Source organism: Amborella trichopoda, chromosome 9, assembly GCF_054954075.1.
Source record: "Amborella trichopoda isolate Santa Cruz 75 chromosome 9, AtrichopodaSantaCruz75HAP2 v2.0, whole genome shotgun sequence".
Classification (NCBI taxonomy): domain Eukaryota; kingdom Viridiplantae; phylum Streptophyta; class Magnoliopsida; order Amborellales; family Amborellaceae; genus Amborella; species Amborella trichopoda.
In genome coordinates, this window is record NC_142344.1 from 4,401,946 (window position 1) to 4,465,189 (window position 63,244).

Here is a 63,244-nt window from a genome sequence, read left to right on the forward strand (position 1 = left end):
GTTTTTGAGTTCTCCGCGGTCTAGCTATGAAGACAAACACAGGCTAGGGTTCCTTAGTAGAAAACCTAATCGGCCCCTTAGGGGGCACCAAATTAAATGAAATTTTAACAACAGGTTCTGAGACATTGCTCTATCAACTTACCAAATTTAAACTCAATTTGAAATCATTAAAATGGCTTTGAGTAGGCAATGGTCTGCGATTTTGAAGAATGCAGACTATTGTGAACTCATTTGGATCCTTTGTTAGGCATTAATTAGAGTCAATATCATACATTAGACTCAAGAATCATTCCTCTATTGATTTTAGGGGCTTTGTACCTTAAAATCAACATAATAAGTCATAGATATCCCTAGACCTCGGTGTCATCACAAAGAGCCGTGCAGTGACCTTGAATTAATTTTTCTGTTTGAATTCTATCTGATTACAACGGATACTAGACTCACCCAAATACGATCCCATTTTTTGAATAATAAGATCAAAGTGTTAGGAACTCAAAATCTTATGTTTTTTACTTTATGAAAAAAATTATCCACCTGACAATTGTAAAGTGGATCACAAAGTTTTAGATAGAAAAAAATCCCCCCAAGTAGCTTCTTTAGACGAGGGACTAAGTGCATAGCATGCTCACATGGGAGTACATCATAAAAGAGGTTTACATTTTAGAAAGATCCATGTTTCATGTCCATATCATATATGCTTGGTTAAGCATTAAGGTTTATATGATAGAAGTGAAAGTCAATTATAATTCCCCATTTAGGTCTTAGTAAATTATACCATGCGGTTCTAGAGTTATCATACTTTTGCAGGTTTTAATATAAATTTCTTTATGAGGATAACTATTTTGATAAGCTCTTTCCTAGAGTTTTTGCAAATATTGCTTCACTAAATTTTGGACACATCTCATGTTTGAAGCTCGTAGTTTATTGGAAAAAGTTTTTATAAGGTGTCCACCTTATACTTTAGAAGTAAGAAGTAAGATGCACCTAAAAAACCATTGAAAAAGGTTGTTTTGTCTATTGAAAATTCTTCAATTGATCATCTTGGCCTCGATATATATATATATATATATATATATAGATATGAAAGAAAAAATGAATTTCAAGTCTTAAAAATAGTTTATCTTGGAACACATCATCTAGACCGTTCATTTTCAATATTCCAACTCATAGATCTGCTGGATTTGCACCATTTTTGGAGGTTTCAATTTAATTAAATAGGTGAAAAATAGACTTTTAGGCCGTGATAAGAGTTTTGGCACCGAAAGTACATCTTTTAATGAGATTTTAAGCTGCATCTTGGTGTGATTGTTTAAGTTTGACACCTTGTACAAACCTCACCCTATTTACCTAAAATCAATCTTTAGTAAAACTTGGTGCTACATGCAAAGAACGTGATAAGACCTACTTCTGGTATCATATCCTTTTAATGGTGAAATTAGGAAACATAGGAAATTAGATACGGACGCTTTTTCTCCCCCTATATTGCGGTACGAATACAATTTTTTTTCGAAAATCGAGAACTTGATAGACGTTTTATTTTTTTTTGGTTTTTTGTTTTGTTTGTTTGTTTTTTTTTTTTCCTTGCCTACATGTCTGGCAATTACAACAAAACCTGAGAGGAGGGAATAAAGCAAGTTCACTAAAGGCAATGCTTTGCCCCAATTTCTTAGGTTATACTACATTTTCATTTCTATTTTTCTAAAAGATTAAATGCTCCCACAATACCATATTATTCATTTATTTATTGGGGGAGGATCCTCTCAAGAAGTACTTATTAGACCAACAATTTTTGTTGGGATATAACCTATCAACCTATTGAGCAACTATAAAAATAAAAAAAGAAAAATAAAAGGAAAAAAAAGGAAAAAAAAGTAAAAAAAAAAGAGAAGAAAATATATTTTTTCTAGAAGTGTTGCGTTTAGATCGCCTAATTTATTTTTTTATGGAAAGTCAGATTTTACTTTTTAGGTGCTTAAATATTCCTTTTTAAGCCAAAAGATTATATGGTCCAAGGGAGCATATTGTACATTCATTCCCTTTGGTAAAAACCATGTATAGAATTATTTCTCGGACCCAAAAACGTACGTACATGACCTACCAACCTAGTGATCAACTTCCAAAAAAGAAAAAGAAAAATAAAAAAGAATTATATGTGCCTGAAATATTGGGTCTTAAAAATGAATATAGACCACCAATTTTTTATATTTTTAATCTTCTAATTCTACATTTTTATTTTATTTTTTTGATCTATTTAAGATTTCTATTTTACTATTCTAGCATGCTGATTGTGGTGTTTCTACTGCAAGACTGTTTAACTTCCTAACCTCTAGAAATACATGACCTATTATAAGTACTTATTATTATTTAAAGGGAAAAGGTTTATATAAGGTTGCAACCTGAAAATGTGGAATCACATATGCGCCTCAAAAATCTATAGGAAATGTTGTTTTAATGTTGAAAAAGCTCTCTAATCAATCATCTCGACATCGAGATCTATGAATATGGAAAAAAAAATTTTGAATATCGGAAATAGTGCATCTCGCAGCACATTATCTAGACCGTCTATTTTCAAGATTTTCATATATTTATAGATCTACTTGATTTTAACCATTTTTGAAATTTAAAATTTTCTAATTAGGTATGAAAATAGATTTTAAGATAATACTAAGAATGTTTTACAACAAAATTACATGTTATGATAAAATTTAAAATGCGCCGTAATTGGATTGTTAAAGGTTGCAACCTTATAGAAACCACAATTATTCATTGGATTGTTTAAGGTTGCGCCTTACTTGGAATTTAAGGTGCGCCTCAATTTTATTTTATTTATTATTAATTGTTATTTGTTCTTGGATTTATTTTGTCAAGACATAATTTTATTCATTGAAATGGCGTTAAGTATAATAGAATATTTTCTATTATGAAATATTTACTAGATAAAAATATCTAATTATATTTAATTATATTTTATCTCATTCTTTTTTTTGTAATTTTAGAATTAGAGTATAAAACTGTATTAGAAAAATAAAATAAAAAGTTAGAAATAGAACATAAAACATATGAATCCCTAGGTTGATCACTTGGTTGGTAGGTCATCTTGAGGTTTTGCGTCCGAAAAATACTTCTAGATAGGGTTTTTTTACCAAAGGGAGTGCACGTACAATATTACAATATGCTCCTTTGGACCGTATAATCCTTTGCCTGTAAGGAATACTTGCGGCTCCGAAAAGTGACATCTGACTTTCCACAAAAACTGGGCGGTCTAAACGCAATGCTTTCAGGCAAATATAGGCCTCCTTTTTTTTTTTTTTTTAATAGGTTGGTTTGTAGATTATATCCCAAAAAACATTTCTTTTGGGTCGTAAAATTCCTTTTTTCTTCCGGAGAGGTTCTTCCCCAAGGCATAAATGTAAAAATATGGTGCTGCCAAACTTTGTGTATACAATTGGAGAAAGGAAAAAGTTTATATAGAGCCGAGGCTCTAAACAATCAAATTAGAACCCACCTCGAAAATTAATTAGAAGAGGTTGTTTTGATACTCAAATATCTCAAATTGATCATCTCGACATCAAAGAAATATATACTGTACCATTTACCATTTTTAACTACAATGTTAATGGGCGATATTACCTAAGATGCATGTAGCAAATGAAATAATTGAATCTTCAATTCTCTTGTATCCAATTTTTTTTGTTTTTAGGATATTAAAGCAATGAAAAAATAATCTCAAAATTTCCAATCCAAGTTGAATGTGTAAAATATCTTGAATAGGAAAGCTTCTCAAAGTCGACTCCTTATCGATGCGATCGCTTTTTTTCAACTGCTTATCCATGCAATTAGCCTGGATTGGACGCCCAACCTAGCCCTGGGAAACCTGGGCCTGGGCCATAAGAGTTGGCCTGAGGCTGGGCCTAGGCTATTAGCCATGATTGCCCTAGCCTGTTGTTGTTGTTGTTGTTTTATATATATATATATATATATATATATATATATATTATTTTTATATCATTATCATCATCATAGCATTTTTCCAATTAATTAGGTTTGGCTACATGAATTTTGGTACATTATTGTACTTTATCAAGGGCCATACTATCAGTGAGGTCATATATTTTATCATTACTTCCAACTATGTCCTTTTATGTCTAACCCTTGCATTTTTTGAGCCTTCCACTTGAATTAACTCATACCTCATAACAAATGTTGTACTGGGTCTGTGCTAAACATGACTACGTAAATCAACGATCTCTCATCTTATCACTTATTGGTGTTACACCTAAAATTTTCAGTTTTTTATATATTTGATTAAATTCAATTAGGACAACCGGTGGGGCTCGACCATAATAGGGCCAAGCCACCGAGTCTGGGTCTTTGGCCAAGCTTGGGCCAAGGCCCCTTCAACCTAGTCGGGGCCAAGATTGGCCTGGCCCACCCTCTTCCCTTGCCAGCTCTAAATGATCTCAAAGGAGCTGTGTAGTGTTTGAGAAATTAGTGAGTCCTTTCCCACTTGGCAAGTTGGCATATAAGAATTTATTAAACTTTGGAGGTATTTGTTTTCTCTGCATACCAATGTCTACTATCTATCTGTGCCTAATTTGCAATCTTATTTTCGTGAAAGATTATTAGTTATGCCTTCAAACTATTTTGAGTCTTTCTCAAACTCCTTGAAAAGGAATTCAGTTTTCTATATTTGGATTTGAATGTAATCCAACTTATGATTATGAATTTATCAATTTTAATTTTTAATGTACTGAATTTGCAACCTTTAGTTGCCTAAGGTTAACTCCTTATACAAACTGCACCCTTATTTAATAGCACAAAACTTCTAGTATGAAGCAACTCGACATCGAGATATATAGATGATTTTTTTTTTTTAAAAAGGGCTTGGAGTCTTGAAAATAGTGTATTTTACAACACATTATCTAGACCATCTATTTTCAAGATTTTCATATGTTTTTATAAAGTTGCAACTTTAAAATGTAGAATTACAAATGCGCCTAAAAAATCTATCGCAAAAGGTTGTTTTAATATTGAAAAGCCCTCCAATTGATCATCTCGACATTGAGATATATGAATATAAAAAAAATATATATTTTGAGATCCATAAGTAGTCCATCTTACAATACATTATCTAGACCATCCATTTTCAAGATTTTCATATATTTATAGATCTACTTGATTTTAACCATTTTTTGAGTTTATAATTTTATAATTAGATATGAAAATAGATTTTCAGATAATCCTAAACACTAAAATTACATGTTATGATAAAATTTGGAGGTACATCTTAATTGGATTGAACGCTCAATAAAATTAAGCTCAATCTCTGCTAAAATAGAGCATGACGATCAAGGTACGTGGGGAATACGCTAGGCATGGAAATTTAAGATAAAACCTACTAAAAATGATCAAAAGGAGTAAATTACCTTGCTGTCGGGGAGAAGTTATATCAAGAATATAAGGCTTTGATGGAGTAGAAACCTCAAGGTATGAGTGACTAGCATTGGATGTGTGTTCATATATACGTTCTCTTATTATTTTCATATATAGAACTCCTAACCCATCTTCAAGTTCCGAACAACTAATTTCCTTGTCTTCTTCCTCAAAACTTGTGAAAATATGGTTAATACAATTTTTTGTATGTGTTCTTTATAGGACAAGGTCACATTAACTGTCGTCTGTCGTATTTTAATTTGAGTAGTTGTAAGTGTGTCCTTAACTAGACTCAAAGTTCAAAGAAAATTTTCCAAACTTTGTGACACATCCAAACATCCAATCTGATATCTAATTGCTAGAAATAATTGTGACCTGGTTGTAATAATCGTAAATGGTTTCATCGTATATAGAATCGTATTCATTTATTGAAAAGATCAAATTGTTATATCGCGTGTCATACGGTGACTTGTGGAGTACACATCATTTAATTTTTAAACTTTAAATTTTGCTCTTTTTTTTTTTTTGTTACCACACTCATTTTGCTTTTTTTTTAGATGGATCAGTACAAAATGTACTTCCAATAATTTAATAACTGATTTTTCATATCCTAAATTCATGAAAAACTCGATTAGATTCGTGCATCCGGGGATGCAAACTCTTCGATAATAGAGTAATCATCCTTCACGAGTTTATCTCCCAATGCAAGCTGTGTGTACTCTTGATCGCGGTTATTCATGCTTCTCAAAGTCAAGTAAATAGATTATCTTTTCTGAATTTTCAAGTCAATGGTTCATGGAAGAAGCATAAATTACGGTGGACCAGCACGTGAGACTATATATCAAAATAGCTGCCTGGTTTGACAAATTGCACATTCCTTACCCACTTGCCATATAATTTTGCAAGTTTGGAGTAAGTTTTAGTCTTCTCCATATTACAACGAATTGTCTACTAGATCACTTATCTTTGTACATAGAGGTCATATTCTCATTCATTAGATATTAAATTGGATGGCTTGGGATGAGTCACAAAGTCCGAGATTTTGTTTTTTGAAATTTTTTGTCTATTCAATGACACTCTTACAACCACCCATTTGAAATTTAAAAGACAAGAATGATTGTGACCTCTATGTACAAGAACTAAATAGTTTTCTCATAGACAATCCCATATTATAAACATGATTCTCGTATCTCTCAACTAAAATTATCAAACCTTTGCCTCTTTAACTAAAATTATCAAACCTTTGCCTCTTTGTTGATGTTTCATGAAACTCTCCCTTGGTGTTATGCCATTCTCATGAGTGCGTATATAATGCTTCCGCTAGAGCATATATTGCATAACTACTCCCTTGATAAGACGACCAATTTGGGAGGATCTTTTTTATTTTTTTCAATCTCAAATTTTTTGGTACAACCTAAGAATCACTAGATGGTTATTTTTAGAAAAAAATAAAAAATAAAAAGGAAATTGATGTTTGAGTTTTCTAACCCTTACATCTCACCAGCCACAAAGTTGGACGGTCTTCCTTCTAACTTGAGACATTATTGTATTCAAGTACATGGAATGCAATTAGGATTGTTTCTTCTTCTTTAATTGGAGGTAGTTTATGGGGGACAATGTTTGATTCTAAATAAAATGCGCGCATGATGAGGATTTTGTCAAGTTGCAATGAAAGTCTTAATATGTCTCTCCTATCATTAGCCACAAGTTGTAGGCAGCATGTGTCTGCATCTTGAATGTAGCTTTTCATCCTTTGTTTTCTTGGCCATTCCCATTCATCCCTCCATGAACAACTGTAGAGCATTGAAAGAGCTTTACGTAATTAATCAAACTTAAGGAAATGCTTAATAAACCAATGGAGATGTTGCATTGTTAGAAGTTATTAAATATTTGCATATTTTCTCTGTTTAAATAATTTCAACACCATCATAAAAAGTAATTAGAAGATATGGCTAAAGTCTCTTTCCCTCCCATTCCACTTTCTCTCATGTCAATAATTTTTTATTCACTAATTCTTAAGTAAATGGTTTTAGTGTCAATGCAAATTATAGAGATGAAGTCGAAAGATTTTGTGTTCCAATGGAAGCATACCGTTAATTTACTCCCTAGGGGAAATTTTGATCAAGGAATATTTTTAGGACCACAGATTTTAAGGATATAATCTATTCTGTTTGTTTACTAACCTCAATTAAAATTACTTATGGGTAAAAGGATGGGGTCATGGTGGTAGTACCCCTACAGTACTTTCAAAAAGCTAACTTTATCTACTTTAAAAAACTGGTAGGGGTTTGTTTTCCCCATTATGTTTCCCCCAAAAAAAAAAAAAGTAAAACTGCTTCCCAATTGTCCTCTAAACACGATCATTCAAAATTGGACGATGAGATCTAATTTTCAGAGAGCTCAACATCTTTTTACTTTCTTTTGAAATAGTAATCTAGTGATTCTTATATGGTTTCTAGAATTTAAGGAGAAACCAAAAAAAAAATTGCTCTTAAGCAAGTCCTCCTCCTGGGAAGGTAAATAATTCTTATATAATTTCTAAAATTTTTTAGGAGGAAAAAGGAAACACTTATTCCTCCTGGGACGGTAAATATACAGTATGCTCTCCGAGGGAGCACAGTTTATCAAATCACTGAACTGGTTTTTCTTTCCTAGAGCTAAGTTTATGTCTCCGAAAGTCCCAAGAATGAGCTGGTCCTCATTTTTTATTAAAATTTGGGACGAATGCATGCCTAAGATGGAAGAAGAGTCAGCTTATTTCCCGTCTTTATCAAACACTTCTGAGCTTCGGTGAACCAGAAAATTTTGGGTAGAGCCGGCACAGGTCTTGGTTTCAGAAGATGAAATGCCTCATGAAAACTCGCTTTCCTTACGGCTCAGGTGGGTTCCCTTGACCAAGCCACTGCCTATGAGTTGCCAGCTTTCACCAAAATAAAATCTTGACTTCAAAAACATTTAAAATTATATATATCACCCTAAGTCATCCCTTACAAAGACCAAGACCATCCTAGCAAATATGCAATAATAATAGCAAGGTCATTTCCATAGTAGACAGTATATAAACACACCTTGGGGTGGTTCTCTTCATCCCTCCCTCTCCTCTCTCTCATCATCACTGCTCTCTCTCTCTCTCTTTCTCATTCATTCATGGCTTCCAAGGCCCAAGGAAACCATGGAGGAGCTATGCTCCCATTCTTGTGTGCGTTGCTGGTGTTGGCTTGTATGGTACACAGTGCTGATGCGATGATTTCCGGGGGATGCATTCCTCGGCCTCGTTGCCAAGTAAATCCAACAAACACATGCGTGAGACAATGTCGACTTCAGCCTGCCGGGCCGGATCGGGTAGCCTGCATCATGGACTGCAGGTCGAATTCATGTGGGTGCGGCGTTCCTCCTTAAAGCACCGTTTGAGAATGAGGAGAGCCCAATGCTTAAATAAGGCCGAGGCCATCTAGCATTATGTACTTCTTCTTTGGCACACGTAGTGTCTGATGTTGTTCTCTGTAGATGTAGGCTTAGCTAGTCTTCTTCCCCTTAATGTAGCCTATAAGCCATCCACATGTAATTTTCTATGTTTTTCGTTTATATTAATTTTCTATGTTTTTTGTTTATATTTTCATTTTGAATGGAAAATGATAATAATCTCCTTGTACTAAAAGTAAATCATCTTATTGAAGAGATTTATCAAACTTTTAGCATTTAAAATTCAGAAACGTGATTTGTGGCCTTTCGTCATGCTAAATAGGAGAGTCCTAATTTCTAAATGTTTTTAAGCTCAATCACTTCCACTTAATCTCCTATGTCGATTTATCAAATTTTGGGTGTCTATCTTTGAAATAGATATGGAGAAAATTTTTGTTAGCTGCCAACCTAACATATTCGTCCTCCTTTCTCCGGGCTTGGGGTTAGCATGATTGGTTTGGGACTTGCGGCCAAATAGTTGGGATAAAGCTCACATAATGATAATACTGATAGACGTGTCTATCCTCTCACATTAACCCAAATATTTGACATAATGACCATGGACCAAATATAAACCAAATACAACCTATATTTCTCACACAATGAAAGTTACTTACACTCAAAATGACTTTCACATGACCTCACTTGGCGCTAAAATAACTCGTACTCATAACAATACTATGCCAATTGAGAAATTCTCAAACACAATGCCACTTAATAAAATACTATATATTTTCTCATGAATTAATGCAAACACTTGGATTACAAACTCAATAAAACTTTGTCCCCAAGTTACATAAATATAACAAAATATGTGCACATTGATCTAAAATCATGGGACGCCAATTATAGAGCTCAATTACCCAGTTTACCACCAAGGGCTTATATATATCCCTTGTACATGCCTACTACCGATAATGCAAGATCTTAGTATCAAGTTTAATAAAGAAAATAGGAAGAAAACATCATTGAGCATCAATCCACGTAATAATCAAGATGGTCAAAATATGAAGGGCTAAAATGAATTCAAGAGTAGGAGCAAGTATGCGGCACACCTAGGCTAAAGGGAGATATATGCAACATCATATTTCAGCATGGTCATTACAGAATTTTGGCACATTGAGGGCTTCGAAATTTGAGGTTTCTAATGTGATAAGAAACTCTTTAGCTTTGTTGTTACTCTAATGAAAAATCTCAAAAAATACATCATGGAAATTGCTCAACAAATTTAGCTCAATCTATGCCAAAATGGAGCATAACCATCAAGGCATGTGGGGAATAAGTTTAGCATAGAAAATTAAGATAAAACCAACTAGAAAATGATCAGAAGGAATAAATTACCTTGCTGTCGGGGAGAAGTTATATCAAGAATATAAAGATTTGATGGAGTAGAAACCTCAAGGTATGACCAACATTGGATGTGTGTTTATACGTTCTCTTTTTCTTTCTTTTTTTCATATTTAGAACAAACCCATCTTAAAGTTCCAAACAGCTAATTTCCTTGTCTTCTTCCTCAAAACTTGTAAAAATACGCTTAATACTATTTACATATTTATTTTTTGTATAAAAATATTTAGAATGAGCATTTACTTTTAGTATAAGGAAGTCACAATTATTCTTATCAATCAGATTTTAATTTGGATTGTTGTAAGTGTGTTATTGATCAATCTCAAAGTTCAAAGAAAATTTCTCAAACTTTATGACATACTCAAGCCACCCAATTTGATATCTAATTATTAGAAATGATTGTGACCTCTTTGTAATAATTGTAAATAGTCTTAATGAATACAATCTTATTCAGTTATTGACAAAATCTGATTTATTGTTATGACGCGGTGACTTGTGGAGTATACACAACATTTAATTTTCAATTTTAAAATTTTACTTTTTTTTTTTTGTTTGTTACCACTCATTTTGCTTTTTTTTTAGATGGATCTGTACAAAAATGTACTTCTAATCATTTAATAACTGATGTTTCATAAAGTAATCATCCTTCACGATATTTTAAGTCCAATATCTACACTTTATCTCCCAATGCAAGCTCTGTGTACTTTAGATTCATGCTTCTCACAGTCAAGTAAATTGATTATCTTTTCTTTATTTTCAAGTCAATGGTTTGACACTATATATCAAAATAGCTGCCTGGCTTGACAAATTGCACATTCCTTACCCACTTGCCATATAATTTTGCAAGATTTTATAGTCAATAGTCTGCTCAATATTATAAGGGAATGTCTACAAAGAGATCATTTATCTTTGGGAAATGTTTCTATACTTCCCCAGAAGTTCTATACTTCCTTTTCTATTTCAATTTAGATCAAATATACCATTGGTAGTTTGATCTAGATTCGACAGCTCAAAGTATTTTATTTTATTTTTTATTCTACAAATTAAATGAATATGAAATTTAGTATGTTCCATCATCTCAATAGGGCGTGCCTAAAAAAATATAAATAATATTTTCAATAAGATAAAATGACCAAAATACCCTTAAAACTTTATGGGGTGTTTTCGATCACTTTATTTTCTCAGAAATATTGTTTTTCATTTTTCTTTACAAATGCATATTTAAGAGAAGAGTGGACACGCAAAATATGGCATCAAAATGTTTTGTAGAAAAAATATTAAAAATAAAATAATGTGGAGGCGTGATATTGTTATTGGATCTATCTAAGCCATTCATTCAGATCTGATGGCTAGATAAGGGGATGTATATAAGTACATCAGGAGAAGTATAGAAAGCATGCCCTTTATCTTTTGTAATCATTCCCACTTATTAGATTTCAAATTGGATGGCTTGGGGTGACCGAAGAAGGCCAATGTTTTTTTTGTAGGATTTTATGTCCAATAATGACACTCTTATAACTACCGATTTTGAAATTTAAAGCACAAGAATGATTGTGACCACCATAGACATAAGATAAATAAATGGTCTCTTTGTAGACAATCCCATATTATAAACATGACTCTAGCGTCTCTCAACTAAAACTTTCAAACATTTCTCTCTTTGTTGATGTTTCATGAAACTCTCCCTTGGTTTTATGTTATTCTCATGAGTGCATGTACCATGCTTCAGCTGGAGCATATAATGCATACTCCTGCCTTGATCAAAAGACCTACTTGGGACGATCTTTTTTATTTTTATTTTTATTTTGTTTTAATCTCAATTTTTTTGGTATACTATATGAATCATTGGATGGTTATTTTTAGGGAAAAAAAAAAACAAAAAAAAAAAAAAATTTGAAATTTGAGTTTTTTAACCCTTAGATCGCATCCTCCTAAAACTTGGACAGTCTTCCTTCAATCTTGAGACATTATTGTATTTCAAGTGGATGGAGTGCAAACTACATTGTCAAATAAGAGAGTAGATGGAGTGCAATTAGGATTTTTTCTTCTTTTTTAAATGATGTAGTTTATGGGGACTATGTTTGACACTAAATACTAGATGGGGATTTGTCAAGTTGCAATGATAGTCTTACCATGTCTTGTCTCTTATCATTAGCCACAAATTGTAGCCAGCATGTGACTGCATCTTTAATGTAGCTTTCATCCTTTTTTTCTTATTGACCAAGTTGCGTTCCCATTTCCACTGTTCCCTCCCTAAACAACTGTAGAAAATTGGAATCCTTAAGAATGAGTTAGTTTTCATTTTTTATTAAAATTTGGGACGCGAATGCATGCATTAGTTGCATCCCGAGGTGAAAGAGGAGTCACCCTATTTCCCCATATTTATCAAACACTTCTAAGCTTCAACTTTGGCCAAAATAACACCTTAAACTATAAAAACATTTAAAAGTTTAGAGTGATTTATGTACGGACGTTAAATTTTTTTTTTTTGAAATACGAAATGCTCAATTTATAGATGGATATTACAAAACAAGGTCGGTCAACCCAGTTATATTTATTTTTTACAAAATTGGCCATTGTCCGAGGATTCCATTCTCAGAACGAATCTATTTTATTTTATTTTTAAATTTTTTTTGTAGGTATGGATACTAAAATTAAAAGTAAAACTAAAAAATAAAAATAAAATCCGGTCCAAGGATTTTCGGACTGAGGGCATTTCCTTTTTAATTTCTGCCTATAAACCAAGCATTTCTTATTTTAGAAAAAATACCAAGACCATCCTAGCATAGACATAGTAATTAATCACATCTTGGGGATGTTATCTTTATCGTTCTCTCTCACCATTACTGCTCTCTCTCTCTCATGGCTTCCAGGGCCCAAGGAAACCATGGAGAGTGCAGGTTGGATTCATGTGGCTGCGGCGTGCCTCCTTAAAGTACTTTGATAACGAGGAGAGCCCAACTCAGTAAATAAGGCCGAGGCCATCTAGCGTTATCTACTTCTTCTGGCACGCTTAGTATCTGATGTTGTTCTCTGTAGTCGTAGGCTTTGGCCCCCTTAATGTACTAAATAAGGCCTACAAGCCTTCCACATATAATCTTGCATCCTTTGGGTTTCTATTTTCATTTTGTGCTGGCAAAATGGGGACTAGGTTTGATTGATAGTATTTTAGGTAAAGGAAAATTTATCAAATTGTGCTTAAGATTTGAACAATTGAATGCTCTACTATATACTTACCCCCGCGGGCAGATGACTTATTTAATAAGATTCTTCTGATCCGAACCTAAAATCACTAGATGATAGTATTCTAATAAAAAATAAAAAAAATCTGTTTTGTATTTTTTAAAACTTTGATCTCATGCTTCAAGAATTGGATAGTTTCTATTCAATGTTGAGGCATTATTTTTTCCAATCCCATGAAGTGGGGATTTGGATTTTTTGTTTTGATATATATGTTGGTGTTCTAAGAATACTCCTAAACTAGGTTTTATCCGAGGGAGTATATCGAAAGTACATCGACGACGGGTTAAAACCCCAACCACAGCGTGATGACTAATGCCGTTCTTTTCACATAATTGCCCATAATTTAACTTAGGATCGAACGTTCATTTGACTAATATCTATATCTAAGTTTATTCTGTTGTTTTAAGCTCAATAATGGTAATTTAAGTCTAATACATGTTTACTAAATGGTAAAATATTGATTACTGCTGTCATTTCTTTAAATCCGTGCCTCAAAACTTCTAAGATAATATTCAGTTCAAAAAAAAACAAAACAAGAGAGGAAAAAACTCAGAAAATGAGTTCTACTTATCAATCAAGTCTCTGCAAATCAATCATGTACACCTTGACAACCATGGATGTACGGCGAAAAAAGAGAAACAGATTTTAAGCCCCAAAAAATGGTGTATAGCACAACTTACTCGTTTGGGCTATTTTTTCAATTATTTTGTAAATCTACTTTATTTATATATTTTTTAGAACTTCAAATTCCATATTCAGGATAGAAATAGATTTTTCAACTGTTTTCAACGTGGAACTATCCTTTCCCTTGGTTTTGAGGTGCAGCTTTATCAAATTTTCTAAAGCCTCAACGTTACAAAACCACAACCTTGTTGAATGGGTGAGGTTAGCATAAGGCGTAGGCTTTAGAGTTGCACTAAAGCCGCGACTGCACTAAACAATAGTTCGTTGCCATGAACCTCTAAGATGGCTTTAGATCTAATTTTCACTATTGATTTCAAAATTTGAAGTTCTAAAAATAATACAGGTCTAACCGATATGTAAACTCTTGAAAATGAACTTGCCTATATAATACGTCGGAAGATATATTATTTTTGGATTTTGTGATGCATCGTTCTTCATGTCCATATTTTATTGAAGTTGAGATGATCAATTCGAGGGTTTTCCAATGCCCTAACTATATATATTAAACCTTTGTAAGGTGAACCTCACATTTTATGGTAAAGCCATGGCCGTATATAAATGTTATTCAGGCCGGTACAAGTTAGGATTGTTCTTATGGTTGATATGTCAGCGTTGACCGTTGTAACACTACAGCCGAAAGGTCGATTTCAGCTACTAGATTACCCAAACCAAACAAAGATGAAAGAGAAATTTATGAAATTATGCATCACTTTTCAACTTTTTAACATTTTACCTTTTTTTCTACTATTTGCACACAAAATCATGTCCATCTGAATCAAAACATATGAGTACAATAGTAAACAGCTAATAGAAAAGCATCGGGTGAATCAGCAGACTCACCTATTTATGTGTGTCCCCCCTCCAAAATCCATCTTTAAGTCCATCTTAAACATGGATTTTGGACAAAAGTTTTAAGTTAACCATGAAGATGACCAGGAATCTAGAATTTGTTTTTCCAAAATGTGAAAATGGTGTTTTTGAAGATATTTTCCTACCATCAATTTTGCTTTTATTTGGAGGCACCATTATTTGAAGTGGATCTCTAAGATGGACATTTGATTCATAAAGGGGACCTATAAAATTAGGTGACTTGGCTGACACTAGGTACGTCTACTGACTCACTAGTTATTTTTTTTTTTGGTAGATCATAGGGATATACAGGCCCGTACCAATTTTAGAAGTGGTTAGTGGTTTTTGAATGTGTCAATGGAAATGAGAATTTAAACCTGACCTCAGATGGTACTACCGCCACGATCTCAACCCATTTCCACTTATTCACTATTAAGTCTTGAGTATTATTTTAGATTTATTTTGATAATTTTAAAAAAATAAAAATAAAAAAAAAATGATTTTATACATACAATTTGATTGTACGATAGTACGGCAACTTCTTTACCCACCATCCAAAAGTCAGAGTCGATTGTCCATAAATTATGGGGGACCATGCACATGACCATATTCACATTTGCGATTATCTACGTGATCTAAAGTCACGCAATTCTAAAGTCTTCTCCATATATTGATTAACAAGTGGATTGCATGTGCGTAGTAACTCTAGTTCCTCCATACAGCCATGCAATCTCTTAATAAAAAAGATCAATGGAAATTGAATATACACTTTACACCATTCATGGAGTCGAGATGTTTAACTTTATTGCACGATTTGATTTTTTTTTTTTTTGACGCACGACTTTATTTTATTAATATAATAAAGTGATATTCAAATTTAAAATATATTCAATTCAAATAACTAAAATGTTATATGGTGTGAGCACCCTAACACACACACACACACATATATATATATATATATATATATATATATATATAAAAGATACTATAAAACGCCTATAGGTGAAAAATGGACAGTGACTTTGCCAACTCTCATCACTGTCTATAGATCATCTTGATTTTTTTTTTTTTTTTGACACACGACTTTTTTTTATTAATATAATAAAGTGATATTCAAATTTAAAATATATTCAATTCAAATAACCTAAAATGCTATATGGTGTGAGCACACACACACACACACACACATATATATATATATATATATATATATATATATATATATATATATATATAGATATAGATATAAAGAAGATACTATAAAACGCCTATAGGTGAAAAATGGACAGTGACTTTGCCAACTCTCATCACTGTCTATAGATCATCGCACGGTCATGATTGTCCGTTAGTATTTTTATTTTTCATTTTTTTTTCTGCAAATCAAAAGGATCTAAAATTTGGAGCGCGTGTTCATAAAAAATAGGTGAATCTACGAAAAATATCAAAAAAATATTTTACATGAAAAAATTAACCAAAATACTTCCAAAATATTTCAGAGGATTTTGGTTAAATTTGTTTCACGAATTAATTTTTTTATATTTTTATTAGGTGCGTCTCACTAATATGTACACACGACCCAAATTTCAGATCATTCCGATTTGTAGAAAAAAATAAAAAATGAAATACTACCAGACAATCGTGACCACGCGATGACCTTTGAACGTGATGAGAGTAGGTGAAATCACTATTCATTTTCACCTATAAGTGTTGAGAAGACTTTTCTCTCTATGTAGTGGCCCGTACCTTCATATCGAGTTCTTCCCAATCATCATCAGTCATATTTACCGGTTTCTTATCTTTCCCAAATAATGTTTTGTATTGCCCTTGATGTATCAATAAATCTTACATTTTTAATTTTCAAATTTCAAAATTATCTATCACATTAAACTTCTCCACCTTAAACTTGTGAGATGCCATTTTCCAAAAAATACTACATTAATTCCTCTTGAGCTCCGATACCACTTGTTGAAGAACCGGGATGACCCAACCTCCACTTTTGAGCAAATTAGGATATCTCAAATCCCACTTTCAGCGATCAAATGAAATGCCAAGAATGCAATAACAAGTGCCATATAAATGAAAAATATAAGAACAATAAAACCAGTAATATGGTAAATCATCAAAACACAACACAAATAAGAGTAGAAAGGGGCACGCACATATACGTGGTTCACTCAAGATGGGCTACGTCCACGGGCAAGACGGCAAACGTGTATTCACTATCAAGGAAAAAAATTACAAGATTTGGGTTATACGGAGTTACCTCATACAATATAAAAAAATGCTCAAACAAAGAACTTCCTACCATAAAACAACCGACAGTCGATTCCTTTTTTTGATTCACTATAATCGCGAAGAAATACTGACAAAAATGGCCCAAGATGAGCTCAAATAGTGGTGTTAGGGTTGCACATTAAAACCCCCAAATTTTCTCTCTATTTTTACCCCAAAACTTCTCAAACTTCTTTCTCATGTTTTCTTTCCTTTTATACCCCTTTTATAATATCACATCCGCAAGTGCCTTTCTCTCGCTCACGCCCGCACGCGCCTCTTCTCTCGCTCGTGCCCGCATGCGCCTCTTCTCTCGATCATGCCTGTGTGCGCCTTTTCTCTTGCGTGCGCTTCCTGTTTTCCCTTTTCATACGCTCGTCTCTCTCGCTCTCTAAATAACCCTTTTAAAGAGGTTTCCACCGAAGGACGAAAAAGTGCCCTCAAGAAAGGAGAAATGTTGCAGGGGGAGATTTGGCATCACGCCCCAACATTTTTGTCCCTTAGTTTTAAAAAGGAAGGTTGTGAGAGTGTCATTCATTAGACACAAAGTTAAAAAAAAAAAAAAAATCTTGGACTTCTTGACTCAATCCAAGACATTCAATTTGACATCTAATGAGTAAGAATAATTGTAATCTTCTTGTATAAAAGATAAATAGTCACTTTATAAACATTCCCATCCTAAAAGGGAAATTTACGACGAAAAAAAATGATGTATTGCGGCATGGTCCAAATTTTGAGCTATACTATATTGAGTCCTACTTTAAAAAAAAAAAAAATTACGTTCGTCCCATTTTAAAAATCTAATTTTTGAATCATCTAAAATACAAACAAATTTAAAATATTTGGGCCAGGTAGGACTTGCCTCAAGGACGAAACTTAGCCCAAGGTCAAGGCAAGTTATTCAGGTGAGTCCCCTCTCTCCAAGTCATGCACATTCCCATGAAGTTAAAAAAGAAATTAAAAAGATAAAGATAATAAAATGGGTATATAGGTGTCCAAAATCATTCGCACTCATAAAACGAGTATATAAGGATTGACTACAGAGGCACCATTTATCTTTTGTACATAGATGTCACAATCATTCTCATTCATTAGATGTCAAATTGGATGGCTTAGGGTGAGTCACGAAGTTTAAGATTTTTTTTTATAACTTTGTATCTATTCAATAACACTTTTACAACTACCAATTTTGAAATTTAAAAGACAAGAATAATTGTGACCTTCTTGTATAAAAGATAAAGGAAAAAGTTTACACAGAGCAGAGGCTCTAAACCATCAAATTAGAGTCCACCTCAAAAAATTCATTAGAGATATTATTTTGATGCCCAAATATCCTCAAATTGATCATCTCGACATCATGATGTATGACCATAAGAAAGCAATGGATTTTATGTTTTGACAAATGTGCATCTTGTAACGCAGTTTTGGACCGTCAATTTTCAAGATTTTCAAGTTTTCATAGATCTGCTCGATCTACACTATTTTTTAAGCTTTAAATTTTATAATTACAGATGATAATATATTTTCAGGCGGTCACAAAGATTTCCAATATTGAAAACACATTTCTCGACACTATTTGAAGGTGCACTTTAGTTTGATTGTTTAGAGCCTCGACTCGATACAAACCACACCCAAAGGTAAATGACCTCTTTGTAGGTAATCCCTACTTTTAATATCACACTCTAGACCACAACACTGTTTTTTTTATTTATTTATCCCCTAATCAAAAAGTAAAAATATTAACAAAAATTCCCTTTTCCTCTCTCTCTTTCTACCCATCCTCTCTCTACCCGCCCTCTCTCTTTCTCTCTCTACCCCCTCAATCTCTCTCTAGCGGACCTCCCTTATACTCTTTATTCGCCCCCTCTCATCTCTCTCTACATACCGTCTCTCTCTCTTCTCTACCCACTTTCACTCTCTTTTTCTTTCTGTCTTTCTGCTCTCTCCTAAAATCTCTCTCTAGAGAGAGAAAGAGAGATGAGAGAGAGAGGATAGGTAGAGAGAGAAAGAGAGATGAGAGAGAGAAGATAGGTAGAGAGAGAAAGAGAGAAGGCGGGTAGAGAGAGAAAGAGAGAGGACAGGTAGAGAGAAAGTTAGATTGAGAGAGGGCGAGTAAAGAGAGAGGGCAGGTACAGAGAGAAAGCAGGCAGGTAGAGAGAGAAAAGGGGATGGCTTAGGGTGAATATTAGGCGTGTGGATGGCAGGCGTAGGACGTGGAAGGAAGGGGATCACGTCTCTTACTTTATAAGACTAACAAGGAGCATGTGGACGTGAAGCTTACCCTATCTTGGGAATGGGGTTGATGTTATAGTCGTAGTGCCACTTGAGCCCCAACTACCGGTCTAGGTTTCCATTCCCACTGACGTATTAAAAAACTGCTAAAATTATTTTTAAAAATGGGTAGGGGCCAATATTCCACATTGATCTACCCAAAAAAATAAGTAGACTATTCTTTTGTATGTGTGGGTGTGTGTATGTGTGTGTGTGTGTGAGAGAGAGAGAGAGAGAGAGAGAGAGAGAGATAGAAAGAGAGAGAGAGCAAAACCGGTCATTGGCTGAGTCAGCTGGTTTAGGTGGTTCAGCTGGTTATTTTGAAGAAATTTCCAAAAAAAAAGAAATATATATATATATATTATAATGTTCTTTTGAATGTTTTTGTATCATTTTGACAAACATTGGTATTTTGGTAATGAATACTTATTTTTACATATTTTCTTCTTTTTTGGATTATTTCTAAAATAATAACGGACACAAATTAATCTTTTAAATTCATTTTTTTCATTACTTTTCAACTTTATTTGGATGTGTTTTATTTAAATATTTTTTTTCATATTTTTTAGGATTGTTTTGCATTTTTTTAACATTTTTGGCCACGTACCACCTGCTCGGTTAGGACAAGTGAACCGGCGGTTTTCGAGTTACTTAGACGCAGCTCTTTGCCGGTTTTTGGGTCCGGTTCGTTTTGTCAAACATTAAAAAAGAGCATTTAAAACAAGGCATCAACAAAAATTTACAAGCCGAGCATGATTTCAAACTTATTCAGTATCATTGTCGGATAAGTAGGGCAAATTTTTTTCTTTAAAAAACAAAAAAAAAGAAACCGTACGAGTGGAGGTGCTCTCCGCATAATATTTGGGGAAATATAACCCCAAGCTCTTTAATGGCCCATCCCCTCGAGTCAGTAGTGTTTCTCAACACTCCATGTAACTAACCCTGACTCTCTGATCATGACACCATGGTGTCCTCTAAACTTTGCAAACTTTAGAAAATTCAAACCCTTCCTAAACACGTTTGTAGTTCACTATGGACTTTTGAGTATTTTGTCGTTCAATTTTTTGGTTTTTCAGTTTTAATATTAACTTGGGACCTTAATGCAATGCAACTCCGTCACGGTGTGGTACTCTCCTACTAGGGCTGGCAATGGGTCGAGTAGCCCAGCTTGGCTCAATCGGATTGGTTATGAAAGGCTAGGGAGCTGCAAAATGTGGCCTGAGGGCTGAGCTATGGTTGAGCCACCACAACTCGAGAACGGGCTTGGGCTAGAGCCATAATGACACGATATTGTATCTTTTTTTGCCCTTTTTGAGTGTATGGAAAAAAGATAAGTGGACTCATGACTTTAATGAGGGTATGATCCTTAATAGAGCAAAATGACGGACTAAGATTCGTATAGCTGACCTCATTTAATTAGAAAATGCTATAATAATGATGACGAATCTAGGGAAAAAAAAAAATATAAGGTTAACACCTTAAAATGTAGGTGCACCTCTAAACTTATTAAAAAAAGTTGTTTTGATGTTGGAATAATTGATCCACACACACATATATATATATATATATATATATATATATATATATATATATATATATATATATATATATATATATATATATATATATATATGCGAAAATTAATAGTGATTTTGCTTATCCTCATCATCGTCCAAAGTTCATCGCACGGCCATGATTTTTCTGTAGTATTTCATTTTTCATTTTTGTTTCTACAAATCAAAATGACTTGAAATTTGGAACGTGTGTTCATAAAAAAATGGCCAAATTTACAAAAAATATCAAAAAAATATTTTACATGAAAAAAATTGACCAAAATACCTCCGAAAAGTTTCAGGTGTATTTTGGTCAATTTGTTTTTAGAGATTTTTTTTTTTTTTTTACTAGGTGTGCCTTATTAAAATGCACACACGCTCCAAATTTCAGATCATTCCGATTCGATTTATAAAAAAATAAAAAATAAAATATTATCGGACAATCGTGACTGTACGATGAACTTTGGACGGTAATGAAGATAGGCAAAATCACTATTCATTTTTGCCTATAGGCGTTGGGAAGACTTATATATATATATATATATATATATATATTAGAATAGTTTTCTGGGTTAGGTTCCAGGCTATTGATGTATACCTGAGTAGTTGTTCCTGATTATCAATGCGTTGCTTGAGAATACCACCCAAGCCTATTTCTGAGGCATCACACTCTATTATTTTAAAAGAAGTAGGATGAGGTAAAGAAAGGCAAACAAGAGTTTTTACCTTTTGTTTGATTTTTTGAACTGCTTCAGTATGAATATTGGTCCATGGTACGAGATTATTTTTTAATCTATCATGTAAAGGTTTAGCATCTATTGCAAGATTAAGATAGGAATCACTTATATAATTTAAACATCCTAAGAATCTTTGAAGCTCTTTCTTATCTAGTATTTGATCAGGAAATTTGTCAGCAAATTGTATGGATCTATCTATAGTGATAATGGTGCCATGATGAATCATATGTCCTAAAAATCGAATATTGGTTTTAAACAGAGTTATTTTTTTTGCCGAAACTACTAATCCAGCATTCTGGACTGCATTGATAAAAGTGTTAATGTGTTTAATATGTTGATCTATAGAGTCAGAAAAGATCAAAACGTCATCAATATAAACTATCATAAATTGATAATAAGCATTGAAGACATCATTCATTATTTTTTGAAATTCTGATGGAGCATTTTTTAAACCAAATGGCATAACATTCCATTCATATTGTCCAAATGGTACATTAAAAGCTGTTTTGTATTTATCTTGTTCTTGGATTTGTATCTGCCAATATCCAGATTTCATGTCAAATTTTGAAAAGATACACGCGTTGGCTACTCTATCTAATAAATCTTTTTTATTGGGGATATGATATCTTCTCCATCTTAAAACTTTATTCAGAGGTTTATAATTAATTACTAATCGAGGAACTCCTCGTTCTTTTTCAGCATTTTTATTGACATAAAACGCTGCACAGCTCCATGGTGATGAGCTTGGTCTTATTAGCTTTTTTGTTTAGAGTTCATGAATTTCTTTTCGACACATATCCAATAAAGTAGTATTCATTTGTATTGGTCTAGCTTTTGTAGGTATTGTTTTTCATCAAATCCTTGTTCATATGGTAGACTAATATTATGCTTTTTTTTTTCCCAAAAAGCATTGGGTGTTCACTACATATAGAGGTTTCTATTTGTTGTTGAATTGAGTGAATCTTTTGTTGAATCAAACGATACTGTATTTGGTTTTCTATATACTTATATTTAATTTCCTGTTTTAAAGTACAAAGAAATTTTTCTTTATTTTGTAACTGACTTTTAACATTATTTATTTCCTTTAATTTTGGTTTATGAATAAAGTCAAAGTGTATTGGTACATTTTGATAATTCGAAGATATTCCTGTTTGCTCTATTGATAAAGGATATAGAAGTGTAAGAAATGGGACTCTAAGTATGACTGCTTGGCTTAGTCCTTTGACCATAATAAATGGTGTATTAATACATTGATGATTGTTACAGACAGAAGCATTAGATAATTTATAATTGATAAAGAGTCTACTGCCATATGCAGTATTTAATATTTGAGTTGTCTTATCAAAATATTTGGAAAGTACTAGACCTTCGTTGATGCAATTGAGGTCAGCCCCTGAATCTATTAAGGCTGAGGTTTCGAAGCTATAATCCTTTGCTACAATTATCTTGACTTGAACAAACCATTTTTGAACCATAATTTTATCTATTAAATTAACAGAAGGAATTGTTACCAGATGCGGTTTGGCTTCTGAAGTTTCTGGTATATCTTCTGGTGGATCTGGCTCATATGTCATGAGTTGATCGAATTCTATCTCATCTGTATTAGTTTCGGGTTGAGATATTTGTTGTAGTTCTAGAGTTTTGATCCTATTTTTTAATTGACATACTTCTTTTTTAATCTCTTTAATTTTTTGCTTTAAGTCTGAAATTGAAGGTTATTTTTGTTGAGAAGTATGTTGTTCACGTACTCTTTTCATAATAGAAGCAAAATTGTATTCATCCGGTGTTTTATTGATTGGAGGTGTTTTTACTTTTGTTTTGGTTAATGTAATAAATTTAGTGATTACAGATCTTTTTTCCTCTGGATCTGTAATTTTCTCAATAATATCTAATATTAAATTATCTTCTTGAGTAAGCATATGAAGATTGTGTGTCGGTATAGGACAACTACAAGTATTGTCTCTCATTTGATTTGATGATTCGGTGTCTGTTGAGGAGTCTGAGGAATCGGATGATTCTGTCCATAAAAGGTCATCATCTTGAATATGTTCCTTATGTGATTCAGTGGAATCTGAAGATAGGGAATCATAATTAATTATGTTATATAATTTTGATTTAATTGAATCATTTAAATGTAATGATTCTATTTTCTTTTTTAATTTGCATTGGTGTTTGTAATGACCAACCTTTCCACATTTATAGCATACTGGAAGCTTCTTTTTATTCTTTGTATTTGGAGAGAGTTTATTTATAAATTTTCTTTTAGACTTCTTATATTGTTTATGTACTTTATTTGATTTGGATTTATACTTGTTTGTTTGTTTTTTTTTTTTTAACCATAGAATAGTTTTTCTGGGTTGGGTTCCAGGCTTTTGATGTATACCTGAGTAGTTGTTCCTGATTATCAATGCGTTGCTTGAGAATACCACCCAAGCCTATTTCTGAGGCATCACACTCTATTATTTTAAAAGAAGTAGGATAAGAAAAAGAATATATGTATATATATATATATATATATATATATATATATATATATATATATATATATATATATATATATATATATATATATATATATATATATATGGGCAATGATTTCATGCAACCATTGTATAGTAATATCATGCAACAACCTTAAAAAACTATCTTATGCCCATTTGTTTTCCAAAATTTGAAATATACACTTTTTTCATTCTAATAAACAATCACAAAAAAATAAAAAAAATGAAAACATAACCTATAAAATATTTCTTTAGCCCAATTAACATAGGCCGTTCATTTTGATGAGATGCTTAGATCTAGGCCTTAGAAGAATTCTTTCATTTCCAATTTTTCTGGATGGCTTTATTATCATTAGATGAACAATGTTAAAAAAGAAAAAAATGATTTTGAGTTTATAGAGGCTAAGATCTTGAAATTTACAAAATGAATGGTCCAGATTCGTTTTTGAAGGGGACTCATTTTGACCATATCTAGAGTTCAAATTGAACTTTTTTTGGGGTGGAGGGATTGATTATAGAGATAAAGAGAGTGTGTGTGCAAAATTTGAGGTCATACAAATACTACAAACATGGTTTTCTAGAAGTGGCATTGTCTTATACTATGATACAACCATTGCATTGGATCATTGCTCTCTCTCTCTCTCTCTCTCTCTCTCTCTCTATATATATATATATATATATATATATATATATATATATATATATATATATATATATATATATATATATTAGGGCTTGCAAAGATATTTCAATTCCCAATTCTTAGTACGTCTTGCAACATATTATTTGGACCATTTGATTTCAAGATTTTCATGCCTTTATAAGACACTGTAAACCTTCTTGAGCCAAATGGAATGCCTCCTATTTTCAGTTGAAAGAATTGCACCTAAATTTCGACCTCCATTGAAAGGGTCTTCCCTCAAACCCTAATTTTCCGAGTAAAGAACTAAATAAACAGACGAAACGAGCTCCATAAACCCTAATTTCCTTTTTCTGATTTTGTTTCTGAACGCTTTGGTCGCAAGAACCATGAATTATAATGGAGCTATCAGCTCTGTCAATAGTGGCCCTAATGAAGTTCCAAGGAGAAACTCAAGGAGACCTAAATCTAATTTTTCTCAACCATTGAAAAAAGATATCTTTTTTTTGTCCTTTTCCTTTCAATTGCTTTCTTTGTGGTTGTTTTTTCTTTTTTTTTTTTTGATTGATGTTTGTGCATGGGCTTCTGATTATTGTACCTTTTTTTTTTGTGATGATTTGATGAGATTGTTGTTTAGGTATTTTGTTGTGGTTTTCTCTTTTAATGTTTCCTTGGAAGTTTTGAGCGTTTCCTTGTGTTGGGCTTGGGCTTTTACTATGCTTGGGAGATTGTCTATCTCAAGTTGTTTCTCTATCAATGCCTGCTATATCATTGCTTTCTATCAGTGATTTTTAGATGATCTGTCTCTCTTCATGAATGCTGTCTAGCCTTCAAGATTGCCTCTCTCTCTCTCTCTCTCTCTCTTAATATATATATATATATATATATATATATATATATATATATATATATATATATATATATATATATATTCATATTCCTTAGGTTATACTGATTTTCGGGTCCATAAAAAATTACTCCTTGTTAAGCATAATTTGTTAACTTGGAAAGCTGAGAATTGGGCGTCTGTGAAAAATAAATTGATCAAACTCTTACTGCTATTCAAAGGTGGGAGCAGGATGTTCAACAGATAGGGCACATGTCTGAGGATGACCTGGTTATTAGGAACCGGCTGTTGTCATCTCTGGACAATTTTCATCGATTGGAAGAAATTTTCTGGAAGTAAAGGTCGAGAGTAAAATGGCTAAAAGAAAGAGACTGTAACACTAAGTTTTTTCATACAATTGCTAGTACTCGTAGGAGACAGAATGATCTTTCGGGTTTAGTGATTTCTGATGTTGGTGTGGATGATAATGTTGCATGGGAATCTAGCATTATTTCTCATTTCCAAATGGTTTTCTCTTCTGAAATTCCCTTTAAGCCTAATATGGAGGGTATTGCTTTTTCTATAATTTCGGCTGAGTTAGCTGCAGTCCTTGAGGTTGGGGTTTCTATGGAAGAATTACAGCGAGCTATTTTTAAACTTCCAGGGGATAAGTCCCCTGGACCGGATGGTTTTCCCTTATTTTTATTTCAGAGATTTGGTCAGTGGTGAAAGTGGATTTGTTGAACATGGTTAGGGAATTTATGGAGGCTGGAGAACTTTTTTAAGGTGTAAATGCTACTTTTATAGCATTAATCCCAAAGCGATCCGCTATTTCTTCCCTTTCTGATATCAGACCCATTAGTCTCCTCACTAGTCTATATAAAATTATTACCAAAATTTTAACGGAGCAGTTGAAGTTTGTTCTTCCTTTTTTGGTCTCTGAAACCCAGTCGGCTTTTATCCAAAATAGAATGATTTCGGATTGTGTGCTCACTGTACAATAAAGCATTAATTCTAGATGTTTAAGTGGGGAGCCAGTTGTAGTGTTGAAATTGGATATGGAGAAAGCTTATGACAGAGTAGAGTGGTGTATTTTTGATGGATGTTTTGAAAAATATGGGTTTTGGCTCTAAATGGATAAGCTGGATCTTTGGTTGCCTTTCGTTGTCCCACTTTTCGATCCTAATTAATGGTAGCCCAAAAGGTTTTTTCAGGGCTTCCAGGGGCCTCAGACATGGCGATCCCCTATCACCTTTTAATTTTACTCTTTAGTAGGATGATTTGCAATATTGTGGATAATGGTTACTTCAGTGGCTTTAAGGTTGCCCAGAATGGTTTTCGAATTTCCCATTTACAGTATGCTGATGACACACTGCTCTTTTATGATGCGAATGTAGCTCAAGTTGACCATATCAAGTTTCCTTACTTATGGGATTGAAGGTGAATTTTGGTAAATCAATTTTGATTGGGGTTAATTGTGATGGCATAGTGGTTCAAAGCTTAGCGACACGATTTGGGAGTAGGGTGGACGTCTTTCCATTCAAATACCTAGTATTACCTATTTCGATAAGAAATGTGCCTGTTGCTGCATGGGATATTGTTTTACAACAACTCCATTATAAGCTCGATCTGTGGAAGCCTAAGTATCTCCCTTTGGGTGGACATGTTACTCTGTTGCTTTCCTACTTAGCAAATCTACCAATTTATCAAATGTCTCTGATGCTCATGCCAAGGGTAGTGGCAAGGTGCATTGAATTTATGATGTGGAATTTTTTATGGGGTTCTTTTAGTGAAGAGATGAAATATTACTTCATTCGATGGGATAAGGTTTGTGCCCCAAAGGGTGATGGGGGTTTAGGTTTGAGACGATTGTTACTTATGAATGCAGCACTATTATGCAAATGGTGGTGGCGAAGCATTCACTCTAAAGATCAATTATGGTATAGAGTGCTTGCCTCAAATTATGGCATTGATAGGTCTAGTATGTGGATCAATAGGGGAGTTGGTAGGGTAAGTACTTCTTCTCTCTGGAGAAATATTTATGCCTTTAAGCAAGTAGTTGGTCGTAATATGAGGTAAGTAGTTGGTCGTAATATGAGGTGGCTGTCTGGATTAGGTTCATCAATATCCTTTTGGCACCATAAGTGGTTGGGTGATATGCCCCTAAAATGTAGCTATCATCTTCTATATGAAAAAACTAGTGCGCCGCATGCTATGATTGCTGATGTCGTGGAAGTGATAGGTGATAAGGTTAGTTGGAATATTACCTTTCTTTATGATAGGATCCATAACTATCTTTATCTGCCGTTTATCAAGTTGTTACAAGATCTTTATCAGGTGGATATTAGGCCTCATCAAGAGGATGAGTTGGTATGGGCGATAGATAATGATGGATAGTTCTCAGTAAAGTCTGTCTACAAACTTCTTTTTTGTGAAAGAGTACGACCTAAGATTTCACAGATCGGGAGATGGTTTATTATTCTTAAAATGCAAGTGTTTATTTGGTTAACAGCTCAAGATAAAGTCATTACTGTAGATAACCTAATTAAGAGGGGGAAGATAATTACGAATGTGTGCTTAATGTATAAGGATGATGGGGAGACGGGGGCGCCTTTGTTCATTCATTGTTCTTTTGTTTCCAAAATTTGGTGATGGAGCTTTCAATTGATGGGGATAAAGCTAGTACTGCCACAAAATGTATTGGACCTAATTGTTCAAATGGGTGTGCCTTTCCCTAAAGTTGGAAGACAAATATGTAAAGTTTTACGGGGGGCTATTATGTGGGAAGTGTGGTTGGAAAGAAACATAAGAACTTTTGAAGAGGTGGTTTCTAGCTTTTAAATGGTGATCAATAACATCAAATTAAGTCTCTGGTCGTGGTTATCAGTTACTAAAGAGGGTTGGGGTATTTCCAAAACTGATGTTATGATTAATCTCTCGATTCTTTTTCACTTGGATGTGCCTAGAAATAGACCCTGTGTTAGATAGAAGCCTCCGAATCAAAGAGTCCTAAAGTTGAATTTGGATGGCAACTCTTTGAGCAATCCAGGCCCAGTTAGTTATGGTGGCGTAATCCGAGATTGTCTAAAGAATGTTCTACTAACATATGCTGGACCTTACGGTATTATAACAGCTAACCATGTTGAATTACTTGAAGTTTTGAATGGTTTGAAGAGGATAAGAATCTTTTATATATATATATATTTTTTTTTTTCTCACAAACACAAACCTCTCCCTCTTTCTCTCTCATAGAGAGAGAGAGACACCTCTAGACACACATGCACGTTTATGCAAGTTTGAATATATTTTTGTCTATGGAAATAGCTTTGATTTTCCTCTATGCAACACGCGCATGCATGATGGTGTTCCTGTTTGGGGAGAGCAGACTAAGTCCATATACCCGGCGAATAACTGTTTGTTTTTTTTTGGTGATTAATCTTTATGACACCATTCATAAGATATCTATGTGAAATTTCTGAGATAACTTCACATCCGTACGGCATGTTAGGATAAAATTATATGCATTTCGATTGTAACTGAAAGGGCTTCACAATGACATTTAGAAAGTGATGATTGAGCCATGGATCGAGGGCCGTTTGGGGCTCGAAACTATAGTTATCAAATCCACGATTAATCGCCGATTTTCTAAAAAAAACGGAGATGTTTTGAAAAACGTTTAAAACAGCGCATTTTCTAAAAGTTCGTCAAGAAAAACGCGTTTTCTTTATAATACCGCTAAAAACACATTTTTATGAAGAACCAATAAAACGGGACAAAAAAACGTTTCTTTTTTTAGAAAGAGAAACAACTTTTTTTTCCTGATATGTATAATTTTTAAAAAAATATATTATTTTCACAAAAAAAATCCTAAAATGAAAATTTTTATCCCCAAATTACAGAGAAAAACCCAATGAACCACAATCTTCTTGCTGATTTTATAGAGAAAAACCCAAAAAAAAATGAAAAGGGCCTTGTTTCTCTCTCTAGAACCACAAACTTTGAAATCTCCAAATTACAGAAAAAAAAAACCTATTGAATCACAGGCTTCTTGCTGATTTTGCAGAGAAAAAGCCCAAGAAAATGAAAAGAGCCTTGTTTCTCTCTCCAGGACCACAGGCTTTGAAACCTGCAAATTACACAAAAAACCCCATTGAACTACATATTGTTGTTAATTTTATAGAGAAAAACCCAAGAAAATGAAATGAGCCCTGTTTCTCTCTCTTGACCTGCTTCATCCTTCTTATCATTATTCTACGCTACATGAGTAGTACAGTTCACTTCAGCTCCCATTTCTCCTTGTCACCAAATGCTGCTTCCCCAAAAGCTACGATCCCCTATTAACAAGCTCCTCACTCTCTCTAGAAAGTAGAAACAGAGGACCCAAATGCAAGCATGTATATAAAGTTAACTCTAATTATTGACCATAGTTACAAAGCAGTTATACTATAGTTAAAGCATTTAATAAAAAAAAGATTTACTAAAGTATTTAATGAAACATTTATGGTATATTTTTTTGATATGTATTTAAGTAGGTTTGATATTTGTTGAAGTTTTTACTGATGGATTAGTTATTGATGGTTTTGATACAAGATTTATTTTTTAAAATTTTAAAATTTTTAATGTTTTAATTTATAGATTTTTTAACTCTTATTTTTTTAGCCAGGTCCGATATATTGGAGATATCTTTACATAAATTTTTTTTTTTTGGAGAGAAGTTCAAAACTTTATTAATCACACATTAAAGGAAATTACATAATCGGATACCGAAGTCTCAAATAAAGAAGAACCTCTTTTAACAAGTTGGTCAGCTAAGCCATTTACTTCATAGACGTGCAAAAAAAAGCAACAAAGAGGCCTAGTAATGTCTAAAATTTCCAACAGTGTAGACCTAAGATTTTAGGGTGATTTTTGTTCCAAATTACACCACTTGATGACATTAAGAGAATCACCTTTGACATTAAGAGAATCACCTTCTACCACATAAGGCACACCAAAATTCCTTGTATTGAACCTCTTTAAACCATGAAGAAGAGCCCAAAGTTTCGCATAGTTCGTAATTTTAACACCCAAAGGACGTGCATAGGAGAATATCATAGTTCCATTCCAATCTCTAACCACCCCTCCAAATCCAGTAGGGCCCGGATTACCCAAAAAGCTCCCATCAAAATTGAGTTTATAAACCCCCAAAGATGGTGGTGCCCATTTGCCATGAGGCCCACAAAAAAAAGGTCTCAATTGTCGATCTATATTTTTTATCTAATTTTATCATCCAACTTTTTAAAATAAAAAAAAATTTCTCCCGATTTTATGGTAAACGGATATAATGATAATCCCCGACCTGCTAACTATTCTCGAAACAGGGCCAATAACAACTAGAACTTTTGGTTCATGCAACTTGTCGGAGCCACAGGTGCGATTCTTGATATGGCGGACTTCCCTTCAATTTTTTGTGTGGCAACAAGGGAATAATCTTGGCATTCCAAAGAGATCAATCAAAACAAGGTTATGGAAAGTAGAATGACCATCAAAATAAAAAAAGGGAAAGCTTTCTGTATTCCCCCCACATCATAGAAGTTCTATGTTGTTTTTACCATCCCGCCATTCATTTTTGATCGAGAGAGCCCCTCACTATTTGATCTTAGATCCGACATATCAAAGTGTTTTATTTTTAGTTTTTTTAATACAATTTTTCTGAATATGAATTTGGTACGTGTTATCTTCTCATTAGGGCGCACCTATAAAAAATATTAACAATAATTTTTCGATAAAATATAATGACCAAATGACCCTTTGAAACTTTCAAAAGCATTTTGATCATTTTAGTTTATTGAAAATATTTTTTTTATATTTTTCATTAATGCAAGTTTAATAGAGGAATGGAAGTCCAAAATTTGGTATCAAAATAGTTTATAGAAAAAAATTAAAAATAAAATAGTGTAGAGACGTGACACCGTGATTGGGATAATCTTAACCCTCTATTAAAAAATGGACGGTTGGATAAAAGGAACATAGAACTACTATGTTGTAGGAGAAACATAGAAAGCTTTCCCAATAAAAAAAGGAACACAAATCCGTCAAGTCTCTAGCATTTGTGCCATCAAAACAACTTTAGTGGTCGAATCTCCATTTTTGTGGCGAAAGATCGTCCCTTCTAACACCAAATAAAAAGTGAAATTAGGGCCTCGTACCATGTACATGGGAAGAGATCCCAGTTTTAGGAACTTTAAGTATCTTTTCAAACATTGTGTATGTCTAATTTGATCATGTTTTCCTTTAACCAAATTTCTTTTTATTTTTTTTAATTTCTTTTACATCAAATCCAACCAAATACATGCTCAAATATGCGCTCCCCGGTCTGCAATTTGAGCTCAAATATCTGTCTTACCTTTTTCATTTTGCCATTCTTGCTCATACTTTCTTTCGTTCTCTCTTAATTTTTAGAGAATATGTAATTTTTAACATAGAGGTTATGAACATAAAAAAAATTTGAAAACAAGAAATTATACTTATATTAAAAAAACATTTGGACGTTTTTTTTTTTTGGATAAAATTCAAAATTTATTCATAAAAAGTATCAATTATATCAACATTTCCACATTATCAGCGACCACTAGTGAATCCAAAAGCACTCATCTCTTAGCTAAAAAATCAGCTTCACCACTAGCTTTCCTATACACATGTTCTAGAGATAAAGATAATAAAGACAAAATATCGAAAATCTGCAGCCCGAACATCTTAAGTTGTCACGGAAGTCGTTGTTCTTTCTTACACCATCTATTGACATTGAGCGAGTTAGCCCAAGTGGATTTGATCAAATCAACAACACTAGGTTCCTCTAACCAAACCAATTCCAGCCTAAAAGGCTTCCTCCCATTAGGAATCACTTTTGTATTCAACAACAATGGAATGTGGTCAAATGAAAGCCTAGGCAAAGCTTTAATCGACGCCAAAGGAAAAACTTCCATCCAATCAGGAGTCACCAATAAACGGTCCAGTTTAGACATAACCAGATTAGTCTTATTGTTATTGAACCAAGTAATTTTGGCTCCCACAATAGACAAATCTAGCAATTGAAACCGTTTTATAAAATAGTTAAACAATCGCATCATAGAATTGATGGGAGTATTCGAAGATGAATCATCATGTCAACGTAAGAAATTAAAATCACCCTCCAAACAGATAGGTAAATTATGGGAAATTAAAACATTTCCCAAAGCATTGAGAAAATCTTATTTAAAAGTAGGTAATACGTGACCATATACATTCACAAGTCCCCAAAAAGTTTCTGCATCAGAACCCTGAAAAAACAAAGCCAAAAACCTATCATCTCTAATAACCTCCACAGAATATAAGGCACGAGGATCCCATAAGACCCGAAGACCCCCAGAAGCCCCTATAGAATTAACCCCTTCAAACTTAACTGCTCCAAGACCCCAACACTCCTTAACTAAAGCAAAAGTTGGAGCAAAAGACTTAGTTTCCTGCAAAATAACAACTACTGATCTAAACTTCTGAATTAAAACAATCCCCCAAACCTCTGACATACCAAGATAGGAACAGCATCAAAGGTGAGAGGAAGAACTAGGCCCCTACTCAAAGGACCTAATATTGCCACCATCTTCAAAACGAGCGTTATCACACCAACATTCAAACTGGCACTCCATCTGGAGGAGTCACTGTTAACCTCCACCACTTCAATCTCTGTGATTTTGAGACCCCCCTCCGGCTTAGCCTTTGGGCCCTTAGCTGTAATCCTAGCAGACCATCTAACTGGGTGACTCTCCTTAACATGACCACTATGCGATTTAGACTTTTTAAGAGTCCTATCGACCGACTCCTTAACAGGTATAACTTCTACTGATTTAGCTTTCTTCAACTGCTCCTTTATAGATTTGACCACCATAGCTAATGGAACCTCATAAGAAAAACCAATATCAGCCACCATCATAGCAATCCTACCATCATTCTCAATATCAGCCCCATCGTTATAACTGATTCAGCAAGACCATCATTCTCAATAACAGTGTCAGCCGGTTGAACTACTGGGGGCTCCAAAGGAGCATTAGGATCTAGGTCAGCACCCCCTTCCATCTCTCCCAAATCACCAAAGTGAGGTGGTAAAGCACCATCAGGATCCAAACCAGCATCCCCTTCCACCTCTCCCAGTCCATGGAGGAGCAAAGGTGCAACCTGTGGAATCACATTTAACCGTTGTTCCCATGCTGCCTCCTTCAAAGCCAGATTGAAACCCTCCATGTCAAAGGGAAGGTGAGCATCAGCCACAAGGACCTCTTCCGCTAGCTGTTCCTCAGCCATTTGCTCCTCCTGAATATCATCAACCATCACCAGAGCCAAAGGATTAATGGGTTCCTCAAATGTACAAGCACCTTGTTTCTAGTAGCTCTGTGAAAAAGTAAAAACTGTATCCTTAAAACAACACACCACCAAAGTAACACTACAAGCAGAAAGTGTTGCACCGACAAAGGGAGATAACTTCGGCCAAAATTTACAAGCTTTGAGGAAGTAGAGAGAGAAGAGGTAGATAAAAATGAGAGCTCACCGAAGGAAAAAATATGAGGAATCCACACGAGTTGACCCCTTGTCACCACCACGCCTAAAGAAATGGAGAGTATCCTCTCCCAACACCATTGAGTCAACACGTGGAGAGGATAAAGCCACGTTCCCTATAAAGACCGGATGCACCAATATTTCTGAGATATGGGGGCTGACATGATTTAGTGAACCGAAGGAGCACCACAATCAATTAAAGGCCTCTTGCCTTTACTTGTGGGAGATGAAGAAGGTAAAAGATAGTCAAACGAATTGTTAAGAAAGCAGCCCACCTGAACCCAAATCTTTTTAAAATTCAAAACTTTGGAGCCCATACTACCTCCACCTGTCTTCTTCAACCCCAAAAGGTGGGAGTTGAAATTCGTATTGGACTTTTGCATCTGAGACCCCATACCATGGAACTTTTGCATCTAAGACCCCATACCTTGGAAGACCTTCTTATTTCTTTTATTATTGACTACAATCCAACCATCACCATCTAAGGGCACAACATCACTCGACAGAGAAGCTCATTCTCCTCCATCACTTTCAAAGCCCACTTGCAAATGAGTCTTGTGCGGAAAATGGGCCTTTCTCAAATGCCACAGGTTGACACGTACAGAATCCATAGACCCCACGTTCAAGCGTTCCCAATCAATACTACAAAAGGAACCACAAACATTTGACAACTTTTGAACGATGGCCAGTTTCCAGGCATGTAGAGGTATGACCCGATAAGTAACCCAAATCCTTTCCCTTTCAGCAAAAGACCCATTAGCAGAAGGACTCCATGAATCCAAGGACAACAACTTATCTCGAATTCTAACAAATCTATTACGAGAGAGCACAAACTTAACTTCATCAGCTGATTTAAGGAAGAAAATCACCTTATTAACACCCAAAAGATGTACTTTAGGCATAAAAGGCAGACCCTATCCCCTCTTCGCCCAATCCCCCAAATCAAAAAGATCATTAGATGGAAGAAAAAAAGAACCCACAATCACCAAATTTGTTTTAAAACTAGTATCCTCCACAAACTTATTGTCAACAACAATACAAGGCAAGAACTATTAGTTACAATTATTTTTAGATGGACTACCTATTTACATCCAAGATGGATACTTTATACCTCTGGGCCGCATATTGTAGAAATGCGGTCCAGCCCCGCATGAAACAATTGATCTTGTCAAATACCAAAGTAACTTTTTTTTCTTTGGAACAATTGTTTCATGCAGGTTGGACCGCATGAAACAATATGCGGAGGTATAAAGCATCCATCTTAAAGATGGATGCAAATAGACGGTCCCGTCTAAAAACAATTGTATTTAACAGTCCAAATGTTTTTTTAATATAATTATTATTTTTAGTTTTAAATATATATATATATTTTCATATTTATAATCTCCATGTTAAAGATTATATATTATCTAAAAATTAAGATCAAATTATATTTATTACCATGCCAGCAGTTCTAGAGGAACGGGGTGGTCTCATAGAAACCGGGGGTTTTTTGTTTTTTCCGAGGTGGGCCTTCGTGACGTTGACCCCTTGAAATACTTTTTTTTCGTAAAAAGGAATGAGGGATACTTTCAGTATTTTAAGAAAGAATTGAGGATATTTCCGTCAAGAGGCCATCTGGCTTCTATTAAGGCAGTTAGACAGATAATCTTGTGACGGCACTGCAAAACCTCCTGAGCCAAATGGAATGCCTCCTATTTTTGGTTGAAAGACTTGCACACAAATTTCGACCTCCATTGAAAGGGTCTTCCCTCAAACCCTAATTTTCCGAGTAAAGAAATAAACAAACAGACGAAAAGAGTTCCATAAAACCTAATTTCCTCTTTCTGATCGTGTTTCTGCACGCTTTGGTTGCAGGAACCATGAATTCTAATGGAGCTACCAGCTCTGTCAGTAGTGGCCCTAATGAAGCTTCAAGGAGAAACTCCAAGAGACCTAAATGTAATTCTTCTCAACCATTGGAAAAAAGCTTTCCTTTTTTTGTTTTTCCTTTCAAATTATTTCTTCGTGGTTGTTTTTTCGTTTTCGTTGTTTTTGGATTGATGTTTGTGCATGGGCTCCTGATTATTGGAACTTTTTTTTTTTTGTGATGATTTGATGAGATTGTTGTTTTGGTATTTTGTTTTGGGTTTTTCTTTTAATGCTTCGGCTTTTAATATGCCTGGGAGATTGTCTATCTCAAGTTGTTTCTCTATCCATGCCTGCTATATTGTTGATTTCTATCTCGTTCTATAAGCGACTTTGATGATCGCTTTCTCTTCATGAATGCCTTCGAGCCTTCAATACTCTCTCTCTCTCTCTCACACACACACACACATTCTCTCTCTCTCATACACACAGACACGCACATGCATGTTTATCCAAGTTTGAATTTGTTTCTGTGTTGCTTCAAGGATGCATTGGGTGGTTGAAGTATTACCTTACTTAATAAAAATGACTTGAAGCAGAGCAGGTTAATACAGGGGATGAATATGTAGAATGTGTAGTTTATGCAATGCTAATACATGGAAAGCTATTTGTTGATTTGGATGGATTTTATGGCTTCTGATGGTGTGCATGTTTGGGGAGAGCAGACTAAGTCTTAATACCAGTAGAATAAGTGTTTGTTCTTTGCTGATTAATCTTTATGGCACCATTCAAAATAAATCTCTGTGAAATTTGGTCTTGAGATCAATGAGGTAGAGTCAATAGACTCTGAGCATTCCAATCTTGTTCTCCCTGCCCAAAACTTCCATGATTGAACCACCTGCCCTAATAAAATACCCAAACCCCAATTCAAACAAACAATGGTATTTTTTGTGTTACTTAAATCAAGGAAATGTTTAGACACATGATATGAAGATCACATATTATTATCATTCGAATCAGAACGTATTCAGTTCGATACTTGAATGAAGTTTATTGTTTTTGTTACACAAAACTCCTTTGATTTTCAGCTAATCATCTCATTTTATTGGTGTTTATTTATATCTCATGCTTCCTGATGAATTATTTGACAATAACCATGAAACTGCATGGATTTTGGAATGAGGCTGAGAAACTCCATTTGTGCTAGCACTTCTTGCTGGTTCTTGCCTCAAACAAGCACCAACCCATCCGGCCATGTCGAAAGCCAGATTCAATGCGTAATTCACATCCATGCTTCTCTCTCCAATACTCGAATTATAGCCTCTGGTAATAGCACATCTCCTTCTTGATACTGCATTGACTCTCTCCCTGTGATCAACTCCAGTTATACTACACCAAAAGCATAAACATCCACCTAGGGAGTCACCAATCCATTCTACCAATACTTAATACCTTTACCCTCTCCCTTTTTAGCATTTCTTACCTCCTCGCATCTTTCCATCTAAAAATTGCTGATCATAGCCCTGAAATTCGTATTCAAAAGTACATTATTGCTGCTGATATTACCATGGATATGAAATTCGTGCATAATTGTGAAGATACTGATATTAGCCATAAATTTGCACGACTTTCATCGATTTCAAAGTCCTTGACCTATTTGATTCATGGATCTAGGCACTCAAAGGCCCATACTCTATAAACTCATGAATGTGATGGTAGCTGTGTTTGTTGAAACAGATGCCTAAAAGCCTGATAACATTGGAATGGTTCATCTTTTTAATTTTGATGCCTTCCTTCGCCTGACATAAATTCACTTTTTTAATGGCTATAACTATGAAGATTCACTAAAAAAAAAAAAAGGCTATATCTATGAAAACTATTTTGCCAAAATGCACCACCCCCTTGATTCTATACTCTATCAGATGAGAATCCATTTATTGAAGCATGCAAATTTGGGTATCTGTACACTTCTAAGGCCATTATTGGTATTGAGATCATCCATAAATTCAGTGAGTTTCTTCTTGCTTAAGCTGTCCGGCTTTAAGGTATTCTTCATCAATAACTTGACCTGATTTTTTGTTCTATTATAGAATGAAAAGAAATGGAGAAAGACATGTCAACCAATAAGGAGAGGAACCCAGCTCCTACTCCAAGCCCCACTTGGAGCCCAGTTTTTGTGTACTGAGTGGTGGAAGGGAGAGAGATTGGTGGAAGGGATATGGTTTAATGAAAGAATGCCTTTTCCTCCAAAGGATCAAGAATGTAGTGGGAGGATAAATGTCAGAATTTCCCTCAGTGAGCTCATTGGCATCAAGAATAGTCTCAGGAGTAATTCTAAATTTCAAGCTAACATGAAAAATTCTATCACGCTGAAGTACTGGAAACTCAACATATACTTAATGCCATTTTTTATTTACTTTTTGCTAGGTCAAGCACATCTCTCTGGAGCCTTAAACTCTGAACTGTTAGATAACTTAATGGGCTCTATTTCATATAATGTATCTTACTAATGACAATTCACAAGGATGATCACCTATTTTCCATCTTGAAAGCTGGTAGAGAAAGAAACTGAATTGATATGGGCAAATTCAGAGGGATCAGACCAAAAAAGCTGAGATATGGCATAACTTTCATGGGTTCTTGATACCTCAAAATTTGATAAGAGTTGCTGGTGTGTTCTGAGTCAATGCATGTGTAACCATGGTTTGAAGAAGAATTTTGGTTTTTGTTATTATTTCCTTGCTAAGATTGCTAGGCTAGCATGCATGGCAGAGAGGGCATGACGCAGATGAGGCAAAGGATGAGGCAGTGGTGATCCATTTCATTAAATGGCTGATATTGGTTTTGTTTCACAAGAAAGGGATAAAAGGAAGCTCTCTCTCTCTCTCTCTCAGACGAAGAAACCTTGGACTTGACTCAAATTTGTATAGCTGCTATGCATGCAATTCATTCTCTCTCTCTCTTTCTCTCTCTCTCTCTCTCTCTCTCTCTCTCTCAGAAACCCTGGACTTGACTCAATTTTGTATGGCTGCTATACATGAACTTCATGTTTTTTGGAAATCTAATCTCTCTCGAAGAAGCCTTGGACTTGACTTGATTTTGTATAGCTGCTATACATGAAATTCATTTTTTTTTGGAAATCTAAAGTAGCGTACATTATTTTTAAAAAAAAACAAAGAAACTTAAATGTTGAGAAAATTTTCATAACACTGGGCTGTGGTACTCAAATCCTTGAGGGAAATTTCTGACATGGGCCCTTTGTTTTCTTTCATTTTTTTTTTAATTATTAAAGGAATCTACCTTAGGTAGGCTTCTTTATTGACTGTATCCTGATTAAGTGTGAACTTCATATTTGATTTCTTCTCTTCTTTATGTGATGGTTTATCATCTCTTAGAATTGTATTCGATGCACTTTAGGACTACTCTTTTCCTGGCATTATTAAGGTTTTGGTGATTGATTGTTCTCCCTTTACTTTTCCGATGTTAAAAGTAGATAACTTTTGGATTCTTTCATCTGCTAATGGACACATGATATTTTATGTGATGATATGATTAAAATTGTTGATGTATCTTCCTGATAGCATTGTTGATATGTTCCAGATTCTAAATTCACGCAACAGGAGCTTCCAGCTTGCAAGCCACTTCTTACACCAGGATGGGTAAGCTCCGATATTATTAGACAATAAAAGAGTTTGTATTTTAAAGTCTTTCGTGCTAGGTCTTCTAGAGACGGTGCCATTGTGTAGCAGATGATGTCACAACAAGATCAACCTGCTTCTAAAATTTGTGTCGCTTCTTCTGTTGCTTCTCAACTCTCTCTCTCTCTCCGTGTGCATGTGCATGCGCAAAACTCTGTGATTTATGTCCTTCCCCCCCCCACACACACACACACACGCACACACACAAAATTCAAAATTCTTTCTATTTTAGTGAAAAATGCTCTCCCTCCCCCTCGCTTTTCCAAAACAACGTAGCATTTAAAGCATGTCCAGGATTTGTGGAGTCTCATATTGTTATTAACCTCTCAGGTCATCACAGCGTTTACATTGATTGGTGTCGTCTTCGTTCCCATTGGGGTTGCTTCCTTGCTTGGATCTCGTGATGTATGTATGTTTGATATTGGTGCTGATTATAGGGAAATTATAGTTTAATCTAATGGATCATGGAAAAACAAAGTCTATTGGATTTATCACCATCCAATAAAAATGGTTGATGGTTAAAACAGGAAAGGAGGCACCAATACGGACATCTCCTGTTCTGGTTGGTATCTCTCTTCATGGCCATCTATCATTTCTTTTAATGGTGATCACACCATTGTATTTTTAGTTGTTTTTCTTTCTTTAAGTATGACACTACTGAACCATGAATATACCATAGTCCATCGGCATTTATATACTTTCCTATGATTGTTGTCACATGCTTGCTTTCATAGATAGGCTAAAAAGTAAGCTTTGGTATTCTAATGAAGCTCTTTCCTATTTCTCTAGGTTGTTGAAATTGTCTATCGATATGAATCCGAGTGCATACCACAAAGTTTTAGTGATAAGAAGCTTGAGTTTATACAAAGTAGTGAAACTAACAAGACCTGCACGAGGACTTTAACTGTGAGTATATGATCCGCATTGTATTATGGGGTTTCTTACAAAAACATGAAGAATAGTCTCTGAGCATCTTACTTTAGGATTTTCCCCTCTTGGAGGTTCTAGTATGTCTTCCTGAACAAGACAAGTTTTGCAGGTACCAAAGCATATGAAAGCCCCAGTTTTTGTCTATTACCAGTTGGATAACTTCTATCAAAACCACCGTAGGTATGCATCATCATTGAAATTCATGTTACAAATGTTTGTTACCTGTTCCCTTATGAGATTATGACCACTTTTATCCTAAAGAACTTTGTTTAATTCAATTATGCATAAGAAAATCATGATCTTTTTTTTTTTTTGGTGAGGAAGTTTAGAGGTATATTCTTTTTAGCACTGTTAATGGACAATTGGACATCACTGATTGTGTACTTTTGTACTCCCTCACGAAGAAAATATTTTGTTTTTATTCTAAATTGTTTGAGTCTTCAGGTATGTCAAGAACAGGAGTGACAAGCAGTTGCGGGATAAAAAAAGTGAAAGGACCACTGCCTTATGCACTCCTGAGGCTACCTTAAATGGGTCCCCGATTGTACCTTGTGGTCTGATTGCTTGGAGTTTGTTCAATGACACATATCAATTTTCTCGTAATGATAACGGTAGATTGTTGTCCGTCAACAAAACCAACATTTCTTGGAAGAGTGACCGTGATAATAAGTTTGGTAAAGACGTTTATCCTAAGAATTTCCAGAGCGGACGCTTGATAGGTGGTGCCAAACTTGATCCTAACAAATCTGTGAGTAACATTTTGAGACCTTTCCTCTCAATAAAGTAATGTTCACAATAAAGTAATGTTCACAATAAACCAATAGACGAAATAAAAAGTGTAGTCCCTTTACCTAAAAAAATAATGTTCACAATAAACCAATAGACTAAATAAAAAGATTAGTCCCTTAGTTCATCACCATCCGTTTAATTAATGCTGATGGATCAAGAGGGGCCCCTATTGGGGTGCGATCCTTTCCTGTTGGGTCCTACTTTTAGTCACTGTCCATCCATGATTTCGGCGTGATGGTGATGATCCAATTGACTATGGTTTTCCTATAGTTCATTAGGTTACAGTATATCTTCTTCACTTTCCTTTCTTCTACACTTTTCAATTATTTACTTTCCGTATACAAATTGGGAGAAATCATCTTATCGGGTTTTGTGTTCTGTGTATGGCAGCTAAGTGAACAAGAGGATCTTATTGTTTGGATGAGAACAGCTGCATTGCCCACCTTTAGGAAATTATATGGCAGGATTGAGGCGGACCTTTTAGCTAACGAAAAGATAACTGTGAAAATAGAGAACAACTATAACACGTACAGCTTTGGTGGCAAGAAGAAGCTGGTACTTTCAACCACAGGCTGGCTTGGTGGAAAGAACGACTTTCTTGGCATAGCTTATCTCTTGGTGGGGGGGTTGTGCTTCTTTATGGCTCTGCTTTTCATGATTGTGTATCTAGCAAAGCCAAGGTGAGTGATGTGCCCATTGTAGATCCGCTGTTTTCTCTTTTTCTTTTTAATTTTGTGGGAATGATTACGGACCAAATAAGTACAAAATGACTTGTTAGTTTGCAAACTCTTTTTGGAAAAGCATACTATAGTCCCATGGACAATGGTGTCATCACTCTCCATTGTAATGATGGATGGATGGACTGAGGGATTCACCAATGGTGCCATTTCTTGTTCTTTTGAGGTCTTTTTTTTCTGGTGTGTGTGCGCGCTTGGCGGGGGGGTGGTGTTGGGCAATATCTTTCATCACTATCCATCAATTTCAAAGGATGTAGATCAAGTGGTCTATGGTGTCTTCACTTCATAGTCCATTGAATTTAGGGACCTTTCATTGTTTTATTAATGTTCATTGTCATGAATTGCTTCATAGATTGCAAGGAGTTTTGATAAATTGCCGCATTTTGCAAAAATTAGGGGTGGGGAATGGAGTGAATCTCAATGTTTATTAGATTGAATCTCAATGTGTTTGTACGGTTTTAGTTACATACTATGAATCCATTTTTGTAGGCCTCTTGGAGATCCATCATACTTATCCTGGAACAGGAATCCCTCTGGACTGTGAACTTGGTACTCAAATAAGTGAATGGTTTTTCAGTTGTGACTAAGGTGCTGGGCTTCCTTGAATGAGCTCTTTCTCCATGCTAATCAGATCAAGGTGTATAGTTTCGTGTCCCAAGCATCTAATACCTATGTAGTTAGTTTCATAAGAAAAAGGATACATTTTTTCAATCTTTTTAATTCCTTTCTTAGTCATCACTTGTTTGTAATATTAAACTACTGTTTAGCACTGGCTGAAAGAGAAATTAAAAGGACATATGCCTTTTTTCTGATTTTGAATCCCGAGACACCATAGATGTTTTCTATGGAGCTTTGTAATATTAAACTGCTGTTTAGCACTGGCTGAAAGAGAAATTAAAAGGACATATGCCTTTTTTTCTGAATTTGAATCCCGAGACACCATAGATGTTTTCCATGGAGCTTTATAATATTAAACTGCTGTTTGGCACTGGCTGAAAGAGAAATTAAAAGGACATATGCCTTTTTTCTGAATTTGAATCCCAAGACACCGTAGATGTTTTCTATGGAGCTCGATTCACCATCCAGTATATGAGTTCTTCAGAATCTCCCTCATTAATTTATCATTTTCTATTTTATTATGCAAATCACTTAGGAGAAAAAAAAAATTCAACAAAAGAAATTGCTTATAGCGTTTAATAGAATGTCACTCGATACTTCGCTTTTTATCTCATGCTTCAAGAAAATTTGCAATTAACGCTTAAGTGATTATCTTTGCCGACCCTAAATAATTGGGAAAAAGATATGATGATAATGATGTTTAAGTGAATATCTTTGTTTATTGCAAATTTAAGAAGTTGCTCCTAGATTTCCTTTCAATTCATTCCTGAATTTCTACAATCCGCAAGCAAGTGCTTTCTGGTGTTTCCAAGATTATCACTTTGAGTTGTTCACTTAAAATTGCATTTTGCAGGTACTTAACAGCTTCTTACTCGTGCATCCCAAATTGTCTAAAAGGATTTTAGCATTTCGCTTTAAATCTTCACACTAAGTAGGTTCTTGCCTAGCATGTTAAACAAAAAACTGCAGTCATGTTTCATACCCCTAACAAATTAACAAATAAAATTTCATGGGCATGTTTCGCTTGTGAAATCTCCAACTAAGAAGTTAAATCACTTGTCAGATATATTAGTTAGATATTAGAGAATCAACTTTACAATCAAGCTTGGCACTGAGAGACTGAAGTGTAGTGGTGTGGATCGTGTGCTCTCTTCTGCAAAACATGCACCAAGCAAAACTCAGATCTCCCCCACCCCAGGGCCCCTCTCTTCCCCCCCCCCCCCCCCCACCCCCCCCCATAGCAAAAAAGGAAAAGAAAAAAGAATTCCCCTTCCCCTTTCTTTGCAGCAGCTCCCCGTTTACCAGCTTTGGCGTTCATGTTTGTTAACTGTGCATACATGCCATAATCTTGGGGCCCCATCTAGCATATTCAAGTCTCAATGGATGCCCCAACCTAAGCTTCCTAATGTCTAGAATCAATCTCAATCATCCATTTCCCTGATGAAATCTATTGCTTCTTTGAGTAGAGCCGTGTGCAGAAGCATGTCTAACGTGCATGCATAATGCATGGTCATGGGTTGATTCTGTACCCTTTAGACAGTTTATAGAAACACTTGAAAAACTTCTCTAAATTGATGGCTATGGCTACAAGTCGATAAAACCTCGGGTATTGTCATATTGTTTGGATTGATGCTCGCCCTCTTCATTCTTTCGAGCACCATAAGAGCAACAATGGCCATAACAATGTGAGCCATGGTATGAAATGAGTGATTCTTGAACCCACAACTCTTGCCTACCATGTTATCAAACTGTAGGCCGGCCATATTGGTTGTCCCACACAGTCCATACATATCTATGAGAGTGAAGACCTAGCCATTGATCTGTTGACCCTTTAGTAAGGGCAGCATTGCTTGCATAGACACAAAGTATGGCTAGAATTGAGAACAAATCTGGTCATATGCCAATTAGCCATAGCATCTCAGTAAAGAGCTCCCTTCCTTTAAGAGTTACCCATTTTGACCATACCACACTATCAATCATTCCATCCACCAGACGATGTTTCAGTCTGGCATTTGATCTAGAGGCGCCCATTTGTTCAGAGTTTGCTTAACAATCTAAGAGGGAGGTGCATACAAAGAAGTCAGAATCAAGCCTGCTTGATTATGTAACTGTGGATGACAGATGATACATGGTTGTAAGGAAAGGTAGGAATAAGGTGGGTTCTAGTGAAAGAATTGGGTTTTGTACTGATTTTCTGTGTTTCATGAAATAGCTTGATTGCTCAGCCGAGTAGCTTATTAGCTCGCACACAAAATACAATCATGACAAGATGGCTTTTAAAGCCTGTTCTTATGGCGTGACATTGGATTATGGGGCCCATGTTTTCTTATTTTTGCTGGGAAGGGGCCTTGAGAATACTAATTATTGGCATGAGGCCTTGGTTTCAAGGCTTGCAGTAGATCTTCAAGACTCGTTTACCTTCAACTAGCATTTTGATGGTGTTAGGGTGAAAACCTTAGAGAATGCAACACTACACGTTTCTTTTGAATGTAAGCAACTCTTGTTTGTTCAGTTCATTCCAAGGATCATAAGCTACTAAATCTAATTAGCGCGATCCTATAAACATCTCTGTGCTTCGGCCACTGAAAAAAAAAAGTCTTTTTGGGAAGAGTTTTATGTTCTGAAGGAAAAGAACATGGATTCTGAGTCTCAAATCAAAATACACTAGGTAACCAATCCTAGTAAGTATGCTTGGTGTGAGAATTATTTTGGTGAAATTTATGGAATTGGAAAGCCAGTATATGTTGACATATTTTAACAGTGATAGCTTTGTTGGAAGCCATGAGCTTCCCGCATTTACAAATGGCGTAGCGGTTTTATTATTTCAAGAAGAGCAGGTATGACATACATATGATGTCTAATCGAGTTTAGCCACCATGCATTCTCAACACATGAATTTGAACCCTAGTACCACCCCAATATCCATGATATTTATCTCGCAGCTCATTTCGACGGTCCATCTGGAGAACAGGCACTGGATGCTCCACCTGTGTATGATACACCACACATCATCATGTGTACGCTATACTCTCTAATCTTGTACACTTTCACTGGTAGATGAAGCTCATAGTGTTGCAAGCGGAGGTGAACCCCCCATCCACCACCAAGTTATGCCCTGTCACAAACCCGGACTCGTCACTCGCCAAAAACAATGCAGCATTTGCCACATCCTCAGGAGTTGCACTTCTGCCCTTCAACAAACTTCCAGACTCTGCCACCACCCTATCAACCGCCTCTGCCCCCAAATCCTCTCTGCCCAAAATCTCTCTGTATGCCCCAACAAGCATATCAGAGGCCACACCATGAGGAGACACACAATTCACTCTGATGCCATGCACCCCTAGCTCACAAGCAGCACTCCTAACTATGCCAACCACTGCTTCTTTTGACATAGTGTAGGCATGTGAGCCGAGCCCACCCATGAGGGCAGCCGAGCTTGCAGTGCAGACAATCGAGCCCTGAACCCTTCCCTTTATCATGGCTTGAGCAGCATGCTTTATACCATATACAGGTCCACATAGGTTTACAGAGAGGAGGTTTTGCATGAGCTTTGAGTTGAGGTGTGTGATGCTTCCAAGCTGGCCGGCTATGCCAGCGTTGTTAAACATGATGTCAAGGCAGCCATGCTGGGCAACGGTGGATCTGACTGTAGCCGCAACGTCAGACTCAAGGGATACGTCACAGTGCATGTAGCGGGCTCCTATCTTGGTGCAGAGGGCAGGGCCCTCGTCGTCAAGGATGTCGGCCACGGTGACGTGGGCCCCGTGGAGGGCAAAGAGGCGTGCTGCAGCGGCGCCGATGCCCCGGGCCCCACCAGTTATGATGGCCACCTTGCCCTTTAGCCTGTTTGATTTGGAGTTACACAGTGATGATGACATGGTGATGGGGATATATATAAAGGACATCATTTAAGATGTAAATGAGAGACTTAGGCAGAGAAAGAGCTCATCTCAGCCGTCAATTGTTGACAACGGAGAGTGGAGCATACATCCAGAACATTGTTTGCGTGCTAAATCATGTTATGGTAGATTTTGCCAAAAATAACTAGGGAGCTAGCTGATCCACCTACGTTTATTTTTAACTTGGGAAAGAATAATATGCTGGCATTTCATAAACAGTATTTAGCAGCTCCTCAACCATCTAACGTGAACGATGGATGGTTGCAGTGAACTACGTAATTGTCCATTGTTGGCCTCAGTTTAGGAGCTTGTGAGATGTTGTTCTAAAGTAACATACATAATAGCATACAACTTACATTAGGTTACAAAGTTACAAACCCCTCTATAGTGATGCACCCAACACTCAGTAATACTGAGGATAATAGTTGGTGACAAACTAAAATAAAATTTCGTGGTTACTTCGCCACTGATGTTTTTTGGTGGTAGGATAAAAACCGGCGAGTGATACTAAAGCCAACCCAAACAGTTGTTACCCCATTAGTTTTATGATCCAGTGGAACCAAAGCTTTGGACTTTTGTCTTTCTGATCTCCATTGAGTTTTGAGTTATCTTGTTTATAATACCCTACGTTCCGTATTTGGTCGACTATAATTAGTTTAGCCTCGTAGCAAATTAGAATTTACGGAATGAATTTTTTGTTGAATGAAAATTTTTATTGTATTTTATTCCAAATTTCTCTATCATATTGTATTTTAAGATGCTAAAATTTCAGGGATTTATTCTTCAAAAGCGTATCTGTGCACGCAAGAAAAACAGAACAAAGAAAGCAAGTTCCAGCTTACCTTTTCCCATGATAACCATTCATCTCTTGTTCTCCATTCTGTTGGTGAATATTCATTTCCATTCTGACGTCCATTCTTCTACACTAGTGTGCGCGTAGAGAGAGAGAGAGAGAGAGAGAGAGAGAGAGAGAGAGAGAGAGAGCAAATGTTAATGAGATCTGAATAAGAATCGATGCTTCTTTGCCCTTGATAAATAAACTTCTGATGGTTCCCACAGTCTAAACAAATGTGAGAAGGAAGGATGGGAATAGATCGGAGTTGGTCATTGTTACACTTTAGGCCCTACCCTCTCCTTACTTTACTTGCACCAACCCCTTCTTTCACCACCCCCTTGCCTTGCAACTACTTGCCAACTAAAAACTTGTCCCCTCAACAAAAACAAGAGGGCAAATGCAATATTTGGTTCCCTCTCCATTTTGTTGTATTTTCTCGAGGTATCTATTGGTCAATTTAGGGTTAGCATTCAAATTATAGCTTGAGAATTTAATTTCACTTATCTTACTCTTACTATTCTAGGGCATCAAAAGAGATTATCCTTGATGACATCGAAAGAGTGAGTGACTAAGTCGCTGTTTTCCAACTCCTGCTTATTGAATGCCCATTAAAGCTTAATGTAGAGTTATAAATTAAGTTAACATTACACCTAACCCAGGAATGGAGCATCAAACACAATGAAACAGGACGCTTCATGAATCATGAAATGGTATTGCATGGTACAATTGTTGGATCCATGGCAGTATCTGAACTCCTCCCACACCTCTCTGGAGCTATGTCTGTGATTCCTTCACCCTGTAAATAAATTTGGATTCTTCACTTAAAACAACCATTGCATTCACATCCATCCAAGAATGTTCAGAGTCAAATATAGATTAACACACTCAAAATCTCACTGAAAAAGGTTGTTCTCAACTCTCACAAGCAAAGGTTGCCCTGGTATTGAAAACCTTGAAATTGATGATGTCAACTTGGAACATTATGGATCCGGAAAAACAAGCCCCGGAAATAATGCATATTGTGGTTACACATTATCTAGATCGTCCATTTATTCAAGTTTTCACCAATCTATGGAATCTGCAATGTTCTTTAGCAACATTTTTGGACCTTTAAATTTTATAATGAGGAACATAATGCCATTATAAAAGTTCGGCTAGGAATTGCATTTTCGAGAAGGATTTTTAGCGTAGTTATCAAGATGAACTGGGTTGGCCAGTCCGATAGGCTGGACTGAGCCTTAACCGGTTTGGTCTAGAGCAAAAGTCAGCTCTTCTAAACTAGTCAAACCAATGTTAGATGAGTGTTAGTTAGTCGGACCATTCAGGTTTGACCGGCTAGACAGGTTAAACAAAGTTAGGCAAATTCTTTTAATATATTTTATATTTTAAAACTATTGTACTATTGTTTTTTGTTTTTTTTAAAAACTGTTCAACTAGTTCGACCAGTTTGGTGGCCTGTCCAATCCTGATAACAGTGGTTTTGAGGTGCGACCTTAGTAATCCTTATAAAGCCACAACCCTATGGTAACCGCACCCTCTAATGAGGTTAGGAGTATCCTTTACACTGTATGCACATGAGTGTACTCTTGCTCATGAGTATTGACACGTATGCGCATGACATATATATGAATAAAAATTGGCACAAAAATTGTGTATCTGTGAAAGCAAGAGGAAGAAATGACCTTGGCAATGTTTCTTAGATAAGTTGTTGTGTAGTTCCCTGTAGGGAAGAAGGCCTCAATCAGATCTGCAAGAACTAGCTGAGGCTGGGAGATGGCTCCATCAAACCAATCTGCATGCTCAACAACAAGAAACAAAAATAATGAAAGTAAATGATAAAAATTTCAATTTATGAACAAAAACACATATATTTACCAAAGAAAAAAAAGAAATTGAGAAAAATATGTTTCTGTTGATACCAAGGGTGGTGTTATGGACCCTCTTATCATATCTCCAGAGGCTCCGGTTTGTCAAGAAAGAGAAGCAGTCATTGTCAGATATGTTGACATTTTGCATGAAGGTGGAGAGTGTGTACTCTGATGGGTCACTTGCATAGGTTTCATCAATCACCACATCCAATGTCTGAAACCAAAAAAGTTCATTTTTTCAGATTTCATTTTCACCAAGTCATGGGGATTAGCCCAAAATTGATATGCTCAATGGGGGCATGTCATTTGTCCACTCTCTTGTGTAAAACCTTATCGAGGAATATTTTTTAGGGCCCAAGCCTTCGGGGTTATAACCTCCTCAACGTCTGCAAAAAAAAATTGCCCTAAGATTGAACAGAGATAGGTCAGATTTAAGTATTGAGGAAGCCCTATCTTTTTTTTTTTTCTTTTTTTTTTGGTTTTTTTTTGCTTTTGTTAAATACTTCTCTATGATTATAGATGGATTAAAAAAATTTAAGCTGAAAAAGATCTTCCTAGGTCGCTCTTTTGCCTGATTGGAGACCCTTTTACTCGCTCATAAAGCAGAGTGCATCATCCACTTAGGGTGCACGGCATATTATACACCATAAAGACATTCAACATCTATTTCTGGTTTGCCTTACATCAAGCATACGGGATAGAGGACTCTCAAATTTTGTGATGAAATTCATCACATTTTCCATTGAAATTTGGAACTTGGGAATCAATGAGTTTGTACAAGAAGTGAGCACAATAATGGGAAATTAGATGAGTCCATTTACTTACACATAATAGGGCTCTGAAATCATCTAAATCTTGTGGAATAGACATGTTGTAAGCATTAGCCTCAAGAGAATCCTCCAAGTTCTCCCCACCGGCATCCACTACATACTGTTTCAAGGGATTATATATAAAAAATAAAAACATACAAAAATATTTAAATATTTAAAGTAAGTGGATTTTATAAACTTTCTTTTTGAAATTTAAAAATAGTCCCTCTATTTTATATTCCCATTCAATTCCTACTTTTGAAGAGCATATGTAGTATATTTTAATATTATTCTTTATATACATTGGAAGTTTGGAACAAGCTCAAACTTGAGGCTTCTCATAATCATTTATCTATAGAAAATATTTAAAAAGGAAATACCATATGAGATTCATAGGTATTTTGGTAAATTCATCCATTTCAAATTACTTTTTTGAATTGCTTACGGTGCGAAAGTCGAGTTTAAACTGATGAGAATAAAATTAAAATACACTTTATGGTTTAAAATAATAGGACTTGAGTGAAACACAAAAGACCATTTTAAATTACAAAAATAAAATAGAATTTTTATAAATTTCCCTTAAACAAATCATTAGACAGCTGGCTATGGACCTTATGGTGTTTTTATGTAGGGACCACATGAAGCTTTTGTTTAGCTTCCCAATGCGATGCACTTTATATGAACCCCTACTTATATTTAAGTTTAAGATAAAATATTTACTTTTCGGGAAAGTATAGAATGAGATTATTTACATCTGGTGTGTAAGGTGGTCACATTAATTTTGAACATTGGATGTGATATTGAATGGTTGCAATTATTCCATCGACTAAGCTCAAACTTTAAAAGAATTTTTTTCAAACTTTATGACACATCTAAGCTATCAAATTTCACATTTGATGGCTGTAAGTAATTGTGATCACCTTGTATCAAAGATAAATTGTCTCATTGTATATAATACCTTAATTTTTACATTACCTGGCTTTTGTATGTATCATGAGAAAAAGACCACATGCCCTGCGCAAAAAGGAGGAGGTTTAAAGAATATAGGATAAAAGTGGATTTATATTTTTTAGATTATATAAAAACTAAAAGAAAGAAGAAATTGAATGCAACTACATGTTTGGCTTTGATATCTTTAATGAAATAACAAAGTCATAAAATCATTAGCATACAAAATTTTAAAAACTAAAAGAAAAATGAGTATCGGTATATCTAGCAAAATTTTAACCTCATTGCATCCCACCCATGCCACAACTGGCTTAAAAGATGTTGCAGAAGTGTTTGCTGCAGCCTTGATCAAACAACCATAATTCTCTTTTACCTGCATTTATGCAAAAAATGTTTCATAAACTAAGAAATGTACAGGGTCCCCAAATCAAATGAACGGGCGCTATAAGTATAATACTATGTATCATGCTGTAGGTATGTTACACAACGTCGTAGCCGCCACTTCCAAAAGGGACACTAACTGGACAGTGATCGTTCAAGGCATTAACTTGTGGCTAGTTACCATTACTCTCCATCTTGGAAACCGATGGTTAAGATGCTATGTGCCATAGCTAAATATGAGGATGTCTTAAATTTACTTGAAGTACTCTAAAGTTTAATAAGATACATTGATTATTCAGATGCCTCCCAATGAATGAAAACCCATTGACTCCGATATAGACTCAACAATCTGTCGAGTCTGAAACTAAGCACGTGGGAATCGGCCAGAGTCTAGCCGGTTCTCAATGTTTTGCGATTAGTATTGTTGTTGTTGCTGCTATTTTTACTTGAACAAATCTCTAATGAATTAGCCTTTGGGGAGTCCCAGCCCGAGTCTTGTTTTTCCGGCTCATTTTTCTGAACAATTAGGACCGTTGATTGGCACCCCAAAACACCATCTTGCTCATGGTATTGGAGAAGCCACATCTTTTTCTTTCTTCTTTTTTTTTTTTTTTTTTTAGGATTTTTGATAGTGTTGTGGTCATTCATGTACGAGATAACTTACTGCTTGAAAGACCTGGTTTGCCCTGGCTTCCACATTTAGAAAAGTTCCCAAGTACTTGATCCACTCTGTGCGCTGAAATATTAAACAAAACATAATTACTTTGACATGGACACTTAAAAACACGATGTTATTGAGGGTGCAAGTGTTATAAAACTTAAAATTCAAAATTTCTCTTTTGAAAATAGTCATCTCATGTGGTTTTTCAAATTTTAAATTGAAAAATTCCTCCCAAAGTTACTTGCCTCAGGGAGTAAGTGTATAGTATGCTCCCATTGGAGCATAGTCTATGCCCTCGTTTGACTTGGGCGAATGTATGCTACGGTTAATGTGAAGATAGACTATGAATGGTCATAAGAAATCTCCACTTCAGCCAATTAATGGATGGTGGAGGCCACAACGACATCAAATGGCCTAAGAGTTGGATACCCCTCTCTCTATACAAGCTGTACCTATATATATATATATATATATATATATATATATATATATATATATATATATATATATATATATATATATATATATATATATATATATATATATATATATATGAAAAAGTCTTCCCAACACCTATAGGTGAAAAAGAACTATAGAATATATAGAAAATTCTTCCCAACGTCTATAAAATTCTTCCCAACGTCTATAGGTGAAAATAAACAGTGATTTCGTCTACCCTCATCACCGTCCAAAGTTCATCACATGGTAATGATTGTCTGATAGTGTTTCATTTTTCATTTTTTTTCTACAAATCGAAATTTCCTTAGATTTTGAGCGTGTGTACATCTTAGTGAGGCGCACTTACTAAAAATATAAAAAAATAATTCGTGAAAAAAAAAATGAAATACTACCAGACAATCATGACCGTGCGATGAACTTTGGACGGTGATGAGGGTCGACGAAATCACTGTTCATTTTTACCTATAGGTGTTGGGAAGACTTTTCCTCTATATATATATATATATAAACAACTTTTTTAAAAAATTTATGTCTTTTTGAGCCCTGTACATTACTCAACCGAGTTATTCAAGGCCGAGTCCAAGGATTGAGCGAAGTTAAAAAAAATAATAATAATAATTTTATTGATAAAAAAAAAGTTGATATGAGGGATTTGGGGTCCAACACACCCCCATAACATGGTATTTTGATTGGTGGAATTAAGGTACAATTTGGTCCGAAAGCAACACCTACGAATGTTAATGCATACAAAATACCACCAACCCCCAAAAAAACCCAAACTCTCAAATGCTCTTGAGTTTCAAATGTTGTAAGTAGCCGTACAAAAGAAGGATAAATTACTAAGTTCCCCGGCCATAACCTACAAAAGAAGGATAAATGACTAAGTTACCGCTATTCATGGTACCTGCAAAGGAGTGTTCTCTTCTGAGGGTTCAAAGGTGACGAAATTGCAAGCTCGACTTTGCCTCTTCTCACCAATGAAGTGAGCCGTGAATTGAGTTGCGAGCTGATTGGTCTCGCTTTTATTTACGATTTCTATCTCTCCTCCCATGTACGTTTTCAGTAAGCACTCGGATGACATGGATTCTGATGTTATGGCCTTCAAGCTTCCCAACAAACCTAGAAGCTACAAAGAAAACAATAAAAACATATAAAAAAAAAAGTGTATACAATAAAATTATTGACAAGTATAAACATAAAATTGCCGTAATTTTGAAAGAAGTGTCCAAAATGTATCAAGAATGGGCTCAAGGTGGGTGGTAGGGAGTGGGCTCATAAATTATTTTTGTCAAACTCGGTTTTGCCTCGAAGCCGAAGAGGGCGAAGCCTTCTAATTTTAGTTCTAGACCAAAGTGAAGTGAAGCTTGATGTTGTCCCTTCAATCAGATTCGGATTGCTTTAGTCAAATTTTAGTCTAATTTGGGTTGATTCAGCCAAAGCTTTGGTCTCTTCAACCTTAACAAAGAAATATCTATATTAAAGTAATTTTTTTAAAAAATATTTTTAAATTTTTTATATAAATATATAATTTATTTATATTCAATTTTTTAAAAATGTTAGAAGCCTTCTCTCCAATACGCGAAATATTGCTTTATTTTTCTCACCAAAACGAAAAAAACTCTCAAGCGAAGTCGACAACATTGTAATAAGTCCTTGTAGTGGCAACTGTCCTCACCTCAAAGAATGAAACTGTAAAATGTCCACCAAAGGTTGATATCAATGTCAGGAAAGGGGTCATTATCTGTAAAAAAGAGAGAGAGAGAGAGAGAGAGAGACACCTGGAACTGTGGTGGTGTCAACGGAGAAATTAGAAAGGGGAATGACAAAGGATTTGATTCTTCCAGTGCAGTATCTCGATCTCGTTGCCGCTCGTGAAGAATTCTAGAATCACATAGCACTACTGTTAAAACTTAAATTTGAAGGGACTGCCGTTCGCGCTCTATAATTACATATCACTAATGTTAAATTGGAGGGAGAGAGAGAGAGAGAGAGACCTGGAGCAGCAAATAGCTCTGGCCATCAAGCGCGTTCTTTATGACTTTGAAGCTCTGGCCATAGTAAATATGGAAGTTTCCGGCTTGCTCTACGTGAGAAGTGTTGTCACCATCTGTGAGGAGAGAGAAAGAAAAGAAGAAGACGAAGAAGAAGAAGAAGAAGGGAAGTTGCAGCAGTGGAGCCATGGCTTGAAAGGAGTTCAGCTTTCCCCACTCTCTCTCTCTCTCTTATTATTATTCTCCCACGAGAATAGAGACAAAGCTTGAGAGATGGGTCTGCAGCTTTTTTGTCCTTTGTTTTTCTATTTCCCTGTGAAAGAAAGAAAACACTGCCAACATATCAACGATGTCCCAAAAATAAAAAAAAATGCATACGACACCCAACTGTTGCGATGAGCCTGAATGGAGCGTTAATTGGTTAGTGCTTGATGATTTGTAACATTGTACACTCAAATCCTACTCACTCACTCGAAAAAAAAGAAAAAAAAAATTTCCTCATAAAAATGTATTTTAAAAACATCTATCATATCATATAAAAATATATTTATGTTTTTGAAATATTGCAAATTGGATAGATATGCAAATATTTCAAAAAATGAACGATTTAGATAAGAGATTACTTTTAAAGAGACCATTATCTTTTTGTACATGGTAGTTACAATCATTTTTGTCTCTTAAATTTTAAAATAGATAGTTGTAAGAGTCTCATTGAATAGATACAAAATTCCAAAAAAAAATTCTCTGACTTGGTGACTCACTCTGAGCCATTCAAATTGACATCTAATGAGAGTGAGAGTGAAAATAATTGTGAGTTCCACGTATAAAAACTAACATGTCTCTTTGTTATTTTTTTTTTCATAACCATTATTGTCAAGGTCGACATGACGTATTTGATAATTTTTCCACCCAAACAACATTTTATGACGAGAATTTCAAAGTCTTCATTTGGTTCAAAAGTCTTCACAAAAAAAAAACACACACTAAAATTTGGTTGATTAGGATTAAGGACTTTAATGAAAACATTAAAATAAGTGAAGAGTAAGTTGGTGATTGTTTAGTGTAGGAGAGGGTGGTCTAAGCTCTCAAGAATGAGTTAAAATTGTTCACGAGCGTCGGCGGCGCTTTGTTTGGAAGCAGAAGGGTGATGGAAAGAGGGGTCCCACCTGGGTTTGCTCCCGTGACTATGCCGCGCATCACATGACACTCATTTTTTACTTCTTTCTCTATCTATCTATCTATCTATCATGCCCCCACCTCTCCCTCTCTCCCTCCTAATTTATGCCCCCACCTCTCCCTCTCTCCCTCCTAATTTTAGGAGGAATGGTAATTTCACAAGAACTTGGGTATTACCCAATTATAGCCAAAATAAAATAAAATAATGAAGGAGATCGAAACGTTTTAAAATATCAAAGGAGGTTCAAAAGATTATAAATTACATTTGATCGCATATATTTTAAAATTTCCATGTCCATTAAAAATTTTCAAAAAAATAAAGTATCTAGTGCACAAAAATGGCGGAGAGCACTAAAGTTTAATTGCTAGAAAGCACACAAAAGACAGATGATTGTCTCAAACTATTTACATATCTTGTCAATTAAAATGCACGAAGATGTCAGTATCCAGAGCACCAGAGTCGTTTTGTTTTTGAGCTGGAAAGCACGTAAAAGAAAGATTACTGTCCAGAAAATTAGTTTATATTGTCTAGAAAATTAGTGTATATGAAAGAAAAATTTGATGGGGGATTGTCTACAAAGAGACCATTTATTTTTTGTATATGGAGGCCACAATTTGTGGCCCACGACTATTGAGGCGTGGCCTGGGCTAGCCCTCATGCCTCAATTTGTGGCCCACGACTCAAATAGCCCTCATGCCTCAATTTGTGGCCCACAACCTAGTTCTTAAGGGCCTGGCCCGAGCTAGCCCTTCCTGGCCCGGCCCTCAGGCCTCAATTTGTGGCCCACGGCCTAGTTTTTTAGGGCCTGCCAGGCCATAGTTTTATAGGTATGGACTAGGCCACTTGGTCCATTGCTAGCCCGAGTCACTCAGATTGAAGTGGTTTCTAGTTTCGATTAGGAACCATGTCAGCCTCCCTTCAACCAGTCTGAAAGAACTAGGTGAGAGTTCGTCTAAATTGGACCACTTCACATTTCCGGTAAGGAATAGGGTCAATCCCCCACCAATACCAATCCGGATCACCGAACCAATAAATGATTTTCTAAACACACTCTTAAAAAGGCTTTATATATAGGAAAATTGTTTCATGCGGGCTGGACCGCATTTCTACAATATGCAGTCCAGAGGTACAAAGCATCCATCTTAAAGATGAATGTAAATAGGTGGTCCATCTAAAAACAAGTGTAACTAACGGTCCAAATGTTTTATTAATATAATTATTATTTTTAGTTTTCAGAATTTATTTAGTTTTTCATATTCATGATCTCCATGTTAAAGATTATATATTCTCTAAAAATTAAGATTAAATTATATTTAAAAATCTATTTATTGCCGAGCCTGCATTTCTACAATATGTGGGCTGGCCGCATAGAAATTGTGCCCTTATATAAAGGAAAAGTTTATATAGAGCCAGGCTCTAAACAATCAAATTTGAGCCTATCTCAAAAATTTCACTAGAAGAGGTTATTTTGATGCCCAAATATATTCAAATTGATCATCTTGACATCAAGATGCATGGACAAGAGAAAGAAATGGATTGCAAGTTTTGGAAATAGCGTATTTTGTAATGCATTTTTGGACCATTAATTTTCAAGATTTTCAAGTTTTCATAGATACCTAGATTTACACTATTTTTTAACCTTTAAATTATATAAATAAATATAAAACTATATTTTAAGGCTATCACAAAGATTTCCAATATTGAAACCACATTTCTCGACACTATTTGAAGGTGGGCTCTAATTTGATTGTTTGGAGCCTAGCTCTATACAAACCGCACCCTATATATAATGAGTCCATTGAAGCTTCCTACATCAATTTAGAATTCCCCCATCCGCCCCATTTCAACGGCTCCAGATTGTCATTACTCTAATCAAAGTTCGTCCAAAGGAGCATCACACCCTGGCTTTTCCTTCTTGAAATCTGATGGCTACGATGATATTAAAGCACTGTAGGAAACTTCAGTAAGCGCTGTTCAACACTTTCCCTCGACTTAAAATCCTCTATTGTTATTATGAACGGGTCGGGTTTTAGGGATATTGATTGAATCTAGTTTGCTATCTTCGAAATAGTAATGAAAATTACAAACGGGCTCACCAAATGTCTGGGCTAAAAACCTACTTGGGGGATTTTTATCCCATGAAATTTTCCCGATCATCTTCATATTGTATCAATCCCAAAAACCCAAAAACTGTTTTGATTTTCTAAGACCCTCAGATCTGATCATCAGTCAAAATAGATGGTCTATTTGAGGAATCAATTTGGGGTAATGATTTCGTTTACTCCAAATTAAATTTTATTTTATGTTCTCAAACTAATGTTGTAGATTGAAGATTTGTGTGCCTTTTGAGTTCCAATTCCCCAAATGTGTTTTGGCCATAGGATCTTGTCCAAATATGCGGAGTAAGCGCTCATCCATCAACAACAAAGTTTCAAAACTCCTCAGCACACAAACAACAGAATTGTTAATGTTAGAGATGATGATAAGTAAAATCACCATACCATAGAAATTCTAACACAAGTAGGGTTAAGATTGGGCAGAGAAAATAGAAGTCCGACAAGATTAGGACTCTATGTTATGGCTCTTGGTTGTAATGATCATATGTGACATCTATGAGAAGTTTTCTATTTGGTATGGATTTCTAACTTTATATATACATATAAAATAAGAGAAGAAATAAGCCTTATTTTTTGGTGTGGTTTCTATAAGTTTGTAACCCTAAACAATCCAATTAAAGCGCACCTCCAAATTTTCTCATAACAGTAATTTGATGTAAAATTATCTCAAAATCTATTTTTGTATCTTAATATAAAATTTTAAACTCTAAAAAGGGTTAAAATCAAGTAGATCTATAAACATATGAAAATCTTGGAAATGGACGGTCTAGATAATGTTTTACAAGATGCACTATTTGTGGAACTCAAAATCTTTTTTTTTCATAGTAATACATCTCAATGTCGAGATGATTAATTAGACGATTTTTAACATTAAAACAATATTTTTCGATGTATTTTTGAGGTGCATCTTTAATTCTACATTTAAGGTTGCAACCTTATATAAAATTTTTCTATTAAGTAATCTTATGGGAAACGTAGACTTCCCTCTAGAGAGATGCAAGGGCCTCCTATATGGAGGAGCCTTTAGAGAGCAAAGTGAACTTCTAGTAATAGAGCTGGTGAATCCATGCCTTGTGTGGAGAGATACTTGTTTTTTGTAGAGAAGTGGTTCTCGTAGAGATTTTAATTTGTATCCCCTTTGTAAGCAAACATATGGGTTTTTTGTTGATCTCACATTTCTATCTAGTGTGCTCAGTAATAGTTGAAATAAAAAAAACAAAGAACATGGGGTGATGTTGGCTGAGAGAGTGGTCTCAAAGGTTGCTTGACTGGTTCTTGTTGATGATTACTAAAATATCTTTTGTGTCCCAAAATACGTGATGTAATTCTCACCAGTATAGTGGATTTTAGTGTGTCATGCACGTAGATATAGCCCCTTTAGGATGAACGGCGTAAATTAATGTGTTCTTGTGGTGTGTATGAAATTTTTTTTTTACTGCTCATACTCATTATGGTTCATACTCTCATTGATTTTGTTTATAGCTAGTTAAGTATACAATCATGGTGAGATTCAACTTTTAATTTAGGAAAAATTTCGTATAGAACCCTAATTCTTCATATTATTTCATGGTAGACCATCTTTCCTTTTTTCTTTTAAGCGGTATAAATTTTTTTAATAAGATTCTTAAAACCTAATAGTTAAGGGTGGAATGGGCTACGCTAGGCTGGCACGAGTTTGGCACTGGCCCAATCTAACCCCACTCTTGTGGGTTAGTTGACTCGTGGCCCTATTAAGAGGGTCGGGCCATGCCAGCAGATGTTCTTTTTTTCTAGATTCATTAAAATAAAAAAAAGGGTAGGGCAGCCAAGACCTTGGACCTAGCCTACCAGAACACTACACCTAGATTTCAAGCCTGGGACCCACCCTCAGGTCAAATTCAGGGGCCCACATCTAGGCTGTATCTAGTAGGGTTGCCAACCCCAACCCCATTGCCACCCCTATGAGTTGCATTGACCCTCACTTCAATAAAAAAAAAAAAAACACAAATTAGAGACCTTGAGCAAAAAATGCCATGAAAGTGTATATAAAAGACTATTTATTTTTAATAGAAGAAGGCCACAATCATTTTTGTACGTCAAATTTAAAGTCGGGTGGCTGTAATTATGTAATTGACTAGTCTCAAAGTTCATAAAAAAATTATCAAACTTTGTGACATACCTCAAGCCATCCAATTTGACATCTAATGACTCAAAGTAATTGTGACCACCTTGTACCAAATATAAATGATCTTATTATATAAAAATCCAAATGAAACACCTAAAACATAATGTTCCGTATGAAAGTACTTTCTAAATTTACTTCCCCATATTACAAGGTGTCGCTCACATATCTCGATTGCTCATAACGAAATCCAGGCCTGGCCCTATCCCTCTTAGGCCTAAGCTGGAAAGGCTAGAAAAAATTTAAAAATTTTAAAAAACTTAAAGAAAAATGAGGGTTGAACGGAACTGGACCGGCCTAATCTCGAGCCCTGGTGGCCCTGCCCTAGCTTGGCGCTGGCAAGGGCTGAACCACATTTTGTGACTGAGTCCCTAAATTTTTATGGCTAAGTAGACCGACCTTTGCCATGCCAAACACGCCATTGCCACCCTTATAAACGCTCAACACTCGCTAAAAACAGTGGATGGCGCTACAAGAAGGATGCGCCAAAAATGTAGGCCCATTCGATGTTGCAACTATCCAACCACCCTACAAATTAGGGAAGTTCGATATTTTACACATTAGACCGCCTCACAAATGTCAAAAATAAAAATAAAATATGAAAAAAAATAAGTAGTTCGATGTTTGGCAAAATTGGAAAAATAATAAAAATGAGGGCTATCGGACTATTAGGTAAAATTGTTGAACCTATGAACCAAATGGTAAATTTCGTAATTTTCCCCCACGTGTACGTAAAAATACCTATTTTCTACTAAAGAAGGGTGTTCTATCCGTATTTTAGGGAGTTTAATCTAGTAAAAGAAGCAAGACAAATCCCCCCCCCCCTTTTGGTTAAAGCATCAGCAACACCATTAGTTTCACGGTAGACACGAGAGAAGGACAGAGAAAAACACATAGAAGCATCCATCACCTAAAGCCATAAAGATCGTAGTACCTAGGGTACCTTCTGTTCATATCTACACAAACGGATGACATTCAAAGAATCTCCTTCAATCAAACACGTGTTACCCAGGTTCCTCTCTTTGAAAAGTACCAAGCCTTTAAGTAAAGCACAAAGTTAAGCAAAATTAGCCGTAGCATTACCAATCAGACCCATATAGGAGAGCAGGACACTACCAAAACAATCTCGTAAGACATCGCCAAAGCCAGTTGGGCCTGGATTCCCAAAGGAGCTCCCATCAAAATTTAGCTTCAGACATCCAAAAAGAGGGGCAAGCCATAACCCCTTTCGCGGAGATCTATACAAACTGAGAGAGAAAAGATTTGGAAGAATAACCATAACATCCACTTTATAAATCCTCCACCCCTCCTTCGAAACAGAGAGACAAGACCAAATAGAAAGTTTGATTAAGTAAACTAACTTGTCAAATGACAAAATAGATCCCTTAAAAGTTCTTCTATTTCTCTCCTTCCAAACCTCCCAAAGTATAATACCTTTTGTCATTTTTCAGATCAGACTGCCAATTTTAGGGAGGAAAGGGAGATTGAGGACACTTTGAGGCAACACAAAGGACACTCCTACTAAACCTATCAACCAATGCCACAATCTAGAGGTAAAGGGGCAATATAGCAAGAGGTGTGCCACTGATTCCCCATCTTGTTTACAGAGTAGACAAATATTAGACAGAATCTTGCCCCTTTTTTGAAGGTTATCAATAGTCAAAATTTCATCTTGCGTAACCAACCAAACAAAAACTTGGATTTTATTGGGGATTGGCCAATTTCAAATTTGAACAATTTTAGGACAAGACCATCTCCACCGATCATAGAATGGAAGAACAAATTATAGCAAGAATTTACCAAAAAAATACCATTACTTTCAATCTCTGAAATAAACACGTCCTTTGCTTGGTTTGAGATATGAACTTGCTCCAACTTTTCATAAGCAAGCACCACTGAGCTACCAGCACATTACTTAAACGCCGATAAATGAGAGGTATATTCCAAGAAAATTAGAAACAAAGCCTAAGACGTGCCTCTCATTGCCATCGGCTTTAGGCAACAATGGATTGCAATGCAATGTAGAGTGAGGTCAGAACCTCTTGCAAATAAAAGAAATTTGCAAGGGTTGGTCTACGGGCCTTGCCCTAGCCCATCACATGCTAGATTTGTTTTTTTTTTATCCCCTTATTTTAGAAAGGGTTGGTATTGCGTCAATAGCATGTGGATGCTCAAAAAGTGCACATGCACCTTTTGATGGATCTGATTGGACCATGCTCATCCAAGGCCCAATAATGAATATCGTTTTTTTTTATTTATTTATTTAAAAATTATATTAATTGGATATTTTGGGTTTTCATTTCATTTTTGGTTATCTTTTTTAAAAATAATTTTTAATTATTTTTATTTAGTTGAATTAATAAAAATACACAAATACTTCAAAATTCAAATAAGTGTCTTATTTAAATAAAACATAAAAACAGGACTAATTTTTTGCCATATGAGATCTCAACTAATGCTTGTGCACTCTTCCGCCCATCCACATGATGTGGACAAGATACTTTCCTTTAAGAAAAGGAATGATAACCACTAGCCTAGCTTGGCCTCGCTCAGCTCCCATTGAAGGGCTAGACTAGTCACCTAGCTCAAGAGTAGAGTCGTTCCTTGGTTAAGGCCTATTTGGCCTGGTCCGGACCAGCCAAGGCCCCTAGGGGCTAGGTCTAAGGCTTGGGCCAGCCTAAGCCCTAACCCCAAATACATCCCAAACAACCTATGTTTGTGTGTGTGTGTCTTTGGGTGGGTGGGCGGCAACATTCACCATGATATTGTACATAAAGCTCATAATTATTCTAACTCATTTGATGTCAAATTGGATGAACATTCACCATGATATTGTACATAGAGCTCATAGTTATTCTAACTCATTTGATGTCCAATTGGATGGCTTGAAATGAGTAAAAAATATGAGAAGTTTTTTTCGAAACTTTAAA

General features: G+C 35.3%; 3 protein-coding genes and 1 long non-coding RNA gene across 10 annotated transcripts; 1 reads left to right on the forward strand and 3 right to left on the reverse strand.

Moving 5' to 3' along the window:
* Positions 1–6,765: 6,765 nt before the first annotated feature.
* On the reverse strand, positions 6,766–10,389 carry LOC148780316 (uncharacterized). Its single transcript, XR_016041070.1, has 2 exons — positions 10,237–10,389; positions 6,766–7,226 (listed from the first exon to the last, which is right to left on the reverse strand). It is a non-coding gene; the product is annotated as an uncharacterized LOC148780316 (long non-coding RNA).
* A 25,653-nt stretch (positions 10,390–36,042) lies between these two features.
* Positions 36,043–43,313, forward strand: LOC18445389 (ALA-interacting subunit 1). 2 transcript variants are annotated; one of them, XM_020674249.2, is made up of 9 exons: positions 36,043–36,132; positions 36,246–36,329; positions 39,837–39,895; positions 40,265–40,339; positions 40,724–40,840; positions 40,974–41,044; positions 41,309–41,612; positions 42,044–42,333; positions 42,880–43,313. In XM_020674249.2, the coding sequence occupies exons 2-9, from the start codon at positions 36,251–36,253 to the stop codon at positions 42,932–42,934; spliced, it is 1,050 nt and encodes a 349-aa protein (XP_020529908.1). In that variant the 5' UTR covers positions 36,043–36,132; positions 36,246–36,250; the 3' UTR covers positions 42,935–43,313. The 2 variants fall into 2 exon arrangements, with proteins under 2 accessions (XP_020529908.1, XP_088703362.1); XM_088847236.1 differs by lacking the exon at positions 42,880–43,313 and having other exon boundaries at positions 42,044–42,337.
* Positions 43,314–45,803: 2,490 nt separating this feature from the next.
* ATA1 (TAPETUM 1) lies at positions 45,804–48,538 on the reverse strand. Its single transcript, XM_006855529.4, has 2 exons — positions 47,750–48,538; positions 45,804–46,851 (listed from the first exon to the last, which is right to left on the reverse strand). Exons 1-2 carry the CDS (start codon positions 47,821–47,823, stop codon positions 46,056–46,058), a joined length of 870 nt encoding a protein of 289 aa, XP_006855591.2. The 5' UTR covers positions 47,824–48,538; the 3' UTR covers positions 45,804–46,055.
* On the reverse strand, positions 48,322–55,239 carry LOC18445391 (plant/protein). 6 transcript variants are annotated; one of them, XM_006855530.4, is made up of 11 exons: positions 54,863–55,239; positions 54,647–54,749; positions 54,544–54,557; positions 53,773–53,994; positions 52,413–52,484; positions 51,648–51,740; positions 51,395–51,433; positions 50,436–50,540; positions 49,662–49,824; positions 49,425–49,534; positions 48,322–48,538 (listed from the first exon to the last, which is right to left on the reverse strand). In XM_006855530.4, exons 1-11 carry the CDS (start codon positions 55,046–55,048, stop codon positions 48,443–48,445), a joined length of 1,203 nt encoding a protein of 400 aa, XP_006855592.2. In that variant the 5' UTR covers positions 55,049–55,239; the 3' UTR covers positions 48,322–48,442. The 6 variants fall into 6 exon arrangements, with proteins under 6 accessions (XP_006855592.2, XP_020529990.2, XP_020529993.1 ...); XM_020674331.2 differs by lacking the exon at positions 54,544–54,557 and having other exon boundaries at positions 53,773–53,987; XM_020674334.2 differs by lacking the exon at positions 54,544–54,557.
* Between the last annotated feature and the right edge of the window lie 8,005 nt (positions 55,240–63,244).

Excerpts from the sequence above, each read along its gene's own strand:
- LOC18445389 (XM_020674249.2), top strand. The coding sequence starts at position 36,251 with ATGAATTCTAATGGAGCTACCAGCTCTGTCAGTAGTGGCCCTAATGAA. Across the intron at positions 36,330-39,836 it reads AAACTCCAAGAGACCTAAAT|ATTCTAAATTCACGCAACAG; the intron begins GTAATTCTTCTC and ends GATATGTTCCAG. Across the intron at positions 40,841-40,973 it reads CCTGCACGAGGACTTTAACT|GTACCAAAGCATATGAAAGC; the intron begins GTGAGTATATGA and ends CAAGTTTTGCAG.
- ATA1 (XM_006855529.4), bottom strand. The coding sequence starts at position 47,823 with ATGGACGTCAGAATGGAAATGAATATTCACCAACAGAATGGAGAACAA. Across the intron at positions 46,852-47,749 it reads AATGGTTATCATGGGAAAAG|GCTAAAGGGCAAGGTGGCCA; the intron begins GTAAGCTGGAAC and ends CAAATCAAACAG.
- LOC18445391 (XM_006855530.4), bottom strand. The coding sequence starts at position 55,048 with ATGGCTCCACTGCTGCAACTTCCCTTCTTCTTCTTCTTCTTCGTCTTC. Across the intron at positions 51,434-51,647 it reads CATGGGTGGGATGCAATGAG|GGCATGTGGTCTTTTTCTCA; the intron begins GTTAAAATTTTG and ends CTTTTTGCGCAG. Across the intron at positions 49,825-50,435 it reads ATTTCAGAGCCCTATTATGT|ACATTGGATGTGGTGATTGA; the intron begins GTAAGTAAATGG and ends TTTTGGTTTCAG.